Source organism: Pogoniulus pusillus, chromosome 4, assembly GCF_015220805.1.
Source record: "Pogoniulus pusillus isolate bPogPus1 chromosome 4, bPogPus1.pri, whole genome shotgun sequence".
Taxonomy (NCBI): domain Eukaryota; kingdom Metazoa; phylum Chordata; class Aves; order Piciformes; family Lybiidae; genus Pogoniulus; species Pogoniulus pusillus.
In genome coordinates, this window is record NC_087267.1 from 13,824,408 (window position 1) to 13,896,496 (window position 72,089).

The 72,089-nt window shown below is 42.2% G+C and overlaps 1 protein-coding gene across 3 annotated transcripts; it reads right to left on the reverse strand.

Moving 5' to 3' along the window:
* Positions 1 to 25,846: 25,846 nt before the first annotated feature.
* SLC38A4 (solute carrier family 38 member 4) lies at positions 25,847 to 49,737 on the reverse strand. Of its 3 annotated transcripts, none has more exons than XM_064142231.1 (16): positions 49,660 to 49,737; positions 44,631 to 44,861; positions 43,500 to 43,590; positions 42,920 to 43,035; positions 38,917 to 38,990; positions 38,707 to 38,799; positions 36,874 to 36,955; positions 36,699 to 36,781; positions 36,532 to 36,590; positions 35,863 to 36,141; positions 35,672 to 35,751; positions 34,497 to 34,597; positions 33,460 to 33,584; positions 29,597 to 29,741; positions 28,565 to 28,662; positions 25,847 to 27,124 (listed from the first exon to the last, which is right to left on the reverse strand). In XM_064142231.1, the coding sequence occupies exons 2-16, from the start codon at positions 44,747 to 44,749 to the stop codon at positions 27,023 to 27,025; spliced, it is 1,647 nt and encodes a 548-aa protein (XP_063998301.1). In that variant the 5' UTR covers positions 44,750 to 44,861; positions 49,660 to 49,737; the 3' UTR covers positions 25,847 to 27,022. The 3 variants fall into 3 exon arrangements, with proteins under 3 accessions (XP_063998301.1, XP_063998300.1, XP_063998302.1); XM_064142230.1 differs by lacking the exon at positions 49,660 to 49,737 and adding an exon at positions 46,329 to 46,382; XM_064142232.1 differs by lacking the exon at positions 49,660 to 49,737 and adding an exon at positions 46,329 to 46,361 and having other exon boundaries at positions 44,631 to 44,856.
* Positions 49,738 to 72,089: the final 22,352 nt, after the last annotated feature.

Sequence of the window (72,089 nt, forward strand, 5' to 3'; positions counted from 1 at the left end):
ATGGGCTGCAATAACAAGAGCTCAGTTAGCTTCGGTACAGGGAGACTTGCAGGAGCCAGGAACTTCCTGAGAGCACAAGTCAAAGGGGCAACATTTTAGATTTTTCTCCTAAATATAACTTTTTTTGGGGCAACCCTAGAAGTTAAAAAAGCATTAGATGTTGTCATTACAGTTGCTGGAGTGAGACTTGAGGTATGTGAGAGGCTCCACCTTGAGCTCTCCCGGATTCTGGGGCCAGAGAGCAGAGGTAATGGGTGGGTGAGGCAGGGGATACACCCACATAGAACTGAGCAATGCAGAGTTTGGATAACCTAGCTAAAGTCTATCTTGATATGATCCTGAGGGATGGGGCTGGAGAGGTGAAAGAAAGTATGAGTTACATCAATATGGATTTATCTAGACTCATTCCAGGCTCTTGATTTTGGCTGTGCATGACAAACATGTGCAGTCCCTCTGGTCTCATGCCATGATTTAGAGCTGTGTTCTTGTCTCTTGAAGGTTGTCAGGGTTTTCACGTGGGTAAGCTTTCCAGAAACTTGTGAAAGTTTCCCTCTTTGTCTGTGTTTGAAACAATAAATTACTGCTGCTTGTCTTCCACTTGCATCCTAGGAAAAGCTTGATAAAAGACTGGATGAACAGAACAGGGAAAAACAGCTCAGAATTGTCTGAGTGCTTTGGTTTGATGTTTCAGAAATAGCTCAAACCGACTACATAGAAAGATTCAAAAAAAGAAGCAAAGGGCTTAGCAGATGACTTACAGAGTAAATTTCTTTTGTCCCTCTCCCATCAAATGTCCTGTAATATCCTGGATACGATGCTTCCTGAGATGGTGGTTTGCAGCCCTCCTCTGAACTGGACCTGTTCTCCCTCTCTGAGCTTGTCCTACCTGCCAGGAAATAGGGAATTTGGAAGAAGGTGTCCTTCAGCTGCTGCAATGGCAGTGTGTTGTCTAGTGATGTGGAAAATACAGGAACTGTATAGAAGTTAATGCTAGTAATATTTTTTCTTAATATGTATTTTTAATTAATTTATTCTTGTATTCTCCTGTTCTCAGCATACCTCAACTCCTACCCATGATGAGAGAAGCTGTGGGTAACTGCTGGAAAGAGCAGTCCCGTTCCGGTACTCCTATTGCCCTTCTCTTCCCTACTGAAGGCTTTATTGGCTGGAGGTGTTTACTGCTAGCAATATCTGGTGCAAAGATTGCTGTACTATGCTTAATGGTGGAGAACAGGAATTGGTTCTGTCCTAAAGTATTTGTTCAAAGAAAGAGAAGGCACAGGAGTGTCGTAAAGGACCTTCTATTTCCAGAATCCCCTCAGAAGCACTCTGTGCCCATCACAGTGGGCACAGATCCTCCCACAAACTCAGCATGGGTTTCCACATGCTGGGGTGTGAAAGACACCTAGGGGACTATTCTCCCTCCCATTGGCAGCACTACCAGCATAGCTACACCATGGTGCTGTGGTTGTCCCCTCTTAATGGGGACACATACTTGTCTCCCTCCACTGGCACAGGGCCTGTTGTCATGCTCTTGATGGAGAATCTTTTCACTTTCCTCTCCCAGAGGTGGTGTTTGTACCTTGGTATCATTTATGTAGTGATGTAATTTTGGTGACGGGTCTTGGCAGGTTCCTCCTTGGGTACCTTGCCAAGGCTTTCATTGAAACTGCCTCCAGGCCTTCCTGAAAGCACTCATCCCTTGTAGACCAGAGGTAGGTTCTGTCTGGATTTGGAAATGAGGGCTACTGTGGAAGGTGTGAGACTGTGACAGCTTCATGAGGAAGATCTTGGAAAGCCCCTCCTTGTAAGGGGATCTGTGAGAAGTGCAGTGAGAGAAAGCTGAGGTCTTTCCTGCAGGAGGGTCATGGCTCACCTGTCTGGCTTACCACTTAGCCACCTTGACAAAGACCAAGTAACAAGAACACCCTGTTGATTTTGCTCTCCTCAGGTATTCTGGTCCCTGTTCTGCATATATCAGGAACCAACCCTACTTCTGATACACCCTAGTGCTGGTGCTGGCATTTGGTGCAGCCTTTTTCAGCTAGCTACACTCAAGAAGTTTGCTGGGCTCATCTCCTCATTCATAAAGAGTGATGCCTCAGTTGTGGTGAGGTCAGTAGCATCTCCTGAGAGCATGACTGGACAGTTACTGGTTGCTGCCCACCGTTAAAGAGCTTTTTCGTGCTGAAGAGCAACTTATATGTCCAAAGTACTTGGAATGTGAGCCATTGAGTTGAAATAGTGGAAACATATTTGCATGCTGCCATCCTGTTCTCAGTACTCCCCTCATACCCTTGAGTAGATGAGACTTTGTACAAGTCGATGGACTTTGTTGTCTTTGAGACCAAGTTGCAGCTTTCTAGGGCAGACTTCATGCATTTCTCAGTCTCAGGAGCTAACAAGAACTTTTGCAGCCCTTTCTCCCCTGCTTCTTCTGGAGGCATGATCTTTACCCTTTGATCTCTGGATCTACAGCCTTAGAAAAACAGTGTTGCTGGGGTTGGGGCAGAGCCATCACATCTTCCAGGCTGTAAATCTAATTATTGTGCTTGAGCACTGCCTGTGATGCTTCTTATCAAGATTATTGTTCCACCCTTTCCTGTTTGGTTTCTTTCACAATTCCTTTTCAATGGGCTCCCTAGTAAAGAGCCCATCATAAACAAACACACAGAACTTTGCACAATGCGAAATAACATTGATTTCCCATTTTTCTTCTCCACGGCATAAAAAATGCACCCCAAATAAAATCCCAAAGGGATAGGAAAACATCTAAGAGTCATAGACTCGAGTGGCAAACCACTACTGGTGCAGCTGAGAACTCCCCATCTAGTTTCCAGCCTTCCCAGGATATTCATAAGTGGGAGTGGGCAGACCCCCCTCAGCAGCCCCTCTGCTCCAACCCTCCAGCAAGGTCTCATGTTGATTCAGTGTCCTCTAGTGGCAAACGCATGGCACAGGCACAGTAACAGCTGGAAGGGGGGACCCCTTTCTGCCTGGCTTCAGGGATGATCAGAGGAATATGGCCTTGGAGTAAATAACTTGGAGGAAGGAGGGGGTATTACATCTCAACGTTGCCCAAGTAATTGGTACAATGTGTAGTACCTATAGGTGTTTGCCAAGTCATAGTGTCATTGCCTCCCGCTTTGGTTTCTGGTGTTAGACAAGTCAAAGAGGCTTCTGGAGGGTGCTGCTATTGCAATGCTTCAAGATACTTGTCCAGAATTTTTCAGAGTTGTTTGCTGTGAATGACAAATCATTTCCTAAGAGTAAAGTTTACAGCTTTGCTTGGGTGAAAGATAAAAGGGATAAGATGTAATACTGGGATGAAGTTCTCTCCATCCCTGCAGCTGGCTGGGAGGCAAGTGCATTGCACAGCAGCAGCAGTGTTCAGGAGGGCTAATGGACTGGCCCTAAAATCTCTCCCCTGTCAGCACTGGAAGCAGCCCACTCGTTTTTGATGTTTTCAGCACACTGGCACAACTACTTCTTGTCACATCCCATGGACTTCCATTACTTTAAGTATTGAAACAAAAATGCATTTAAAGTGTTTTCATTGATCTCCTTTTCTAAGCTCTCTTGCAATTTCTTGCTTTCCCCCTTCCCTTACTTCTATTCCTATCCTTCCAAATTCTTCTGAACTCTGCTCTTGGATGCTGTTTCCTGACCTATGATTTAACGATTTCAAATCCCTCCAGACTCTCTGTTTTCTGTTTGGAGGTGGAGTCTGGCTAAGCTCATTTCTAGCGATGACATGAAGGCATGACTTGTTATTTTGGCATGAAGCACAAAGTCGATAGAGAGATCAGCAGATCAAATGGATCTCTGCATTAGGCTGGCTTCCTGGAAAAGATGAGGTACTTTAAGTTTTGTTATCAACACGAGCTCCCAATTGAAAATATGTCATAACACTATCATTAAGGAATAATGATTCAGCTTCTCAAATAATGGAATGTTTATCCACACCAGAACACATCACTTCAGTGCCTGCAAAACCCTACAGAATATCTTTCTGAGTTGCAAAAACACACACCAAATCTTTGGCTGTAATTGTTCTCCCACAAATGGCAATCAAGCACTACCCAGTACTTTCCTAAAGCAGATGTAAAAAAAGTGGTTTTTATTTCCTGACTTTCTCCCTTGCTTTTTTCTGTCCCTGAAGGGGGCAAGGAAATCTCTTCAAAATGTCTGAGGTTTTTCAGATGACCCTGGTTGGCTGGCTTTGTTCCCTGTGCTGGGACTGCAAGATTACTTTACTTCTGCTTCTGGTTGCACAACATTTTGTGTCTGACAAACTGCTTTTGAATGTCTCCACAAATTTTCTTACCAATCTACATTGTTTGGATAAAATGTGCAGCTTTGGATAAAATGTCCAGACTTTCTCCCTACCTTGCTTTGTGTTCAGAAGTTACAAAGTTTGCTGAGGACATCCTCCTCCTCTGATCTTGATGAAGTTTCCTTCCAAAGCAGAACCATTTCAGAAAACAAACTTAAAGACTTCAAAGTTAAAGGCTGATCTCAAGATACAGCTAGAAGGGAAGCAGCAGCTGCTCTCTTCTGGGAGAAACCCAGACCTGGCTCTACAAGCAGGTGAGGCTGGCACTAGCTGAGGGTGGCATATCCTGGGGATGGTAAAATAGCTCTGGTCTTACCACTTGCTTGGATCAAGCCACAGTCCTGGAAAGCCAGATTTGCTGCTTTCTGCCACTTCAGGATGCATTTGGGTAGATGCTGAACTTGTAATGCCATTGCCAGTGGAGCAGTCACTCCATCACTGCCTTGTCAGTGGGCTGTAGAAGTCGACAGTCTGAGTCTTCTGCTCCACTCCATCCCTTTCTTTTCCTCTCCTGGCAGAAGCAGCTACTCCCCAAGCTCTCAAATGCAGTGTGACAAAACCCATCTTTGCCCTTGCAACTAAAAGTGTGGAGCTGATTCAGATGGCGTGCACTGTATTACTCATGCTCAAGCTAATGGCAGGGCTCGCACTGGCACAAGGTAATGAGGTTGGTTTAGGGCTCAGTGGGGCATTTGTCTGATTGGAAATATTTTGTCTCAGATGCTCCTAGCTCCTGCTGGACCTGTAAACCCAGAAGAGTTGGGAGCAGCTGCCTCAAAGCTGACTGATCTGGGATGCTCCTCTACACAGAAATAATGTGCTTCGTAGCTTTTGGCAGTTCTTAAAGTTTTTTTTCTCCCCACCAGGTTCCTTAAAATTAACTATAGCAGCCTGCCCTTTCCTCTAACTGCTGATTGGGCAAGAGGCCTGGATTTGGATCTCTTCTGATTTTAATGCAACTCCTAGAAACATTAATTTCTTGAGTTCTGGCAGATTGCACCAAAACTGCCCCAAAACTGGTCCAGAAAGCAGTAGGTTTGCTGACAGAAAGATAAATTAAAACTACATAATCTTCATTTCCATGGGAACCCAAGCTAACATGAAAATCTTTGTCCTAACAGTCCAGTCTCAGAAGTTGGAATATATAAAATACGATTTGTGGAACTGCAGGCTGTGACTTTCAGCAGATCTTCATGCCCTCGTACTTCTCCATCATCTGCTGCTTGTTACTATCTTGTGTGACCCTTACCTCATGCCAGCAAAGCTGCCCTCATGGTCACAGAGAGGACCAGCCTGCAGAGGAGTTCCCTGTCCAGCTTACTTTATGTACAGCAGGATAGGTGGAAACTCAACAGAGATGTGAAGAAATGTGTTATGCGGCTGAAGTGTCTAGATCATATTTTATATGCCCAAATCCTTTTGTTGTTGGACAAAAGTACCTTGAAATCAGATAGAATCTGCTGAGAAACTTTCCAATGGATCCTGTCTGAGAAGTTCAGAGAACTATAAAATAGTTTGGGTTGGAAGGGACTTTACAGATCATCTAGTTCCAATTTCCATGTACAGTCAGCGACACCTTCTACTAGACCAGGTTGCTCAAAACCCCATCCAACCCGGTCTTGAACACTTTCAGGAAGGGGGCATCTACAGGTTTTTCTAGACAACATATTCAGGTGTCTCACCATCCACACAGTAAAGAATTAATTTATAATAACCAATCTAAAACTACGACCTTGAAGCTTAAGACCATTGCCCCTTGTCCTAGGGATGCACAGTCAATTCTCACTGAGTTGATGCACCCTTCCATAACAGTACTGATGGACCAAGGTTTTCATGTGGCATGAGCTTTTACTTTAGACTATGTAAAAGGTTTATGTTTGTGTTCTATATAGTTATGTAAGGCAATGTAAATAAACCTTTCTTGTTTTATCCTTTCAATCACCTTTTTTATGTTTTGTGCTGTAGAGGAGAAGGACAACAATTTGGTACACTGCTATGGTGTCATCTTTCTTCCTAAAAAGAAAAGGTGATGCAGTGATAGTGCATTCCCATCACCAGGACTTTTGACTCCACAATTAGCTGTTCAGTAAGTATGTGGATAAAGGTCAAACCTCGTTGTGTAACTGGTTAAGAAAACAGGAGCTGACTTGATTACACATGGGTATGTCTTGACTGGTGTTCTAAAAAGTATGTGTTCATCTTATGCTGGTGGAGAAAAGAGTGAAGAAGATGAGACAAATCTGGCACTCACTAGTCAGTGACTCACTAGTCAGTGACACCAAACTAAGCCACCCAATAGAATAGTGCAACAGCATATTAAATACTGCATATGCATGTGGGAAGAGTAATTTGATTTGGAAATGATTTGTAGTCAGTCAGGAAATCAGGTGTCATTGTGGCTAGATCAGTGCAAACATCTGGCACAGCAGATCAAAGGCAAATGCTATTTTGGGCTGAAGCAGAGTGCTGTTGAAAGTAATATGATAACATAATGTATCAATCCATAATGTTTGGTAGGTTGCAATCAGTTTCAAATGCAGAAGCCCAGCCACAGAAAGATAGTGGAAAGGACTAGAGGTGGTGGTATTGAACAGAAAATTGGATACTGGGGCCATGGCATGCATGGGCTCTCCTCCTGATAACTGCTGTTTAATTGTGGGGCACTGCCATCAAGGCACCTTTTGCTCATTTGCTGTAAGGCTGGCACTGGAATGGCTTACTTATGGCAGTGGTAGACACTCCAACACTAGAAATCTTTACCTCTGCCTGTGTTGCTAGTTCATCCACACTTAAATGGTTGGATCACCCAGATTTAAATCCCCAAGCTAAGAATATCTTGATCATGTCTGACAACCTTTCCTTGCACTAGAATGAGATACTTTCTGTGTGCCAAAGTAACACCTGATTTGTTTTTCCCTTTAACCAGTTGGTAAAGGACAGGAGCAGACTGAAATACTCATTATGCTGGGTGTTTTCCAGACTTGTGGTTCTGACAAAATTTTACCCATGATAGTCTCAGAGCATGGTCGAGAGTAGCAAATATTTTTTTGTAAATTATCTTAACAGAGGTCAATGAACTTTATCACGAGGCAGTGGAGGAATGCCAGGCCTAAGCAGTCTAAGAGGGGTGGGGATAACTGCAGAGGGCAGGAGAATTCCAAATCAAATCCCTTGAGGAAATGTCATTATTAAACTTCATCTGATTGATTTGATGACAAGTAAAATGTTCTGTGTCTAGTGAGGCAAAATCCAATGCAAAATAAGGTGCAAGTGTCAATGCAGCATCAAAGCAAACCCAGGAATCTGGGGGCTACAATGGAACACAAACCAAATGCATGCCAGTTATATGTAGAGACAGTGTAGGAAGCTCGGTGAAGCATTGCCCTTCCCCTCTGCAGGCTGTAAACTAACTTGAGATAGACTGCTTACCTAGTCTCCCATTCTGTGGTCTTCCTGTGTAAAGCTTATTCTGCTATTTTAAAGGTCACATGTGATTCTGGAGTATATGAGCAAGATCTGGAACAGAAAATGCAGATGAATTAGATGGAAACCAGAGACAGGCAAAAGAGTGTTTAGAACACAGTCCCTGTGAAAAAGGCTGGGGACAATATATGGTTCTTTGGGCTGAATTCTTCTGTTTAAGATAGCTGAAGGAGGAAAAAAGTCAAACAGACAGTGACAATTTTAAGGAGTTATGTTGAATGTTTAGCTTAGGTAGTACAGAGCTCAGAATTTCTTGTTACACAACCTGACTCGTATTTGATGTCGTGTAGCTGCCTAGGGCACCTGTTTCAGAAGGGCCTACCATCTTGAGACAGAATCTGTGAGGGAGGACAGCTCTGCTGCTGTTGATGGCATGACCCCTGTACTTACTTCCAGAGAACTGCTCTGAGGGTCTAGGTGGCATTCCAGGACCTTGGGTGGAGCAAGGCAGGTCCTGTGGTCTCTGGCAGCATGTGACATCTAGTATTCAGGACAAGGAAACAAAGCAGTGGATTTCATAGTGTTGTGCCATACTGCTGCATCAATAGGAATACCAGTAGCAATAAATAGCTGAAGCTCTTTAGCAAGAGGCTCCAACCAACAAGGTGATGGCAACAGAGGCTTGACAAAGAGAGTCTGACCCATGAGGTAGTCTCTTCAAAGGCTCTTCTTAGGCTCCTTTGTGCAGTGAAGTCTAATAATTCACAAGGGCGTGTGAAATCTAAAGGGGTTATCTTGGCAATTATATGCTGTTTGAGGACTCTTTAGCTTGCTCTGGAGTGGCCAACCTTTCATGGCCTGGGAGGCAGGAAACACAAAAAAATGGGTGGCACTAAAGGGCAACAGCTCAAAATGCTCAATTTATGATTTCACGGATGTGATGAGCATACCACATTCTATTTTCTTGATATTTGCTTTCTTCAACTCAAAACATTCTTGTTTGGATGTATCTGCAAAATCCCTTACAGCAAACTCATCTGTTGTAGTTATCCAGATGTGGGGGGGGGATAGTCTCAAATTGTGCTGGGGGGAAGTATAGGCTGGATGTTAGGAGGAAGTTCTTCACAGAGAGAGTGATTGGCATTGGAATGGGCTGCCCAGGGAGGTGGTGGAGTCACCATCCCTGGAGGTGTTCAAGAAAAGACTGGATGAGGCACTTAATGCCATGGTGTGGTGGTTTAGGTGTTCCCCGCCCCCCCACTCTTTAGAAGGTACCCAAACTAGACTCAGCCGTTTCTGGGAATATAAATGAAGCTATTTATTTACAGCTAGCACAATACACAAGCAGATATTTACAGTATATACAGAAATATACAAAAATATACAAGGTAAAATGTAATACAGAAGCACAGCTCCCCTCCCAGAAACCTGAGTCCCCAGGAGGGGCTCTCAACCACCCCTGCACCTTCCCCCTGCCCCTCTCAACCTTACCCCAGTCCTAAGGAAGAATGGAGGTGCAGCCAAGAGGTTAAGAAGCAAGGTGAGTGGCAGTGAGGTTAGAGAGATGCAGCTCAGTCAGAGCCCAGCCTGAAAGTGAAGACAAAATGGTGAAAGTGTTATCTAATGTTTACATTCTTCTTCAACGAGACTCTGAGTGAAGGAGACATCACCATTGTTTTCCTTTTACAGCCAATTATCTACTTTTTCTCACCAAAACATTCTAGCCTGCTTCAAACTAGCACCCATGGTCTATTTGACTGGCTAGGGCTGGGTGCTAGGTTGGACTGGATGATCTTGGAGGTCTCTTCCAACCTGGTTGATTCTATGATTCTATGAAAGACTGAACAGAATGAAGCTTTCACTTTTGTCAAATTTGGCCCCAGTTTCAGAATGGAAGGTGTTGAGCAAGCAGCGACAACTCCACCTGTAAGGCCAGCCCTCATTTGGAGAGCTCTCCTTTTCTGCTGCAGTTTCCTGAATTAAAGAGCCAAAGGGTCACCTTTCAAAGGGTCACCTTTTGGCTAGGTGAAGTATCAGTGATTTTGGGCTTTGGGCTACAGTTTGAACCTGAGCCTTTGGCTGTATGGTACTTAGCTGAGGGGAGGCCAAGCTAGCTGGAGCCTTTTAGCAGAGCAGCAGTACAAATGTTAATAATAAATCAGTGAATGGCTGAGAGATTTGCCCTAAAAGGAAATCTCTCCAGCTCTATTCTTTCCAGCTATGTTGTTTCTGGGAGGTTGGTGTGCTCTTTTTCTAGCAGAAAAAGAAAAGGGAAAAAAAAGGCCCTCTTTTTATGCTTCATGCAAGATGCCAAGTCTTGAGGTCCCAATGCTCTGAATAATTAAGGACACAAAATCCTTTCCTACAATGTGACTTAGGCCTTGTGATCTACTATAATCTTGTCCTTTCTGGTCCTGGCTTTAAGCAACCAGATTTTGAATTCTGTATGAGGCTGAGTAAGTAGTTACTCATACATGCAACCTGATTTCATTGAATGAGGCTAGCTGAGCATGACAGCTTAGATGCTGGCGTAGAGAGCTCATGACCTGCCTGACGTGATGGCAGGGTCATTTTTAGCAACAGTGCATTTTCCTTCCTTTTCAGACTTCAGGCAAGTATGTTCCTGGACACAGGAAAGAAACACAGTATCCAAGATCCCTTGTAAAACAGAGGAGCTGACTAACTGGACAAGAATGGGGGAAACTGCCCTCAACTCAGCATGTCAAACCTATGAATCAAGATGTGTTATTACTTTTTATTCTCCCTTTCTTTTTTTTTCCCTTTTATTGTATTTATTTTATTTTATTTTTAAAAGCCATCTTGTGAACCTGGTGATTCAAGTGGCTCTTAGGAGGTTGAGGAGGGCAGTCTGACCTCTTTTAGCCCCCAGCAATTTTTCCAAGGCAGCAGGTGTTAATTCCACAGCCCTGGGAAAATGTGAGCCCTGGATTAGAGTCACTGTCCTTGGGCAAGTACTACTGAATCAGTAAAAGCTCTTCTTCAGTTAGAGCTTGATGCATATCAAAGACAGCCTCAGGAGCTGGCCATGAGAATCTTACTTATAATTCTTTCTGTTTTTAGTTGAAAAATCTGGCCTGTGGCTGTTTTCCTGCCTGTAGTTTATTGTGTAGTTCTGTGACTCAGTCCAGAAGTGGCAACATTGATGAGTGGCTGAAACACTTCATCTGTTATCTCACTGGTTAAAGAGGTGTTAGAGAATGATACTCCATCAGTTAAAGAGCAATTAAGGACATTAAGATGAAGATATATTTGTCTATGTTAAGCCTTTTGTTCTGACTTAATTTTGTGAGCCTGGTTATAGAAATAAGTTATGAATGATCAGAAGACACAAAAAGTAACATAATTATTGTGAAAAACCTCATGAAGACTGGGAGAAAACCTGGCAAATACAAAACTGGGAATGGTGGTATCTGAGAATTAGCTGGCATAAACTTCCTGTATTATCAGATTTCCCTGTGACCTCCACAAGCAGCAGAAATCTATCTATAGAAAAGCTTATGAACAACTGCCAGTAGATGATGCCTGGAAATCAGGAATGGGACAGATGGTGCTTAGCCTTGCTTTACATGATCCTGGTTTATAAAAAAAGCTGGAAAACTCAGGGCTCCCATGACTCCAGTGGGAATCACCCTTTCCAGCCCTGTGGAACAACCTTCTCAACAAGATCTATAAGCCACAAGTGAAGTTTTCCATGTCCCCTGGAGCCTTCTCCTGGCTAGCCATTGATTCACACCCCCAATGGGAATTGCAAAGACGTTCGTTAGCGGTGGTTGGTTTTTTGTTCCCAAACTCTTACTGGAATTCTGGAATAAGCCATGTAATTGCAGCTTGAGAAAAATCTAATGAACAACCAGGCAATAGATGCAGAAAATTACATGTATAGTGAAATGTTACAAATCTCAGCATATAGCCTGAGTTGCACGAAGGTTTTCAGAGGTCCATGACGATTAAAATGATAAACATGCCACACTGACTAAAACTTGGAGAAAAAAAGAGTGAGTGAAATATGAGCTCCTCAATGCTTTAATCCAGAGGTAGCAACTAAATAACCCCCCCCCCCGACTCTCCTTTGTCCTCTTTGTCTCCTGCTACTATAGTCTGATTTCTCAGCCTAGCAAAAGTAGCTTGGAAAAACGCATCACTTCACATTAATTTCCAGGATTCCTGCATCTTCCAGTAGAGGGAAGTATTGTCTCATTTCCTTTGGCTGGTGAAATGAGACACAAGTACAGAGAGATGATCCACATTACACAAACAAGGAGATGGAAAGGGTCTCTTAGACCTTAGACCTGCAGGTACATGTATGCCACATTTTCTTGCAGGAGCAGATACTAAAAATAAGTGAACACATAAAAGCTTCAGGGTCAGGTCCTACATAATTTAATATGCATGTGATGGACAAAGAAACTGTACCAAACAAAGGTTCTACAATGGAAGCTAAAAATGCAAGCTGAAGTTTTATCTGTGCTGTTGTAAGAGATTTCCTGTATGATAGTGTGCATCCTAAGCGTTTGCTTGTTTCCTTACTGCTGTTATATCCTGCCATCTTTCTGTAATCTGAGGAAAAGTGAGGCTGGAAGACCTGAGTGATACAGTTACTGTGGCTTCTTAAGGTGGGTTCACATAAAGTCAGCTTGAATTTCTGCATCATGCTGCCAGATGCATGCTTTTGGGCAGGGTTTCCCTGCTCACGTTTCCCTGTTGTGTGTGCACTAGAAGCCAGCTCAGGTGTGATCACAAACATTGGTCCTGAGCTTCTGGAACAGAGAGCAGGAGGGAGGTGGGTAAGGAGGTACAGAGCCAGCTCAGGTTTAGCATCTCCTGGTGCTGTGCTCTGGGGCTACAGACATGCTGATTCCAGATGGCTCAGCAGGAGCAGGGCTGTGCTTGAACCAAAAGAACCTGATTTGCATACCTCAGACATACTAAAAATATTAAGGTCAGCATACAGACAGTTCTCATATCCATTGGTATGTTTCCCCTATGCTGATTAACTTTACTGTAGGTCAAGGTGAGCAGGGACAGTTTGGAGAGCATGGGCTGAAGGCAGAATGGACACAGCCATCTCGCTTGGAAGCAAGTTTGTGCAAGTGGAAACGAGTTATAAAGTACTGTTCAGCAGATTTTCTGTGACAGCATAGCCATTGCCGTGCTGCCATCAGTAAAGCCAGCTCTGGTGTTTCTGTCCTGGAATGTGTTACCTGAGGAGAGGATAATCTGCTGACCAGTAATGGAGAGCATATTGAAAGGGAAGTGCTGGTGAGGGTAAGCCTGGTTGCAGAGCCACTTTGCTCCTCAGCATGACCACACCTTTAGTGGCTTCACCTTTTCAGGTGTTGGTATCAGTGCGAAGCTCCAGCAGGAAGGACTCCATCATTGGCCTGGTGTCTTGGGTGAGTATTCAGGGAATAAAATGCCCAGAGGTGCTTTGTTCTGCTGCTCCATGTGCATGGCTATTAGTATTCCCTCCAAACTTACCCTAGGCTGCAGTCCGTGCAAGTTCTCAGTGGTGCCTGAGTGAATCCTCTCTTCTGTTGCACAAATAAGGTGATCTTGGTTCGGTTTTGAATAATTTCTACCAGTATTATGGTTACTGTGATGAGCTTAGCTTCAGATCCTTAGCAATTCAGCACTGTTTGCAATGCTTTTGTTTCTCCAGCCAATTCATTGCTGCCATTTGCCCAGAAAAGGCAAGGACAGGATCTTAGTGAACTTGAAACATGACTGTTTCATGCTCTTTCATCTTCCCTTGCCATTCATGGCAGCAGTAATTAAAATTATAATGATAAACATTGGAATTATGAACCACCACTTCTATGCTTATTTTGTACATCTGAATCCCACCTAAAAATGTCTTGGCTTTTATGTTTTGTTAGTTTGTTTGTTAAATATGTCTTTTGCTGGAAATTTGTCATTTTAAAGTCATCTTCCTTTCTGCCCCCCCACTTCTGCCGACTGCTCGATGCTTCAGGAATTACTTGAAATTAATGATGATGCAGCATCTTTCTCAAATCATGCATCAAAGTGTTGGACAGACAGCACCCATTGCTTCTGCAGGGTGCTAGAGAGCATCGGTGGCTGTGTACGATCTGTCACCTTACCTTATGCTCTTGTGCAATTGGTTTGAAGCTGATGCTTTAATCAACAGGAGTGGGTACAGCAGAAATTCCTCCTCAGCTTGTTTGTGGTAGTTGTTGCACTCACAGACTTGAGCAATGAGGAAACAGCATTGTGGTTACAATAGGAAGATTAGATCAGAGAGCAGGTATCAGTTGATTTGTTTTGGTATCAGCTTTACTCATAACCTGAAAGTTAAAAGGTATCAAGCATTGGCCTTCAGTGACCCTGCATGTGATGATGGACAGGCATGTGTTCAATGGAGAAAGGACTCCAGTGCTTGAAATATCGCGCTCTGTGATGCTACTGCCCTTTGTTACTGCGATGTTACTGTAGCCTCCGCAACAGAGACACTGTGAGCACTTGCCTCTAGTTTCAGAGCACAGTCAGCCTGCTGGGTGCAAGCCACTGCAGTGAGCTCTAGGAAGTATGTCTAGGCAGTGCTGGGTGAAATGCTGGGGTGGGCAACCCTGACAGCCAGCAAGCATCTGTGTCTGCTGTGGCTAGATGCACTTCTCTTTCCTTTTGTGGAACAATGTAATGTCTGACTACTAGCAGGTTTTATTGTTGTCCAATGTTAAAAACTGCTGTCAGATGTGGGCTGGATGCTTTCTTTAGGCAGGAGTACCAGTGAGATTGTCCACAGGCATTGGCTGGGGCAGTTTCTGGCTGTTACTGATTCTTTTGGTTAAAGGTTGTTGCTGAGGCTAACAATTCACATGGAGGCACATCAGTGAGCAGTGCCAAGGAGGAAAGGGCATTTAACACACACAAAAGATCTAATCAGTGTCTAATAAACAAAGACCTCTTGCCTTGTGTAAACAATACACTCTGCATATGACTGCGACTTTCCGCCAACCCTGTGACCTCTGCCATATGTAGCTTTGTCCAACCATGTTTAAAATACCTACCCACATAATCTAGTTGTCTTAAAAAAAGATGGGCTGAGGCTCATCAGCGTAAGTCCCAGGACTGGATGCATGAGGTTTCCGCTTTCAGGTTAAGTTCCTGCCCTCCTTCTGCCTATCTTTGATAAGGATATAGCTGTGGAGAGACATTACAAAGGGTAGCTGCCAAATGCTTTCTGAAGATTGGACAAAATTTCAGCTACTACTACTAGTATTACTACTAGTGCGACTACTCAGCTTCCAAAGGACACATAATATTATCATCAGCTCAGTGGAAACATTTAACATACAACTCAGTTCTCTGCAGAGATTTAAACTCAGAAGTTAGCAGTGTCGCATATTTTGTTCAGTATGTCAAGTGCTTGACATTTCATACTTTTTGTCTCTGATTTCAATGAATATGAGAGACAAAGACACCCCAGAAAAAAGCCCAGAAGATTGTGCTGTAGCTGATTTTATACAGGGGTGACAATGTGAAGGAATAAAACACATGCTTAGAATTAGTGCTTGCATGATTTTCTTCCATGAAAAGATACTATATGGGGAATCTTTAAAACAGAAGTAGGGAAACTATTTCAGGAGCGTATTTAATATGTTCCTTCTTGCAATGTCATTGCTACTTTAGGTGCATGCAAATTTTTCTACTTGCTTTTACTGGAATAACTTCATGCCAGTCCACTCTAGATACATGGCATATCAAGTCTGCACACTTTAGCAGAGATGATCTAACTTGTTGGGGAAGGCAGTTAACTCTGTATTTACTGATTCTTGTGTAGTGTCATGGAAGATCTGAATTGTTATGAATGCATGCACTATTTAGTTAGCTCTGGGTGGTTTTAGTCAGACGTTGGGTTTCTCACAAACTATTTCCCATCACTTGGCTCAGCCTCCAGTGACCAGTAATTCACACAGTATATGGTGTATTGGATGTTTCCACCTCATGGGATTGTGCCTGCTCTCTCGTTGGAGACTTGAAACTTTTCATGAAGGCTTGAATGAGTCCCTTGGGGATTGAATCTTTTTGAAAAAGGATATTAGTGTGAGTGTTGCTATAGCAATATGTGTTTTTTGCATTATCCATCACAGATTGTATGTCTTCCCAGAGGGGCAGCCATCATTCTGGTGAAATCATTTGCATACTGGTGCTCTCTAGGTCATCTTGCACGAGAACTGCCATGAGTAAAGAATTTTTGTGTTCAGGAATGAGGAGAGCAGAGCACGTGGGCAAGAATTACATGGATGCTGGAGAAAAAAAAAGTATTTTTGTAGTTCTCCACCCTCTGTGCTCCAGCTGAAAGGAAGGTTTTCATATCTCCCATATGAAGTGAGGGTCAGGTGGTATACTCTGTCATTCTTGTGAGTGTTTGTCCCTTGTCTTGTGTTCACCACTTTGAAAATGGCTATATACCAGCATGAATGCACTGGTAAATTTACCAGAGTAAATAAAAAAGGATGTTTGTGAGTTTTTTTCCTCACTGTTCTTTAAGGGGCTGGATATAACCACTAATTTTTAAATCCTTGGTGATTTTTACAATAGACACTAAAACGTAGCCAGCATAGACCTCCAATGTGACCACCAGACATTATAAAAAGATAAAGATACACACAAACCCTGTGAGGAGAGGCTGAGGGAGCTGGGGTTGTTTAGCCTGGAGAAGATGAGGCTCAGGAGTGACCTTATTGCTGTCTACAACTACCTGAAAGGAAGATGTAGCCAGGTTAGGGTTCGTCTCTTCTCCCAGGCAACCAGCAACAGAACAAGGGGACGCAGTCTCAAGTTGTGCTAGGGGAGGTTTAGGCTTGATATTAGGAGGAAGTTCTTCACAGAGAGAGTGATTCACTATCCCTGGAGGTGTTCAAGAGAAAACTGGATGAGGTACTTAGTGCCATGGTCCAGTTGATTGGATGGGGCTGGATGACAGGTTGGACTGGATGATCTTGGAGGTCTCTTCCTACCTGGTTGATTCTATGATTCTATGAATATAAGAATCAAAGACGATGATGGAGTAATTTCTAGTGCTCATATGAAATCTCAGAACATGGAAACTGGGAATACAAACACCACTGGTAACCTTCACATGTGCAGAATGCTATATTGCCGAGGGTAAAAGTGCCCTGTCTCCCCTCTCCTCCTCAGTCATCCAGTAATAATGTTTTAAAAGTCTGAAGTTCTCTCCATATCACTGTTCTTTGCTCTTCTTCTCCCCAAGCATGTTTTCAGGAAAGCTATTTTTAGCTTTTGGGAAGGGGAATCAAGATTACAACAATTTCTGGTTGGAGCTGCCGGAGGGAAAACTATTCCTGGGAGCTGCTACTGGGGCTGGAACATGTAGCACAGCCTTCTGTGATAGGCAGGGTGGGCTTGGGCATTTGGGGTGACCTGCTATTGGTTTCAAATGCTTGCTTGTGTCAGTTGTTGGGTTTTTTTTGTGTCCTGCAGGGCAAAAGAGTCACTTGTCTTACTGGCTGCTGGTTAACTAAGAGAAAATGATGTGTTCTGGTGCCATGGTGCTAGAAGGCAATGCTCAGCATACTCTGCAGAATGTCTTCACCTGGTATTTGCATTTTATTGCCAGTACCCATACACTGTTTGGTCAATTTTGGTCACTAGTTATGAGGAGTATGGTTAATGAAAAGGCTGAAGAGGAAAGTGAAGAAAATCTCCATTGGCATGGAAACAATCTAGTTTGACTGTAGGAGGTTTTAATTCTTATGATTCTTATTCTAGCAGTTTGCTTCTCTGTGTTTCCTATGACAACTAATCAAAATATTCTATCAGGCTGTGTCAATTATTTTTTTTTTTGTCATACATGCACACAGCTGTGTAGTTTTTCTCTAGTTCAGCACTGAGTTTGAAGATGCTGGCTAAGGACTTTGCACTTAGTTGACTCCAATGTTTTAGCAGAGCTTTGCCTCTACTGAGTAAGTAGCCATGCTCTTATGGTAGCTGCTGTGCTTCAAAACTGCTGGGAGTACAGACTGAACTGATGTTAACTGCATGCTCCCAGCTTCTGAGGTGAAGAACAGGATACCTTTGCTGTTGGTGGTGGTATCTATGGGAAGTAAACAGATTAGGTTCCATCCAGAGGATGCTAGTGAAACCCTGTTGTGTGTGTGTGGGGTGTTTCTCTCAGTATCTACACCTATTTGGCAGAGGAGAGAAATTAATTGGGGCAATACAACTTTTATATAAAAATATAGATTTATTAAATTCAATATTCTGAACTCTTGCCACCCCCAACCACTGTATATTAATATTCAGTTCGGTACACAGTTATGAAAACAATTTAGGATAAAATATGTACAGGGATTTGTTATTTAACTAGCAAACATTCACACTATAAACAGAGAGAGGAGTTTTCCCTGCAGCTTAATGCTGTTTGGGATCTTAATGCTATTTGCCCAGCAGAGAGGGCTGAAACTCTTTCTGCTCTATGGCAGAGGCAACTTATATTTACAGAGGTATTAAAGCTTTTACTGACAATTTTTATCAGTTATTAATCACCCTCTGGGGCTGTGTCACAGCCTGTGCCTAATGTCCAGACTTCAGGGTCTCTGCCTGTGGACTTGGAGACTGGAATATTCCCAGCTTGGGGGGAAATAGGTGAATCTTCCCAGTTTGTGGGGAAATATTGGTTTTCTCTAACCTTTGTTCTCCTGGTGAGGGATGATCTCCGCCTTGGTGCTGCTGGCTTCTTCTGGATGCTTTGTCCAGGGATTCTGAGCTTGGCAGGATTTCAGGAGCAGGAGAAGAACATCGTCTTTGGCATGGTTCTTCATGGCTTCAGGCCATGTGTGCAGACAATCCAGAGTCTGCTTCCTGGTTATCTCAGCAACAGTGGCTTTTACCAGGCAATGATAGACAGCGGGCATGCAAAGTGTGCGTGGCTGCTGGGAGTCTGAGCTCCGTAGGTAAATTCAATGCAGGATCTGGTCCTGATAGCACGATAGCATGTAGATGTGCACAGCTGGCTTAGGAGGCTATAGGCTCCTTAGATATATATATATATATATATATATATATATATATATATATGCAGGTTTAAATGAGCTCTGCAAGAAAGGTACGCAGGCAGGTGAGCTGTGAATGGGGGTCAGAACATGAGGGTCTGAGCCTCTGAGCTATCTGAGTGGCTGAGCTATGCAGGGTTTGTGCCTGCAGGCCTGAGCTGAGCTGTGAGTAGGGACAGAGCAGTGTCTGAGCCATGCAGGTGCGCCAGAGCAGCAAGGCGCTGCAATGGGGTCCGAGCTGAATTGCAGGTAGGGTCAGAGCTGAGCACGTTGTTTGCCTGTGCACCCCTATTTATTGACTGTGGGCCGAGATTGATGGCCTCTTTGGCCACTAGAGTGACCAATCAGGTTGGCAGTCAGCCAAAGCCTACCATAATAGGCAGAAGCTCTTGCCTGGACTTTCCCAAATATGGGGATCACATGGATTTACCCCAGGCAGACACGAGCTGGGTGTGTGGGGGCTTGCACAACCTGTTTACAACCAGGGGTCCTGGCAGAAAAACATGTCCAGGCAAGGCAAGGCACAAGTAAGCCTGCTTTTCGGGCCTACAGGCCCTCCACGACAAACCCTCTTTTTTTCCCCAGAGATATTGAGCTTGTCTTTGTCTTTCTTTTGTACCTGAAGCCAGGTAAAATATTCCCATTCAACTGAAATGTCTACTCATGAGTCTACTAGTGGGTATGAGTGCCTATAAGAAAATTAATTATCCCTGACTAAATTGCCTGACTCACTCTGCCATGAATGCTGTCAGACTGGATGCAAATTGATGTATTTCACAAACTACTATGAGATCTTGGGCATGGGAGACAATTTTAGGGAAATGTACTTTATGGCTAATTTTGTCTTTGATCTCCTTCTAGGGGCTTAGTTGCTTTAACTACCTGCTGTTGCTTTAACTGCACTATGGATGAGGTTAGTAAGAGCATTCAGTGTCTTGCACATAATGAACCACATTACCTTCAACAGCCTGGGGTTTGACATACAATTTCCTGGAGAAAATGATAGGGAAAAATCATTTCTGTTGAGCCTGTATCTGTCCAGTTACTTATAGGTGAAAAGCAGGAGGTCATTCAAATGTTTGTTTTCTTTGAGGCTGGATTAAAGAAACGTCTGAATGGCATTTTGCAGAAGGCTCATAAAACAAACTGTAGAGTGCAAAAACATTATTAGGAGCAAAAGGGTATATGAAAACAGCCCAGGATCCATAAGAACATTTATACCAGTTTGCAGATTCACAGACTGGATCGAGTTGGAAGAGACTCTCAAAGGTCATCTTGTCCAGCTGCCTGCAGTGAGCTGGGATACCTCCAACTAGATTAGGCTGCCCTGGGCCATATCAAGTCTGATCTTTAATGTCTCCAGGGACATGCCTGGAGGTTCCAGATACATGTAACTTATTTCACTGTGTAGCTGAAGGAAGGAAACAGGTGCTCCTGACCCTGCAATACGGCTCTGAGGACATAAGTAGGGCACCTATTTCTGTCCACCAGTGAGGTATTCAGCTAAATGCCTCCAAATGCTGAGGAGGAGTTGTTGCAAGCCAAGGGGGTACCCGCAAACAGCCTGTGGGAAATGGCAAATAAGTTAAGCTATGTGACAAAGTGTCTGCCTCAGCAGCTGCCTCTTCCTTAGTAAGCTCAGAGACTTTTTTATCTAAGGCCTCTAAGTTTGCTCAGGTGGTTGGGGCCCCATCCCTGGAGATATTCAAGGTGAGGCTTGACAGGGCTCTGGGCAACCTGGTCTAGTTGAGAATATCCCTGCTGACTGCAGGGGGGTTTAAGTGGATGACAATGCACTGGTTTTAGAACTTGTCTCACCAGGTGGGCGAAGTGACTTAGGCTCCACAGGACGTAACTTCTTTCAGTGCTACACTTTGAAGGCAGAAGCTCTGCAGCACTGCAAATTTCCCCCCAGCACTTCAGCATGCAGAGTATACTGAAATATGAGCAAAATCTCTTGTGTAGCTGGAAACAGCAACTCTTTGCAGGCTTCAATGGTTGTGAGACCAGTTAGCACAGGACTTTATTTAGTTAGCTTTTTTCCTCCTGAACTTAACTAAATGTCTGAAATGAATAGCTGGAGCCAATGTTGTCTTCAAACACTAACCCAAGACTGTTACCTAACCCAGATGTGGAATAAGAGGTTGAGATCTCTTTTAGCTTGGTATCTCTCATGCTCTTTGAAAAGAGTCTTTATCACCTGAGTTCAGTGCAAGCTTGTTTGCAGTAAGTGGTGATTTAATTAACTAAAAACACTTACAAGGTGGGTTTTTAAAAAAAAAATAATTTAGTTTGTTTTGTTTGTTGTCAAGATGTTGTTGGCTGGGAGCCAGATGTCCACCAAAGCTGCTCTATCACTCCCCTTCTTAAATAGGCAGGGGAGAGGGGAAAATATAACAAAAGCCAGTAACAAGATAGAAGCAATTTAATAATAAAAATAAGCAGAGCAATAGATGGGGCAGAAAGCAAAATCAGAGAGAGAGAGATTTTAGTCTCTAATTCCCATCAGCAGACCATGTTTGATCTTGGGGAAGCAGGGCTCTCTACGCCTGGTGATTCCTCTGCAGGATAGATGCCATGGATGGATCCCCAGACTTCCTTCTTTCACTTTGTTCTTCTATCTGAGCTGATGTCATACGGCACGGAATATCCCTTTGAGTAGTCTGGGACAGCTGGCTCAGCTGTGTCCTCTGAGCATGCTCTTGGGGCAGGGAGGTGTTGTTAAAAAACAGCCTGGGTGCTCAGCTCAGCAGTAACCAAAACACTTCTGTGTTATCAACACTCAGCTACTGCACTGCAAAGCACAGCACTAGAAAGATGCTCTGAGGAGAACTAAACCCAGCTCATCCCAAACCCACTGCAAGAAAAGTCCTGTGTCCAGTTCTGGGCTCCTCAATTCAAGAGAGATGTTGAGGTGCTGCAGCGTGTCCAGAGAAGGGCAACAAAGCTGGTGAGAGACCTGGAACACAAACTCTATGAGGAGAGGGTGAGAGAGCTGGGGTTGTTTAGCCTGGAGAAGAGGAGGCTCAGGGGTGACCTCATTGCTGTCTACAACGACCTGAAGGGAGGTTGTAGCCAGGTGGGGGTTGGTCTCTTCTCCCAGACAACCAGCAATAGAACAAGGGGACACAGTCTCAAGTTGTGCCGGGGGAAGTATAGGCTGGATATTAGGAGGAAGTTGTTGCCAGAGAGAGTGATTTGCATTGGAATGGGCTGCCCAGGGAGGTGGTGGAGTTGTCATCCTTGGAGGTGTTCAAGAAAAGCCTGGCTGAGGCATTTAGTGCCATGGTCTGGTTGACTGGCTAGGGCTGGGTGGTAGGTTGGACTGGATGATCTTGGAGGTCTCTTCCAACCTGGTTGATTCTATGAACCTGTGAACCTATAAATGCACCCACAGCACCTTAGATACTGCAGAGAAGAATTGTCACCACAACACTGAGGCCAAATTCCATCAGAGGAAACTGCAACCTAGAGTTCACCCTGGATCCTAAGCTAAAGCACCTTGGCTGCCTGGGCTGCATGTCAGTGAGCTGGCCCTACAGCAGGTTCCTATTCCTGGAGAACCAGCTGCCAGGGGAGTTGGAGGCCACAGCTGTAACCTTTGGAAGCCTCCAGCACCTTGTTAGGCAGTTTAATGGAAAAGCAGGCAGGTTTCTGCTCAGGTTTGCCTGGGATCTGCCAGAATTTTGTTGTAATACCACACTTTCAGCAAAACTTCCATTGAATTTTAAAGCCAAATGCATGGAAATTTCCCACCTACGACACCAAGTAGACCTCTTAGTGAGTAATTGCTGACTAGCTCTGACTACTATTGTGCCAGCCATTGAGATCTAGCCAAGCATGTAAGGGTTTACTGAAAATTAACACGAGAGCCAGCTGGTTTGGGGCTTATCTAGGCCTTCTGCCCTTCTTCCACATAGATGTTGTTTAACATCATCTTTGATTATTTATAGACTAGAGAGGACTTTGCTCTCTAACAAGTGCCCCTTGTTTTGCTTCTTCCCAAATCCAGAGCTGAAATATTTATTCATTGCTATATTTGCATTATGTTTATTCATTTCTACATCGCTCTGGCATTCCTGTCACATGCATTTAATGACAGACCTCTATGAATGCTAAAATTCCTAACACATTTTTATTGCCTTTTTTTTTTTGTCCTAGACATACAATTTTCTTTCTCTAACTCCTCTCATTCACTTGGCAGAATTTTAATTGCTTAATTAAAACAAACTCTATCCAAAGGAGATTCATAGCTCAAGAACCATCAAGATGGAGGTAAGGAGATGCTACAAGGAATTAAGGATACCTAACCACAAGGGAAAGAAAATATCAGGGAGAATGTTTGTATCACAGGAGTTGAACAAGCTTTGGGTCTGCAGTGCCTGCCTCATTAGTGGATAGGTTGCAAATGCTGGCTGGGTCTGGGAGCATGGTTCTTACATGAGCTCATAGGAGCTGAAGTGGCTCATAGCCTAGTATATTTTGGGCTGTGATTATACACCAGACAAATATGTAACAGCAGGAAAACCTACAGCTGCAATGACAGTAAGTATTTATACAGAGCTGTACCATCTGGTGCATGCTCCTAGCAGTGACTATACTGAGCTGCTATACTGTGTATCGCTCCACAGAATGAAGCATTCAGTATTGCACACATAACTCTGCTTTTAATGCCAGCCAGTCTCTAGCCACTGATGTCTGCACAGCTCCATGATTAGATACTAAACAAGACATGCAAAAGGATTGTTATATGAAGGGGCTGCCATCCCACTTATCTGCAGATACATGGATGCACAAATGACTCTCTTAAAAGGGAATGAAGTTTTAGTGACTCTGAGTTAAGGCTACCTATTTGACTCTGCTTGCTTTTGAAAAAAAATCCTTCACCTGGTAGCCTAAGAATCAAAAAAGGCCAACAGTCTTTGACAAGCCCAGGGGTGGGGTTGTAGAAAAAATCCTCAGAAGGCCTAAGGTCTACTTTACAAAAGGAACAAGAATCATAGAATCATAGAATGTCAAAGGCTGGAAGAAACCTCGAAAGATCATCTGGTCCAGCCCCCCTGCCAGAGCAGAATCACCTGAAGCAGATCACACTGGAACACATCCAGACGGTTCTTGAATATCTCTACAGAGGGAGACTCCAGAACCTCCCTGGACAGATGGTTCCAGAGCTCTGTCACCTCACAGGGAAAAAATTCTTCCTCAGGTTCACATGGAACCTTCTATGCCTCAACTTCCACCCATTGCCCCTTGTCCTGTTACTGGGCACCCCGAGAAGAGACTGGCTCCATCCTCCTGGCACTCAACTCTGACATATTTATAAACATTAATGAAGTCACCCCTTAGTCTTCTCCTGTCCAAGCTGAAAAGCCCCAGCTGCCTCAGTCTCTCTTCATAAGGAAGATGTTCAATTTCCTTAATAATTTTTGTGGCTCTGTGCTGGACTCTCTCAAGCAGCTCCCTGTCCTTCTTGAGCTGAGGCCCCAGAACTGGACAGGATACTCTGGGTGAGGCCTCACCAGAGCAGAGTGGAGAGGAAGGAGAACCTCCCTCAACCGACTAACCACAGCCATTCTAATACAGACCAGAATGGTATTGGCCCTCCTGGCCACAAGAGCACACTGCTGGCTCATGGCCATCCTTCCATCCACCAGGACTTCCAAGTCCTTCTGCCCTTCACTGCTCTCCAGCAGGTCAGTCCCCAACCTATACTGATGCATGGGATTGTTCTTTCCCAGGTGCACAACTCTACACTTGCCCCTGTTGAATCTCATTAGATTTCTCCCTGCCCAACTCTCCAACCTGTCTAAGTCTCTCTGAATGTGTGTCCACCGCTCCACCCAACTTGGTGTCGTCAATAAACTTGCTGACAGTGCACTCCAACATTCACCATTCCCAAGGACTGCTAATAAGTTAGTATACAACACTACCCTAACAGCTGCATGTTGTTGGAGCCAACACATTTTAACTGGAAAAATGTATACTTTATAGACTCCCTACCTTCATTTTGAACAGTTTTGTGCCTTGAAAAAGCAGTGAGTAAAGCAATGAATTTCTAAGTCTCTACATGAGCTACAGTCACTGTATGTCCTTTTGCTCTGAAGCAAGGATGCAGTTACAGGTTATTTCTTGCATCCATATAAGTCTCAGTAACGGCAGCAGGAAGAGAGGTGTATGGATGTCTTGATATTAACTCTAGACCATGTCAAATGTCTCTTCAGCAATAATGCAGCATTGTTTGTATTTGTCTGCTTAAAACAGGGCAAAAAATTATTGGCACTTTTTTCTTCAGAAAATGCAAAGCCAGATTTCATATTCATGAAATGCCTCAGTATATCAAGGATTCAGTACTCAACTGAGCATAGAAAACAGCTCACAAAGGCATCAGCTGGCATGGAATACATATTTCATATGCTTTTCCAGTTAACCTGTAGGCATACACATTTATACATGCATTCATACACGCACAGAATGTTGTGCAAAGCTGTGGAGTGAGCAGAGAAAACTTTAGTGTGCTTCGTGGCTTTCTGAGCCCTCAGGTGTGTACAACAGATTTATAAGTTGGAAAATGAAAGCTCCAATCACACAAACCTGGATTTGTATGTGTTAAAACCAACAGTTGCACCTTCCCACTCATTCCCTCTGCTATGGAGTTAACATGACTTCTCTGATTGTTTTTCCCTGGTGTGTACAGAGAGCATATGTAGCAGACGCTCTACAGCACAGCTGAAATCACAGTCTGGAGGGTACTGAGTGTTAATTAATCATCCATGTAACACACCACTTAACTCTTTTTGTTTTTTAAACCTCTCTTTTCTTTTTCCTGTCTCTTCCCCCCACCATGTCTTGAACAGCTGCACAGCAGGAGACACTTGAGGTTGCTTCTCTTTTGAACACCTTAATTATGTATGCCGTTGAATGCTAGCATAGGCATGGCCAATCTAGACAAGCTGAAATACACCAACTGAGCAGGCTACCCAAATTTGTCGTGCACAGTGGTAACACAGAACTTTGAGGCACATATTAAAAATTCTCAAGAGGAAAATGTCTTGCAATTTATTGCAACATAAGTAGTAAACATCTGAATGTGTTTTTTACACAGGTAATAAGGGCTTGCTACAGGTACATTTTAAACGCCGATGAACCTTTTACAAACCCACCAATTTGATATTTTATTTTCTTCCAAGCAATATTAATTGTGTGGCTATGAAAACAGAGTGACACATAAAAAATGGTTTCACAAATTATTTACCACAGGGTAACATTTTAATAACTAGAGGAAAACAAGAAATTATGTACATAAATATATATATATTTATATTTATATATATATATCAAATTAACAGTTTCCTGCACTGAACATTTATCAAATACACAAGTATTGAAAAATACTGGGTAGGGTGCCTTGTGGTCTCCTCAGATTCAAATAAGAATGGAAGACACGTTTCTGTGGAGGATACAACTTGTTCAGTGATGCAAGCTCACACAAGAATTAAAGCAGAAAACAACAACAACTCTCCCCCAACAGAAATACCTGACCTTTCCAGCACAGGCATTTTTACCAACAAAACACAAGTCCTCAACTATTCCTCAAGCACAAGCCCCAGCACAGGGCCTGTGCCAGAAAAGATTTAGTCTACACAACAGCTGCCACCTGCCAAGGGTGATGAATTTGGGCAACAAATCTGGTGCTCATCTTTGTCCATTGGCTTGTCGAAGCCATCATTTTTCTGATAGACAAGTTGGTATGGATAAGTCAGTTTTCAGACCTGCTACAGAAACCGTACCCTTTCTCTTGAAGCGTGGCAGCCAGTCCCATGAGATACAGGCAGAAAACAAGGCAATACATGGTTTTCTGCCCAAGAACTTCCCAGGGTTCTAGGACCTGTGGTTACTAGCACAAGGTTGAAGAGGGTGACACCAAGCTATGTTTGAGAACTATGTACACAGTTATTTTGGTTTTGAAAATAGTAAGCATCTGTACCATACATTTCATTTCACCTGGCCAGGAATGTTAAGCTCAGGTTCTTAATGCATAAATAATGACCCTTAATGAAAAGGATGATGTAGACTTCAGAGACCTTACCAGAAACTGTCTTCAAAATATTGCAGCTACTAGCTAGGAATAACAGTCCTGTTTTGGTGTCCTTCTGAGCACACAATACAAACATCTATGGTATAAAAAGCACTTGGTTGTCTCTGCAGGTTAGTGATGTCCGGAACTTGGGGAAGTGTAAATCCAGTCCATTACAATAAGCGTCATACTCACAATCATGAAGATTATGCCAACTATGAGAAAAACTAGGGCCTGCAATTGGGAAATAAAGTTTTGTTAATAAAGTATGTGACTGAGCAAACTATAGTTCACAGACTGCCCCACCACAATCACATTTATGCAATGCCTGGGGCATAAGGTTGGGTAATTCCCTGTGACTGAAGCCCAAATAATGTCATATAGGGCTACATGAATCAAACTTAGTCCTGTATGAAACTCAGTCCAAGAAACCTGGGCTTTACAAGACTAAATCTGGAAAAAAAACCCCCAATCCACATCATTATTACAAATGACAATAAAAGATATTACAGAAGTATGTTTTTTCTTTAGAAACTGACCAATTTTTCTTTAAAAGCTGACCACTGTCTCTGAATCAAGAACAGCTTCAGAGTTAATTCTTTAAATCCTTATTAGACAAACAGGTAAGCTCATCTCTTCTCTGGAGGCATTTCTCTGTATATTCAAGTGATTCAGACGCTTATAGTCACCCTTTATTTTAGCAGGGCTTTAGTTTATCACAATCTGTCCACACTTAACAATATCATGCTTTGCAACACAAATTCTAGATGTGCCTAACACAGCAATGTGAAGGACAAACAGAGAGATATCAAAAAATATTCACTGTCTATAACAGCAGCACCAAAAGTGATAAATGAAAGTAATTTTATAATAACAATCTTTCTCTTTTTATACTTGGCAGCAATGTGATTCCATGACTTTTATGAGCAAGTATATACAAATGTATATATGTACAGTTGTGTCATCTGTTTACATTGTGTGCCTGCAGATGTATTTAACCAATGACTCTTCCAATTAACTTTTCAAAAGACAGCTCTTGGGTAATATTGTTAAATGTGCAGATTCAAGGTGAAAGGTACAAGTGCAGCAGTCCAGCATGACATATAAACACATGCAGATATGTGTCCTGCAGGTGTATGGGAGGTGTTCAAGAAAAGACTGGATGAGGCACTTAGTGCCATGGTCTAGTTGACTGCATAGGGCTGGGTGATAAGTTGGACTGGATGATCTTGGAGGTCTCTTCCAACCTGCTTGATTCTATGATTCACTATTAATTATTTCTGCAGTACAACTTCCTTCTTAACATTGACCTCAGATCTTCCTGTTAATCTGCAAATGGCCTTCTAGCATGAACCAGCATCTCCTTTTGCACTGTGTTGGTATTATTTATGCAAGTGTAGGTGTTAGCTAGAGCTTAGACTGCATTAAATAAAACCCTTAAAATAAAAATGAAAGTTCTAACCTAGACTATGCTGTGTGTAAGTAGGGCACTAATGGTTTTGGCTCGTAGAGCCTGACTCTTTGTGCTAAAGTGAATCACACTGCTGGACCTGTATTCTGAATGAGAAACTACCAATTATGAGCTGGATGCTGCAAGTCAAAAGGTCTGAGTATTTGTGGCCAGTGGAACACACCCATCCACCCTTCCTTCTGTAGTTGGTGCCAACCCCTTACCCCAATCTTCTGGGGAGACTTCATGGGCTCTTTCTTGACAAGCCGTAGGTAGAAGGCAGCAGGGAGGATGAAAATCAGCATTGTAGCAGAAGAGGCACCTGTAATGGAAAGAATAGTTGAGTACTGGTCTCTGACACATAAGCAATGTTGTCCACCTGCATGTGGAGAAGTAGCTGCTCTTTCAAGCCTAGATGTACAAAGATGCTCTTTCAAGCCTAGCGGCACAAAGACCTCCATCTGTAGACAGCACTTGTGGTGAGAGGTAGATGTCCAAATGGGCACTTATGCCCAAAGAGACACTTATTACTGAGAGGACTCATTCATACTGTTATAGCTACCTGTGACATGGATGTCTGCATGTGAGCTGGTGTGGTGAAGTGAGGACAAGCATGTGCTCCCATGAAGTTATAATCCTGGGAAGCAGGTGTTGAAAAGAGGCATAATCTGTGTCCTGGAAGTGCCTACTCCTCTCATCTCTGTGTGGTGATCCAGGTATAAAAAAGCAGGGAGGGGCAAAAAAACCCTGTATTGAGTATAAACTATGAAAAAGGCATAAAGCCCGTGCAAGAGTCTCTCTTGAGCAGCTGCATTCTTGAGTCCTCAGCAGCTGAGAGCATGGAGACTCTTCATGGTCAGAGACCAAAACTAACCAAAAGAAAGAGGCAGAGAGCTAGCTATGAATATGAAAATTGTGTAATTTTCCTCCTTTTTCTAACATCATCATTTGGAAGTTAATACATTTTGTCTGAGGTATAGATGCTTGAAATCCATAGAATTCCCTCTCTTCCACATGTACCAAGTGCCTTTTTTTTGTGTGAAATGGGAATTCCTCATCAATTTACAGAGGTTGGGTAGCTGTGTTGGTAACTGTGTCTGTCAGCTGTTTGGCAATCTTTATTTCCCTCTTAACTGTATTTTATCTTTATACTATTCTACTGTATGATCCAAACTGAGACAGTCATCCAGGCTGTGAATGTAAATATGTTGTGGAAAGGATTAAGAGAGTAAACAAAAAGTATTTATGAAACCTACCAATGAATCCAAAGATGTCTTTAATAGTTGGGACAAAAATTACAAGGAGGTTATTAAAAGCAAGAATTACTGCTGCAATCAGGAAATGTCTTATCCAGCTGAATGGCCTTTTGGGAAACAGTAATGTGCTGATAGATGAACGGATCTGTAAGAGGAAAAACAGCAGGGAAAGTAAAACAGTAATTAATTTATCTTTGCTTTTCACATTCAAAAACTGATCTGTGGTAGTTACTTTTGCTGGGAGAAATTCTGACTGCAGAAATGTGTTTGCAAGTCTTAGATTCCCTTAATGTAATCTCACTCTGACATAGGTTTCTTGAGAAGTGGGGTCATATCTTAATGCAGAAACTCAAATATTTGCAATGTAAAAGAAAGCCAAGTAAATAGGGTGTAAAACCAGGAACATAAAATCTCTTCAATCAAAAGATGTTAATGCCAGCAAAAACATCCCCAAAGAAACCCCTAATATCACAGTATCACAGTATCATCAAGGTTGGAAGAGACCTCACAGATCATCAAGTCCAACCCTTTACCACGGAGCTCAAGGCTAGACCATGGCACCAAGTGCCACGTCCAATCCTGCCTTGAACAGCTCCAGGGACGGCGACTAATATGAACAGTAATTGGCAGGCAAGAAGTGCATGAGTGAAATATGAGTTACTGCATTCCTGAACCTGATCCCTCTGAAAATCCCATGGGAGTTCTGTCATTTATTTTTGTGAAAGAGTGAGCATATGATTGTTTTATTTCCATTAAATATATACATATACATATCTCTGTCTCTCAATATAAGAGCACATTTTTCAATGCCACTTGGAAATTCTAAACCTAAAATCTGTTGCAGAAGATATTTCCCACCCCCGTGCTTTCTCACACAACACAGAGGGAGGTTATTTTGTGTTTTCATCAGCAAAGATGGTAAGTAGAATAAAGGTGAAAAGCAAATCCCTTTAGTGGATGGAGATAGTGTTTCTCTGAAGTACCATGATTAACTTAAAAGATTTGAAATGCAGAAGCTGAACAAAAATATTTTTACACTGAAAAAAACCCCTCAAAATTAATTTCTGTTTGGTTGTGTTCAAAACAATGGAGAAATGTTTCCTGATGAGCTTGGTAGACTTGGAGCCCATCATTTGAAAACACAGCATGAATTTTGAGTTTTACAGAGAGAGGCAGACAGCAAAAATTTTATTCAGTCCCTGAGCTGGTGTAAATGAGATTTCTTCCACCAAAGAACTGCTGCCTGCATTCCTGCTCACTTATTGTCAGCATCTTGTGTATTATTTCTCATGTGACGTAGTCCTTAAACTGGAGCTATCTAACTGAAGTTTTGCAGTGACCAATGGCAGATGCTATGTTTAGCAATGCAAAAATCAATCTCTCTCTTTTTCTCTTTATTTTTCAAGAATAAACTCTGACTATGGCAAGATATAAATACAGCAGTTGATTAGAAAAAGTCGATACAACTATACTGCTTATTTAGAGTAATTAAATCTGCTGAGCTGGCTGTCCTGGTAAGCCATATAAAATTGTTTGATATTCTGGCTTACAAGGAAGTGATATTTTCTTGGCAGTTCTTTTAATAGGTCAGTTATTGCTGTGGTGTGTATCTGCTTAGGCTTTACATGTTATTCAGGTACAAAAATGACTGTGCAGAATGCTAAAAGCCTGATTGTGTAGAGATGAGACCTGGAAGGCCAAGGAATGGCTAGAGGCCTGGCAAGGGATGCAAAGAATAACAAAAAGGGCTTCCATAGATACATCAGCCATCAAAGAAAGGGTAAAGAAGTTTACCCTCTCTGAGGAGTGAGAATGGAAAGCTGGAGTCAATAGATGAGAAGGCTGACGTACTCAAGAACATTTTTTGCCTCAGGCTTCACTGAATGTCTTGTTCTTCCTACTCCCAAGTTGAAGGACCACTAAGTGTAGACCAGCGAGGTAAAATCCCTCCCACTGTCAGGGAAGGTCAAGTTCAAGGCCCCTGAGGAACCTGAATATACATAAATCTGTGAGACCTGATGAGATGCATCCCAGTGTTCCGAAGTAATTGGCTGATGTAGTTGCAAAGCCACAATCCATAATATTTGAAAAGTCTTGGCAGTGAGGTGGAGATTGGAAGCAGGGAAACGTTACAACCATTTTTACAAAAGTTAATAAGCAGGACTCTGGAAATTAGCAACCTGTCAGCCTCATCTCTATTTCTGGGAAGATCATGGAACAGATCCTCCTGAAGATTGTACTAAAGTGCATGCATCACAGGGATCTGATTCAAAACAGTCAGCACATCTTCACCAAGGGCAAGTCCTGCTTGACCAAGCTGGTGGCTTTCTGTGATGGTGTAACTACATCAATGGAGAAGGGAAGACCAACAGATGTCATCTCTCTGGACTTTTGTACACAGTTCCCCATCCCCCCCCCTTCTCTTTAGACTAGAGAGATGGATTTGATGGGTGAATTGTTCACTGGATAAGGATTTGGTTGGATGATTGCATCAACTGTTGGTCAATGGCTCAATGTCCAGATGAGATGGGTAACAAGTGGTGACCCTCAATGGTCTGTAATGGGACCAATGTTGTTCATTATCTTCATCGATTTTACAGACAGCAAGACTGAGGGCAGCTTCAACAAGTTTGCAGATGACACCAAGCTGAGCATTTGATAAGACTGAAGGACAGGATGCCATCCAGAAGGATCTGGACAATCTGGAGAGGTGGACTGAGGAGAATCTGATGAGGTTCAATAAGGCAAAGTGCAAGGTACTGCACCTAGGTTGCAATAATCCTCGATATCAATACAGATTGGGGGGGTGATGAAATTGAGAGTAGCCCTGCAGAAAAGGATTTGGGAGAACTGGTGGATGAGAAGCTGGACATGAGTGAACAACACATATTTGCAGCTCAGAAGGCAAATTCCATCCTTGGCTGCATCAAAACAAGCACGGCTGGCAGATCAAGACAAGTGATTTTGCTATTCTGCTCTGGTGAGACCTGCTGGAGTACTGTGTCCAGCTTCAAGAACCCTGATACAAGAAGGACATGGACCTGCTGGATTCAGAAAATGACTGAGAAGATAATCAGGAGGCCTGAGCACTTCTACTAAGACTGAAAAAAAGGGCTGTTCAGGGTGAAGAAGAGAAGGATCCTGGCAGACCTTGTAACTACATCTCAGTATCTGAAGGGACACCTGCTTATGTGGCTGAGTCTTGGCTGCCTCTATTTTCTGACGCTTGGCTTCCTCCTCTGTTATAGGCTCTAGTATGCAAGACGTGCATAGGGTCTGTGCCCCTCCACTTTTGCAGCCAGGTCTGGCAGTCTTGCACAGCACACGGCCTGAGCTGCACGTGTCTGGAATTTGAATACTATGGTAGATGTCTATGTGTGCATTAGAAATCTCATAAGTGGTTTCAGTATACTTCCAAGCCTTTGGTACTTACACTGCTGCTCTGATAAATATAGCACAGGGAGAGCTAGAGGGAGACAGAGCAGTTGTTCCTGGTTTATTTCTTATTGATTTATAAAGATTGATTTCATTGAATCACACAATCATAGAATTGTCAGGGCTGCAGGGATCATCTAGTTCCATCCCCTTGCTGTGGGCAAGAACACCTCACATTAGACCAGGTTGCTCAGAGCCCCATTCAACCTGGCCTTAAAGACCTCCGGGGATGGAGCTTCCACTGTCTCCCTAATTTCAGTCTTTCAGATTGCAAATGTAGCTAGCTAAGGTTCTTGCCCTGATGAAACTGCATAGAAGAAAATAGACTCTCACAGATGAAAACTCTTCAGTTAAAGGCTATGCTGAGTCCTTACTGTCCGTGTGTATGGGCAAGCCCCAGTTTCAGCTTTGGCAGCTGTGTTACTTACGGGAAAAAGGACAAGGGGCACAGTCAGGGTTACAGCCACCAGCACTGCCAGACGAACTGACAGCAAGAGAGTGTCAAAGGTGTAAACTCTGGTGTATGTATGAAGTAGCTCATCTTCAACTTCTCCTACAAAAAAAGAAACAGAAAGGAGTTAAACCACTTAAGCAATATCTGCACATGCAGAAAGGTCTTTATATTGCAGTCAGATAAGATTAACTTTGGCCCAGCTGCTGTCATCAGATACATGCTATGGGCTAGGCATGAAAGAGGGATTTTCCTAGCATGACCAGTAGAAGCCAGTACTTCATTCAGGAATGATGAGAGTAATGCAGGTCTGAGGTGATGCTTTGTATGCCAGCGCCTCTAAAAATAGGAAACAACTCACTGAGCTGGGAATAGCTCGCTGATCTCTACCCAGGCATCCCAGCTCTTGCCTCAGTGACAGAGAGCAGATTGTGCTGTGTCATTTGCTTCCCTGCTGTAATGGGGAAACTAATGAGGTAAAAAGAGGTGGCGTTGGCATAAACCAGTGAGCGAATACAGGGGCTGCTCTGTTTACCTACCAGTTAGTTTAGCTCATCCATATTTTTTTTTTACACTAGAATGATTTGCACCTGTTTTTCAGCATAGATAAAGCTGAATAAGTGGTGTCAGATCTAGGGTGGATAGAACATAATAATGTAATGTAAAACTGTCAAGCACCAGACAGTTTTTAGTGTGGTCACTCTTGGTCTTTGCCAAGAGCCAAGTTTACAGCAGCTTGTTGTCTGAGTTTACAAAACTAAGACATGCACAACTGGTCCCTTTGGTAGGTGTTTCTGAGTCTCCCCTGAGTGAAGAACCTGTGGCTTGACAAGCTGGGTAGGTTTTATTGCTTATTCAGGAGTTTACACACTGTGTGTTAAGTGTGAATGATGTTTACATGTGTAGTTAAGCCTACAGAAGACACATGAGCACTTGAGTCTCAATGTGATAGAACCATCTTGTCTGCTTTAAAATGAGAGGAAAAATTCTGTGGAGAACAAGGATTTGACCTACCATAGAAGGTAAGATATCCAAAGAGGGCAGCCAGAAGATACATGATAAGCATGCCAGTGATGGAGATGTTTGAGACATTCTGCATCCGCTTTCGAGAGCGACTGAAGTAGAAGAGAAAAAGAGTAACAGAGTAACAGTGCTGTTGTTACAGAGCCTCTATTTGTACAGGAGGTACTCTGACAAGCCATAGCTCTACTGACACTGGCTAGTAAGCTCACAGAAGGTAGATTGGGTTTAGGGAGCTCTTAACGTGTGCAGCTCTGTGCAGAGCAACAGAGACTTGCAAGATGGTGTTGAAAGCCCATTTCTGCCACACTCTTGGTGACAACACATAAATGTGCTACATTGTTTTGTATATAATTATTTATATACCGTTGATAATCTAAGACATGGAGTAGCTGAAATCACAGGGCAGGTAATAGTAATAAACATGAGCTTTCAGTGAGCTCTGTATGAACACACCCTTATACCTGCACAGGGCTCTTCTGCAGTTAAAGAAACTCTTGCAGGTCAAATTCATTTTTAGAAATAGTTTGGTTAAAGATTTGGTGTAAGAAAATCTTCAGCTTATAGAACCTGGAGCCACGTTCCCAAGTCAGTTCAGAATGTTTATTTCCTCTGAGGTTAAACCAGCTGAAATAGGAGGTAATGGGTCTCAGCCTACTTGAGTTTGGCAGCAGTGCCTCTTGTAATGCAATTCTTGCTGCTGAAAAAATATGTGTCATCTCTGTGGTGATTAAATCAAGTGTATTTGATAAGCAAAACAAGGCTAGGTGAAGGTCTGTGTAAGACTCCCAAACTAATGGCATCCCAAGAAACCTTAAGAGTAAGCAGCAGCTGACCCAGACATGGAATTCACTAAGATTACTTTTAGAAACCAGAATTATCTACTCCAGTGCAACCAAGTTCTCCAGCATATTCCACACCATTTGAAGGACTGTCCAGATTCCTTCTTTCCTAAGTAAATATTGATCATTCTGATCTATCTGAACAATGGTTCTCTGTCACCAACATCTGCCTATTAGGTCAAAGCAAAGCCAGTATCCTGTTACTAGGAAAAGAAATAGTTCATTAGCAGGTGAATGTCTATACACCCTCAAGAGATGGGGAACATGTAGAAAGTGATCTCTAGCTATGGTTAACTGGAAGTATGGGACAAAATTTAAGAACCTTACTCTTTCAGTTCACTGTATATTGGTAGCACCTCAGGGTGGCATACGAATGCAAATGCCAGGATGGGTATTGCATAGGCAGTCTGTAAAATAAAGCTCCCATTAGTAAGAGTCGTCACTGCTGTACCTCTGACTTTTGGCAGTTTAGCTGCGGTACAAATGGCCAACAATGAATTCTACTGAATTTCCCTTACCCGTGAGTTGAACACAAAGTATTTTGGCTGACACAGGTCACTACTGTCACTGTGTGCTTCATATTCTACGCCACTTCTGGGGGCAGGATCTTTTGGCTTCTCAAGTCCTGGCAAGCGCCCAGCTGTGTTGTCCAGCATGAAATTCACACCAGAACTGAGAGACTCGTTTGGTAACATGATCAAGTGCATTGGTAATGTGCTGTTGGTGGAGGTCCAGTTTTCAACCTCGTGGTTGACAACGGGAAGAGGACAGGGTATTTGGGATTTCTTGAAGATTACCTATGAAAGAGCAGACAATGTCATCAGAAGACTACAATCATAGAGGATCACACTTAGATCCAGAGCATGCCCACATAAATATATGCAGTCACATAGGAGAGGGGCAGGAAAGAAGGGGAACAAGAAACCAAGTGTTAGCGCTTCTGTTTCTCTTGCAAGAATTTGTTGTTACTCTGCTGTTGTCCTGCTTTGATTTCTATTCTCGAGTGCCATTTTTAAAGGCTGATTCTTTTTAGTCTGGCTTCATTCAGCAATAAGCTTGTTGATCTGATTCTCTTGCAGGTGCTAGTCTAACATTCATATTAAATTATCACGGTAAGAAAGGTAACAGCGTTGCACTGTGTACAGGCTCTCTGTTTGCTTAGAGACAATATCCAAACAGTCACCTACCACACTGACAAAGAAAACCATACAGGTCAGCGAAAACCCGCTTGTATAACCAAGATAACCTGTGTGGCAAGAAAAAGAAAGAAATAAAAGAGTTCAACTGTAGATGAATTCACAATCCTAAATAATAATAATAAAAAAAAATATGTTAACTGGGGCATTGAGCTTACCTAAGCTCTTCAGAAGGGAGAGAGGAAGAATAACCCCAACTGTTACAAGTATGATGAGGTAGTTCCCATTTAGGTACCATTCCCTGAAGGGGAAGAATAAAACTCTTCAATAGCTAGAACTGACATCAACGTTAAAAATTTTCATCTGAGGTTCATGTTGGGCAAAGATACCTACCCAGAGCTCTCCTCAAGTTTCATAAATGCTCTGATCACTTCAGGTAGTTCATATTTAATAATAAAGAGGTAGCTTGACATTGCTGAAAAAAAAAAAAAACAAACCACAACCCAAAGCATTGCCAGAGAGAGTTCCAATAAAAATGATTTGTTTAAAAAAAAACTAAAATCCTGCATTAAAAACAATGCTGGTTTGGGAAAACAGATTTTTACTAAAATAGACACCTGAGTTTTGTAACTAAAGACATATGTTCCCTTGATATTGTTATGAACATGTCCTGAACGACATCTAATATTCACTATTAGATTACTATATAATTATTACTGAATTAACACCACACTTAAATCACTGTTCTGATCAAATTTATACTCTTAATTTTCCCCTTTGCTTTTCTTCTGTAAATATGTTAGGTTTTTTTTTTTTTTTGTTTTGTTCCCCCCCCCACAATGGACCTTGTTAACTTTAGTTGTTACTGCCTCTACATCTCTTTATCTACCTTTCTCCTCCTATTCACAGCTTTTGTCTTCCAGTACTCTGTGTATATATATTAAAAAAATCTACTTGTCAAGATTTCTGATGGAAGAGCAGACTCCTATCCATCTCATTTAAATGTGCTGCCAGAGGTCATGGGTTTTTTCAGTTATTTTACACTGACCATAAAGAAGCCTTTAGAGACATATAGAATCACAGAATCAACCAGGTTGGAAGAGACCTCCAAGATCATCCAGCCCAACCTAGCACCCAGTCCTATCAAATCAACTAGACTATGGCACTAAGTGCCTCATCCAGGCTTTTTTTGAACACTTCAGTCTAGTCAAGAAAACTAGAGGAACAGAGGAACAGCTTTTCCTCTTTAACAGGGAAGCATGCTTACTTCCTGAATTAATCCACAATTGATATCCAGGCTTGGGGGGGAGGGGGAGGGGGGGGGGGGGGGGGGAAAGAAGGCTGTGGAACAGGGTCTCTAGTGACCAAAATCAAAAAGTCTCTTGCAGTGGAGAAATGCCTGGGTATTAAAGGTGTTCTAAAAGAACAGTAATGATTTGCCAATGGAGATTTGCAAAACATGTCAAGTTCCAAGAGAGGCATCACAGAAAAAAAAAAAAAATCTATATGCATTTAATTGATGAATGGTGCATTTAATCTATATTTGAACTACCTCTCTTTGTGAAATCTGGAAAAAAATTACAAGTTCCTTTGAGCTTTCAAATATGGTGTTCTTCAGTCTCCTAAAAGGCTTTTCCAGGGCAGTAAAGTAAGCTTTGTTGCACAAATGCATCATCCTACCACTACTACTCATAGGTAAGAAGTCTCCTGGTCTAAGAGGATGGAGGAGGTTACTTGATAGACATTTCACAGCAATGTCACTTTTACACACCTCAGCATCTTAGAGAGATTGTAACCCAACTTTTATTCCAAGAAGAGAATTTGGATGGAAAATGAACTACTGAAGAGTCTTTCTTTTGTAGAGAACTCAGAACCATGTGCTGTTCCTTTTAGGTGAGAATAATGTTTTCTAAACTGAAGCAGATTATGTCTAGTCTGAGCTATACTCAGTGAAAAGAAATGGCCAACTCCCTGAGGACAGTCAGCCAAGACATTTTAGCCATCATTGAGGACTCTTCACTGGTCATGAAGAGATCCCAACCAATTAGCTTTCACCAGTATCTGAAGTGCCAGATAGCTTAAACAGGACAGGAAAAACTCCTCCTGTCCTTCCTTATTCCAACAGAGTGCATACTGCACCTGGCTGAACCATTTTAGCCAGACAGAAGGTGGCAATCATCTGTGCTTTGTAGAAAGGCATTGAAATGAGAAAAGCTTGTTACTTACCTCCAATGTTCTGCATTGTAACAGAAACGAAAACAGCACATGTCCCAGGCCAGCCAAATGCCTTTTCTCCCAGTTTTTCATATATTAGTGATCCTGGAACAAACACAACCAAATCAAACCAGAAACATTGGACACATCTGAGCTTCATTCCAAGGTAAAATTCATGCATGCAGTAGGGACTCTAAGTTAGTCACAGCCTGCTCCTCATACCTCCTTCTTTTGATGTCTTCAGTAAGAGGTGAACTGAGTAGAGTGACAGTATTGCTACGCTGAGCAGCAAAACTCTGCAAGGCAAAGCAGAAATAACAATCCCAAACAGGACATCAGAGACACTGAGTTGATTTGAATGCATGATTGTTCATTCTCATGATGTTCAATGCGTAAACAGTTTTCAGCAAGTTTGTGCTCTGGACTTCCAGGAGTAAATGCAGAGATAAGTGTCAACTGTAGCTTACTTGTGAGTGCAGCTGCATCTATAAAATCCAAAAGCACCTCAAATCCAGTTAAGTGCCAGTTCTGTGTTATTCCACAAGGACAGACTCTTATATCTTAAAAGATAAGTCTAAAGTAAGCAGATATCTCTGTGTCAGGTCTTTTGTCTCTTACAGGCTCATTGATCCCTCATTTGAATTTCTCTCCTTACTCAGATATTAAACACTTCCTCCCACCCCACCCCAAAGCCATGACATTGACAACTTCACTTGTAGCTCCTGGTTAGTTACTACTTTTCATTTCTGCCTTGCCTCCATGAAGTCAAGGAGTTTAGCTTGAGATGACCACTTTGCAAAGTACATTAGAAATCTTACATAATGCTAAAGGACAGCATGACATTGGAAAATCTGCTCTTGGAGCACTTGCAACATACTCTTCCAGCTCAATCTGCCTGAGGGTACTGGTGTCTGAATTCATCAATTCTGATTACTGCCATCTTCCTTCCACATGTTTGTGTCCTATGTGATTTCAGGTATCTGCCTCTTGTGAACTGCTGGTGAAGAATGTAGCTTTGTACATTTTCAGGGCACAACACTGCAGGCAGCATATCTTATTACCACATCCATCTTGTCATCAACCTGAACAAGTGTTGATGCAGAAAGGGATGCAACGATAACACGAGAGAGTTGGAAATCCAGATATGGCTTACTGCATGGAAGAACAGAAGGTTGTTCCCACCCCTTCTACTCCACCAGACATGCAGTTTGGTGTAGATACAGGAGACACTGACAGCCAAGATCAGAAATGAGTTACAGTCTAAGAGGAAACACTGGTCCTGGGGCCAGGTGGTGGCTACCAAACCATAACAATGTTCTGTGAGTTTCTTTCTTTGGGAGAGACATACAGTACTACAGACTCTTTATCATGATCATGTCTCATGCTGTGGGCTCATGCAGTGTGGTATGGGGGAATCATATCTGAGGTCTCAATATATCCTGAGAAGATTGCTGTCCTTTTTGATCAGGGGCACCTGTGCAGCTGCCATTGAGACAATATCTCTATGTCCTGACACATGAGTTGTGGTAAACCAAAACTATCCTGGTTGCACATTCATGCCAGGCAGCAGAACTGATGTTTTGCTGCACGCTCCATGCCATTGCAAACCTCCCCTTTGTGAGAGGATGATGCAATGGGAACTTCTGTAGCGCTTCTGAGTTTTAAGAACCCTCTTTTTGCCTTCAACTTTTAGACCATCTTCCAGCATGAGACACTTGAGGAACATGAGAATAGTAAATTACAAAAACTTAGACAATGCTACCATAATTATATAAATTAGAATCAGTGTCCAACAATTTCCATTTAGTAGATAGGATTTTTCCATCCAGCTAAAATAGGAGAATACAGAAACCTCCAGTAAGTGGATGCATTCCTTCCTCTACCTGAAGGGAGAATGTTCACATGCAGAAAGTACAGAAACAGTATAATAAACAAAGCAAGCTATAGGTGGAGACATCCTTTGTTTCAGCTTTTTAAGGATCCGTAGTGTTGCTTTAGCATTACTTTTTCCTTTAGCATTGCCTAAAGAACGAATATCATTAGGCTCACATCAGAGTTTGTTTAGCCACATGTAAATGAACAGAACCTTAAAAATAAAGATATGGCAAAGGCTATTTTCCCCCCCCTCTGGTGAGGCTTGATGTGTCAGTTTTATTTCCAGAGATAACTCATGGCCATACTACTTATACAAGTGATCAAAGAAACCTGGAGGAAAAAATATTCTACATTTTTCTGACTCTAATGCTGTCAAATTTTGAACTGGCTTCCATTTTTGTATCTAAACCATATGAGTGCGGGTGATGGGAAGTACTTATCCAGGACATCTTTTGCATCTACAATTAATTTGCAGTTAAAAATTCAACTGGCTTAACAGGCAGTGCTTCCTAGCAACTGGAAGCTACACATAGCATTTAAAATGTTGTTGCTGACACACAGACTCCAAAAGAAAGAAGTTGTATAAAGATAAACATGCAACCTGATTTAAAGGCTTGTTAGATTGCAGTAATAAAAAGCAGCAATGCCCTGTTATCATACAGTCCTGTCATACTCTATACCAGCATCAACAGGGATTAAAATTAAGGCTTCTGTTAAAATGAAACCCAGTTACTATAAAAGGAAAGCCAACTTTTTTTTTTGGTGCAGTCTGTCCCGTTTTATGAGATTAGCCATAGATTAAAAACCTTCTCATGGCTACCTGTTGCTGTCTATCAAACCATTTTGTATAGATACTGGGTGTCAGCCACATACCACAGGTGTCATCTGTGCCTACAGAGTACAAATAGACTTGAGAGAGTAACATTAAATCTGAATAAATTCGTGAGTTGTTGTGCATGCAAAGCATGCTACTGTTTCATAGAATCCTAGAATCAAGCAGATTGGAAGAGATCTCCAAGATCATCCAGTCCAACCTAGCACCCAGCCCTATCCAATCATCTAGACCATGGCACTAAATGCCTCAGCCAGTCTTTGCTTGAACACCTCCAAGGATGACAACTCCACCACCTCTCTGGGCAGCCCATTCCAATGCCAATCACTCTCTCTGGGAAGAACTTCCTCCTAACATCCAGCCTATACTTCCCTTGGCATAACTTGAGACTGTGTCCCCTTCTTCTGTTGCTGGTTGTCTGGCAGAAGAGACCAACACCTATCTGGCTGCAACCTTCCTTCTGATAGTTGTAGACAGCAATGAGGTCACCCCTGAGCCTCCTCTTCTCCAGGCTAAACACCCCCAGCTCCCTCAGCCTCTCCTCATAGGGTTTGTGTTCCAGGCCATTCATCAGCTTTGTTGCCCTTCCCTGGACACGTTCCAGCACGTCACCATCTCTCTTGAATTGAGGAGCCCAGAACTGGACACAGGACTCAAGGTGTGGCCTGACCAGTGCTGAGTACAGGGGCAGAATAAGCTCCCTCGTCCTACTGGCCACACTGTTCCTGATGCAGGCCAGGATGCCATTGGCTCTCCTGGCCACCTGGGCACACTGCTGCCTCATCTTCAGCTACTCTCTACCAGCACCCCAGGTCCCTTTCTTCCTGGCTGCTCTCGAGCCACTCTGTCCCCAGCCTGTAGCACTGCTTGGGGTTGTTGTGGCCAAAGTGCAGAACCCTGCACTTGGCCTTGTTCAATCTCATCCCATTGGCCTCTGTCCACCCATCCAGACTGTCCAGGTCCCTCTGCAGTGCTCTCCTACTCTCCAACAAATCAACACCTGCTCCTAGCTTGGTGTCATCTGCAAACTTACTGATACTGGACTCAATCCCCTCGTCCAGGTTATCAATAAAGATGTCGAACAGAACTGGGCCTATCAGACATATCTTGTATTCTTCTTCCATTTCCACACACTGATTAGGTAGTTAGGATGATGTAAATATATACTTTATGGGTGATTGACTTCCCTTGATGAATTCCCATACTGAACCAGTGAGACTGTCATTGTTGTTTCAGGACTGCTGTACTGTTCTTCCTCTCTGGATTTAACTGCACAGTATCAATTCAGTTTTGTTCCTGATACAAACCAGGACTAAAAGCAAATAAACAATAAATTCATTTGTCATCAGTGAATGGTTCCTTGCAGTGCAACTAAAATGTTTTCATTACAGATGATCTTACGAAACCTTAAAGCTAATAAAATGAGCTTAATGTATCCCTCTGACAACAACAACAACAACAAAAATTAGCTCCTGCTCACTGCTTTTACTTCATTTGCTATTCTTTGTCTGTACTTACACAAAAAGGATAATTCCTGTGTTGGCCATTGCATAGGAGAGCCCTAAGATGCCGCTGCCCATAATGGCGTTGCTGAGGTTGAAAGAGGACATTCCAAAGGATGTTCTGCCCCGGTGCTGTTGGGTTCAAGAACAGAAAATAGAAATTAAATTGCATTTCACTGGGCAAAATGGACTGATTATCCTTGTCACAAATTTCCCCTGTGTTGGATCCCTACAGGCAGAGTTTTGTCAAGGTTCCTAAGCCCACAGGCACCTGCCATCATAAGGAGTCTCTTTTACCCTCAAAGCCAGCTGTGCTGGTAGATGTTTGCCTCTTCCCACGTCTCAAAGGGGAGGAGGACTACATTCTCAATTGGTAACTGAGGTGACATAGAGACAACTGACTGTGTTGGCCAGTCTCTACAGAAATACATGTTATTATTTGATACATTTCCAAATTATTATTTATTGTTTTCTCTCTTATTTTTTTTTTTTAAATTCAGATGACTTTTTTTCCCCCCTCCCACTTAATTTTTTGTAAAAAAGGATTCAGGTCAAGATTTATTTTGTAATTATTGTTAAAAAGGAATAAAACTTACATATTCTTCTTTATATTCTTCCAATTTCTTTTTACCCAGATATCCATTTGTAAGGAACTTCTGACTTTCTGCATCATCACTAGCAAATGGACTGAACATTAAAAAAAAAAAAGATAAAAAAAATAGATAAGGAAGGTTTATAACACACATTATGTACAAGTAGTGTCTTTGATCATTAATGAAATCTTTCCTGTGACATTGCAATGAATATTAAAAACCCCTTCAAAAACAAACCCTTCATTTCTCCTCTAAGATTCTCACATTCAGTGGCATATTCAGTAGATCTTTGTTTTGCCTTGGAATTTCGTTTTAAATCCAGTAATCTTCAAATGATATCTGATTGCAGATGATGGAAAGTAACAATTCCTTCCTGCTGGCAATGTGCTAAAGCTGACCATGTACTTGACGTCTGAGGAACAAAAAGAAACCTTGCAATCGCCCTGTTGGAGATATGTGCAGTGGTGTTTGGCAAGCTGCAAACTGGAGGCTTGTGGAAGGTTTGGAGAGTGATTTCCCATTGGAATGGGCTGCCCAGGGAGATGGTGGAGTCACTGTCCCTGGAGGTGTTCAAGATAAGACTGAATGAGGCACTTAGTGCCATGGTCTAGTTGACTGGATGGGGCTGGGTGCTAGGTTGGACTGGATGAGCTTGGAGGTCTCTTCCAACCTGCTTGATTCTATAATCTATTTTCCATCGCTCAGGTGCAGATGCTGTGGTGGCTACTGCTGGGGATGCCTGAGAATGGGCTGTCCCTGTGGGAGCACCGAGATGCTGTCCTCCATACCTTATCCTGAAAACCATTCATTCTCTCAGCATACTTAGTTTGCACTTCCCTGAGAGTGTGTTAATTTACATGTATACTGTCTGCTTGGGATGGCTGGAAACTGCCAAGTGGGGGCTGGGGCTGAGAGCCTGCAGAAGCAAGGGAGGACCTGCTGTTCTGGGCACACCATCCTCCAGGACACCAGGCAAGGATGGTCAGAGCGGTGGGAAACACTGACTCAACAATCACAGTAATTTCAATGGATCACTTAGGTAAAGTTTTTAATCCCAGATGCCACTACTGAAGATTGTTTTCCAGTTACTGCTTCCTAGCCTTAGCCAAATAGCCTTCCCATTTAAATGCTTACCTCCTAATGGCAGCCTTTTCTGAATCAACCAGCTCTGTGTAGTTGTCTTCGAGGCTTTCTCCACTGTTGCTTTGATCATCAAGTTCGATGTTGACTTTGTGCAGCTCCATGCGATCCATTAGAGCGGTCAGCGCTTTCCAACACACACGCTAGCTTCTTCAGGGTAAACAGCACCGTGCCTTCTGCTTGCCAGTCCTCTCTACCATGTGGAGACTGTCAGAACGCTCTGTTCTGCAAACAAAACACAGAACAACTCATTAGAATTTTCCTCAAATTAGATAAACCAGTGTGAATCACTGGGTTTGTGTTTGTTCTTGGTAATAGCATTAAGAGGAGAAACCATTGTAGACCAGGAACATTCTGGTCAATCATAATGTCCATTTTATATGTCAGCACTTGGTCCTTCTGTCTCCCTCGAAATGGTAGAGTGCAGGGGGCAGTGGATGCACAGTGGATGTGCAGCACCTAGTAAAATTATAAAGCCAACAGAAAGTAATTTCTTGAACTCTTGCTTTTGAATTTCAAGGGGATGGTGATGCAGAAGTGTTTGCTGTTGGAAACTAAAGGAGTGTATTGGTGTTTTCCTATTACTGCTTCAAGACATACATACTCTTAAGGGAAATTCTCACTGCTTTAAATCATTTGTTGTGAGATTAATGCTGTCACAGATTTAAATGTTTTGAAGTTTTGCCCTTTTCACTGGGATCTGACAGAGGTGTGCATCTTTTCATGGTCACTTCTTTGATGGTCATGAGATGCAATTCTGATATAGCAGTTTCTGGTTTTCAGTATGTCTATCTTTAATTCTTACTTGTCCCATGACTAGAAGCTCTGTCTCACACAGGGTTACTACACGGATAGAAGACTGGCAATATTTCTACCACAGATAAAGATAAAAAGAAATCATATGAATAAATTCTCCACTCTGTTTTTATATGGACAAAAGGAAACTGTACAAGACAAAACTACAAAGAGGTCTTCATCTCTGGGATTTCTGAGTTTCATGCTACAATCTCATCTGCAGATGCACATTTAGATTAATTTGTTCATTACAGGATTCAAGGGGAAAACACTGCCAGAAATGTTCTAGTTTTACAATACGTTCCCTTTACAAACATATTCCTTGATACATTTTATATTTCTATTTCTCAGTTGAGGAGAGAAAGGAGCACACTGGTGAAAGGAGCAAGCACAGACGAAAGGGCACATTGCTGGCACACCTGAGGCCAGAACTGCATGCTCCTGGCACTTTAGCTACTATCCTTCAAGCTGTGTTTTGATCCACTGCATTTTGTGGAAATAACACACGTTAAGTGCAACCCAACACTGTATAATAACATCAGAAAACTCTGCAACAAATAATTTCTGTGTCTGGCTCTTTGTAACACTAAACCTGCAATTATTTTATAGCCTTCTTTTCTAGTTTAGCATTTACAGATTTATAAGTCCTTGATCGATGACCAGACCGCTTTCTCTGCTATTGATCACATGCTGATCTAAAGAACATCTACAAATGCATTTGTAGTGACAAAACGTTAGAATGCTTTGGTTTAAAATGTAAACTTTAAATACCAATCCTGGAAGCTAAAGCTGACCTCAGGCCAGAAATTAATTCCTTGCTTCTTACTCAAAACATTCATCTAGACCAGACAACTAAAAAGCAAAAGCGATATCAGAGTGCATTAGGAGATTTCCTACCGGAGAGAGAGGCTGTGTTTACTCCTTTCTGCGGCTGCACTGGGAGTGTGCATGAGAGGGTGAGTGACTTGGGCACCAGGGCAGAGCTGCCAGCACTATCATTTCAGTGCTTAGGCAGGGGGGGAGGGGGGAGGAGGGGGAGGGGTAAGCGGCAGGTTTATAATAACTCCAAGAGAAAAAAAAAAAAATAATATCCCCCCTCAAATGGAGCCCTCACACTCATAGTTTCATTCACAGAGCCGTCTCGAAATGCAGACACTGCCCTGTCTGATAAAGTCCTCCCAATTCCTGATGCTAATTTTAATGAGTGGTGTAAAAAGCAAACAAACCTGACTTCACTTAGCCCTGTTCTAGCAAAGAGTAAAATCTCCCCCATGAGTGCTGCCCAATGCATGTTGGAGAAGTTTCTTCAAGAAGTGGCAGTCCAAAAAATAGAGATCTTCAAAGAGCTGGGAAACAGAGGAAAAGTAGAGCAGAAAAATTTCCAGGAGTTAAGTTGCAGAGAGATTAGACTGAGGAGGAAATTCCACACAGCACAGCAAACACAGTTTCAAAAGGGAAGCAAAAAAACTGACTTGAAATAAGTTAGAACAGAAAATGTTCCTATGAAATATTTACACAATCAGTCTGATTTGTAGATGTCATTAGTTGTGGAATTCCTGCATAATGATTTTCAACCTTCCCCCCCCCCCCCCCCCCCCTTTTTTTTTTTTTTAATCAGTGAATTCCTAAAAGTTTTCTGGTAAAGGTGCAAAGAGTCAGGTGATAAAATTAAATCTGTTGAGAATCTGTATTCTTGCAGTTGTCACTTTTTAAAGTAAAGCTCAAGAGGGTTGCCATCCATGACCTGAAAGCCATCTGACATAAATTTGAGTGGGATGAGAACTATGACAACAGGCTTGGTACTAGATGTGAATCCTGCTAACCCTAATAACTGTTCTTACAATCAACGGTGCCTTTGAATTTGAGAAGTTGGCAGAGCTGTTTCTTGGTAAAAATCTGTATCTTCAAGTTCCTAATGCTGGAGAACTGAAAGGTTTGACAGGACATTGAGGTACCAGTAGCAGTACCTCTGAGGTACCAGAGGAATATAGAATGAGTGGAGCTGCCACCCCTTCACCTGAGGAGAAAATGGACTAGCTCTGTGCCTCTCAGTTTGCTGCTCAGTCTGCAAAATATTGCCTAGAAACATAGGGATGCAGTAGCTGGGGATGCTACCTGGCTTTGTTTAAAATAAAATACTGGCTACAACTGCATGCTGTACCATGCCCAAGACCACTGCCAGTACTGGTAGATGGATACTCGATTGCACTCCTGCAGGGGTTTGTGCTGCCTCATCTTCTGCTTCTGGGTAATGACCCAGAAAGGAGTTGGTGGCATGATAAAGCACAACCACCAAGGCTGGGCAGGCCTGGGCCCTGCCAGAAGCTTAGCACATGATATTGGATGAAAACCAGAAAAGTTCATCTTCTTTGAGATTTAATGCTTTCTGTATCAGAGTTCAGAATTCGATGTCTAAACCCTGTTTTACACATCCAGATCAATCATGACTTTCATATCTTCCTTTCCCTGCAGAGGAAATGCGTAAGTCTGGAAATAACCCAAAAGCTCCACATTTCTTTCTCCTTCCCTTTAGTTAAAATCAAGATGTTTTCCACTTACATTTGCGTATAGGAAAAATCTCTCAGCTCTACAACTTCCCATAAACTTGACTTCAATACAATGGTAGTTTTGTTTTCTTCTGGCATTTGATTGAACAGAAGAGATTTTTCTTAAATTATGACACTGAAATGGAAATAGTTGTTGCAAAAGAGATTCACTTACTATTAGAGGGAAGTTATTCATCCCTCTTAAAATATTTTTATCTTCAAGTACTGTTCTGCATAATTTATTAAGTAACAGTTTTCAGCAATGATTTAGAAAATTATGACATTTTTGGCATCTGATTTCACAACGTTATTGATTTCTGTCCAGTGCAGTTAGGACACTGGAAGAACGGACAACCATTGGGCAAATAATGCCAGGTCACAGCTATGATGAACATTTTAACAGATTTCACAGTATCGAGATTTCTAAGCTCTGCCATAGCACCTGATGTAACAGATTTCGCCATGTTTCTCATATTCAAAACAGCAACTTTGTGATATTAACATCTGTGCAGCTGTTTCAACACGAAATAGGTGTCGCCACTGCTAAACAAACACTTAACATGCAAAGCCTGTGATCACAAATTTAGTTACTTGCAGAAATATTAGCCAAGCAAATCAAGAGCTTTGAAAAATATGGAGAAGTTAGTTAAAGATTGCAAAGGAAAGCAAGCACTCGTTTCTTAAGTGGTAAATTTTAAACACCTTTTGCTGCTTCTCTGGTTGCTAGATTTGCTAGGTTTTGATTTGCTGTAGGAAAAAAAAAGGGAGAAAAAGAAAAAAAGAGAAAAAAAGCTAGATTTGCTAGGTTTTGATTTGCTGTAGGAAAAAAAAGGGAGAAAAAAAGAGAAAAATAAGCTAGATTTGCGAGGTTTTGATTTGCTGTAGGAAAAAAAAGGGAGAAAAAGGAAAAAAATAAGCTAGATTTGCTAGGTTTTGATTAGTTGTAGAAAAAAAAGGGAGAAAAAGAAAAAAAAGAGAAAAAATAAGCTAGATTTGCTAGGTTTTGATTTGCTGTAGGAAAAAAAAAGGGAGAAAAAGGAAAAAAGGAGAAAAAAAAAGCTAGATTTGCTAGGTTTTGATTAGTTGTAGAAAAAAAGGATAAAAAGAAAAAAAAGAGAAAAAATAAGCTAGATTTGCTAGGTTTTGATTTGCTGTAGGAAAAAAAAAGGGAGAAAAAGAAAAAAAGAGAAAAAAAAGCTAGATTTTCTAGGTTTTGATTTGCTGTAGAAAAAAAAGGGAGAAAAAAAGAGAAAAATAAGCTAGATTTGCTAGGTTTTGATTTGCTGTAGGAAAAAAAAAGGGAGAAAAAGGAAAAAAGGAGAAAAAAAAAGCTAGATTTGCTAGGTTTTGATTAGTTGTAGAAAAAAAAGGATAAAAAGAAAAAAAAGAGAAAAAATAAGCTAGATTTGCTAGGTTTTGATTTGCTGTAGGAAAAAAAAAGGGAGAAAAAGAAAAAAAAATTAAAAAAGGAAATTAAAAGGCCAATTTTCGTTCCTCAAGTAATACCAAAGACAATTGATGACATACTGGCATTCCAGGTCAGTAAATCTTAAGGAACCAATTCTTCACATTGCACTTAAGTTTACAGTTTAGTTACATTTCTAATTCTCAATTTCATACATGCGGCCAGTGTCTAAAATACATTGATTAAACTTTGTGAAGAAAAAGAGCTTTAGATTTACCTCTGAGCTGAATGGGTTCTCTCGGGTCCCTTGCTGCGAGGGATGTATCTTTTAGGAATTGCACCTGTAACGAAAAGTTTGCTCATGTGCAACCTAAAGCAGTTGGACAGTGATTTAAAGACAAATGGGAGTGTATCAGATGAGCCAATCACCGGCTGCTACACCCAACAACTCCCTTTGACAAACTTGCGTCAGCTCTTTTTTAAAAAAAGAGGGGAAAAAAAAAAAAGAAGAAAGGTAAATCAGTTTATTGGAGCACACCGAGGGCAAACATCTCAGTTACCAGAGCTATTTGCTCTCTGAGCTTAGCCCTGTTACAAAACGCGTATCCACAGAATGCTTCCCCCACGCTTCATCATGCTTTCGTTTGACACTCTTGATTTGTGAGTGATGCGTGCATATTGAATGTGCGGTAGTACAATAAGCCTGGAAAACAGGATCTGGGACTCAAAACAGCTAAGGTTTTCCAAACTGCTCATTGTGTGACTACAGAGCTGCAGCTTGCAATTGCAGTGTGGTCAGAAGCGTATGCTTTCAAAGAGCTCGGTTGACCTAAGCTTCAGTTGCCAGTTGAAATATTTACTGTAATTGCAATTGTGAAGGTATATGTCAAATGACAAATGTTATTCATTCAATAGCATTTTAGACCCGTGGAGAAATATTTAATTTGCTGTGAGGTTCCTGTAACACTGCAGAATTTTCAGTCTTTCATCCCATTACATAATTACCACAATTGAAAAACCCCAGACAATCCCCTGGCATTCCCACCTGTGTAGACTTTGTGATTAAAGCCCTTAGAGTGGCCTGAGTGTGAAGACAGGAAGGCAAGTGAGGGGATGTAATTTTTAATTCTTAGAGTTTCCTGCAGAGCACTTCAGTTTGCTTTAGCCCAGGCTGGGTGACAACCTGTGGGAACTCAACTGTACTCCGTTGTGGGAAGAGCTTCTGTCTGCTTGCTGCCAGCGCTGGTTGTGGTTCCTCCCCTTCAAAAGAATCCTGGTTCCAATACAGACTCAGACAAATAGTTTAACAAAAATAAGCATGGTCTCTCTCAGTTCTGTATTTCCAAGAAAACGCATCTGATTGTAAGGCTTGCCATTCCACATGATGCCAAAAACTGTACAACCCAAAGATTAAGGAGGCGCAAGGTTCAGAGCTAGAGAACCTATCTTGCTTTAAAATGATCTCACGTAGTTGTAAAATGATCAATTTTTTGGTCTTAAACCAATTGAAGGGACTTGGTCTGAAAGCTGCACTTGTTTCCATTGCATCAGCTGCTTAAATGAGGGAAAAGTGGCATATGACAAAGAGTAGGTGTCCTTGATGTATTAAAGCAGTTCTCAGTTGGTGTTTGCCATTGTCGGGGTGAGAGGAGCAGAGCTGCAGGAGGGACTGGGGAACGCAGTCCTGTTCTCTTTGTGCCTATTTGCTTTGCACATTTGACAGGGCTATGGTTATAGACAGTTCCCTCATTGCACTGTTATTCATGCGGGTGTCTCATGTAACAACAGGGGAGAGAAAAACATTTCTTAAAAAAAAATGAAAATAAGATTGTAAACCATAAAGCAAACAGCAGGAAGATCTGGGGACACGTGTCCTAACAAATCAACAACAGCTGTGAAAACGTCTTCTGATGCATTTTTTGAACTTCATGAACAAAAAACAACCAAACAATAATCAACATCAGAGTTCATCTCCTCTTCAAATATCACAAATATGAATGTCTGTATTGGATACCTATTGTGCCTAAGCAGCATGGTACAATTCTCTCTGTAGCCACACCAGAGTACTTGGGTGTTTCTTTCCTCATTGCATGGGATGGAGTCATCAGGATTGATAGAGCTTAGCCGTGTCCCTGCCCCAGTACCTGATGCCCCAAAGATGCCAGGCAGAAAAGATAAATGGGTAGGTGGGTGTGGCAGAAGCTGTCCACATGCTTGTGGTCAACTTTGTCTGCAGAAGAGAGGCCAGTTGTATTAACATGGGGTTTCTTGACAGTTCTTTCTGACTATCCCTGACTAGAAGAGCATTGCTTAATTTTCACCAGGAAAAGACTTCTCTCAGCAAAGCAAATGTTGGCAAGATGCTAGACTGCATATCCCTTTCTATCTTGTCTTTAGCACTGCTGTGTTTGACCTCACTGAAGAAAATGTATTTGCTAGGATTGCTAGAGATTGTTCAAGGGTTTAAAGGAGAGTACATATTTTTTTGTTTTCTGGCAAAGAATAGGAATAAAATCTTAATTATAATGTTGGAACTGCTGAACAAAAGAAAGCACAACCTTGTTGTACTAGTTACACCCATGCCTGTTTTTAGCTGGCACTATATTTTTGTTTGATATACCTCTGCAACAGATACTCTGCACCCAGCATAGCTTCTCTTACATTCAAGTGTACTACTTTTGATCAAGAACCTCCTCCCCAAAAGCTGCTAAATTAAATCTGTTCTTTCTCTATTAAGTTGTGGAATAGTACTGTAAGTACTGATAGTCACTTTTGTGCCTGTGGAGCACCCTGCATCTCACCGGGAACTATTTCCCCTGCAGTGCTCAGACTCATTTACCCTTCCTCTGAGGAAGCCTTCTCAACTGTATCTAGAGCTATGATATTTGGTAGACATTACATTATACTTTCCTCTTCTGATGCCTTTTGGCCAGCTATCATCTCCTAGAGTCGGCACACAATGCAATAATACCTGCCATTATTACAGCTGATAATTCCAGACGTGGCAGATCCAAGGAGTGGGGGCACAGTTCCTATGCAGAGGAGACCTCTTCTGTTGTGCAGGGCCAGTAGGCCCAAAAGCAGGTTTATTTATACCTGCTCTGCCTGGACATGTCTCTCTGTCTGCACCAGGGGTAAATGAGAACAAAAGGACACCTGATTGTGTAAGCCCCCACACGCCCAGCTCGTGCCTGCCTGGTGCTGGGCCCATGTGATTCCCATACCTGGAGTCCAGGCCTGTGGGTTTTGCCTAGCATGGTAAGGTTTGGCTGACTGCCAACCTGATTGCTCATTCCAGTGGCCAATGAGACCATTAATTCTGTGCCCACATTCAATAAATAGGGGTGCACAGGCTCACGTGCAGCCTTCCCCACATTGCTTGTGGCTCTGCCACATTGCTTGCTTGCCTGCCTGCGTACTGCCTTGCAGCTTTATGCCTGCCTTTGTATGAGTGCCTGGTGTGTGCCATTGCCACAAGTTGCCAGGAGCAGAGCCACTTGTCTGCATTCAATCGGCCTGAGGAGCAAGCATTGGACTTGTGCTCAGACTGCATGGAGTCCTGCCTCTGCACCTGGAGATCCTGCCTGGGCACCCCTGGAGAGAGCAGCCAGCAGAAATCAGCAGCATAAGGTCAGAGACTGCCATTTCCCCTGATGTTGGAGGATTCCAGCCTCAAAGTCCACAGGCAGAGACCCTGAAGAATTGGACACTAGGCACAGGCTGACGCAGCCCTGGAGGGTGATTGATAAGACTTGTGAGTAGATGCCTCTGCAATTTCTATTACCTCTGCCATAAAGCAGAGAGCAACTTTCAGCTCAGCTTTGCTGGGCAAATAGTGTAAGACCCCAGGCGGCATTAAGCCACGGGAAAACTTCTCTCTCTGTTAATAGTTTCAATGTTTGCTAGTTAGTAATAAGTTTCTGTAGATACATATTCCCATAATGACTTTATAATCGTGTAAAGAACAATCTAATATTAAAGTTCAGTGGTTGGGGGTGGCGAGAGTTGAAAATATTGGGGTTTAATAAATATATATATTTTTATGAATATCCTCTCACATTAATTGATTTCTCCCCCTCCGCCTAATCACAGTATCACAGTATCACAGTATCACCAAGGTTGGAAGAGACCTCATAGATCATCGAGTGCAACCCTTTATCACAGAGCTCAAGGCTAGACCATGGCACCAAGTGCCATGTCCAATCTTGCCTTGAACAGCCCCAGGGACGGCGACTCCACCACCTCCCCGGGCAGCCCATTCCAGTGCCCAATGACTCTCTCAGTGAAGAACTTTCTCCTCACCTCCAGCCTAAATCTCCCCTGGCGCAGCCTGAGGCTGTGTCCTCTCGTTCTGGTGCTGGCCACCTGAGAGAAGAGAGCAACCTCCTCCTGGCTATCAACCACCCCTCAGGTAGTTGTAGACAGCAATAAGGTCTCCCCTGAGCCTCCTCTTCTCCAGGCTAACCAATCCCAGCTCCCTCAGCCTCTCCTCGTAGGGCTGTGCTCAAGGCCTCTCACCAGCCTCGTTGCCCTTCTCTGGACACGCTTCAGCATCTCAGTGTCCCTCCTAAACTGGGGGGCCCAGAACTGAACACAGTACTCAAGGTCTGGTCCAACCAGTGCAGAGTACAGGGGCAGAATGACCTCCCTGCTCCTGCTGACCACACCATTCCTGATGCATGCAATCAGTGTAGGTACTGGGAATCTCCCTTCGTGACATCTTCCCATCTCTGTTTATTGGGGCAGAGGTTTTGGGCAGGGAATGGAGCTAGTGGTGGCAGCAGTGCCATTAGAAATGGCTTGATGGTTCATACACTCCAGATGCAAATTCCCACATTTGCCATAACAGCAGTCCCAATTTTCTGAACACTACTGCTCTTTGAGGAGCAAACCCTACGAGCTGTTGCTCAAAGTCCTTGTCTGAGTGAAAGAATACTGGCTGGTCTGACTGCGTAAGGTGGAGTTGCTGGCCTGGAGCTTGGTAATACAGGTCCCCTAAACACGAAAAGCACTGGCATGCTGTCGTGGTTTTTAAAGGTAGCCACAGAAATGAAACTCTCACATGCAATTGGAGAAAAAATACAGAATTATGTTTGGACAGAGATACAGAGAAGGGACATTACAAAGCCCTTACTTCATCCCTGGCAAACCCCCTTGAATTTTCCCCCATCCCAAAAACTAAATCTAATACTCCCCAATGCTCCAACCCTCCCCCACCTCCGCCAATGCCTCTGCCATCCAAAGAGGCTTAAACAAGCCTCTGGAGGCCTACTGCTTGCATGTTCTTCCTGATAAAGTGGCTCCTGCCACACACACAGGGCAGGAGGAGGAGGAAAGTAGAATGGACTGACCTTGTTGTGAGTTTATAAAGAGATAGCAGAATTATGGGATTGAATAACAATCTTCTAGTCCCCAGAAGATTTTCTAATGCTATAGTCTCAACCTGGGACACATGCTGATGGGGGAAGTTGTGCTAGTTTGAAGCAGGCTAGAATGTTTTGGTGAGAGAAAGTAGATAATTGGCTATGAAAGGAAAACATGGTTGTGTCTCTTCTCTCACAGTCCCACTGAGAAGTATGGGAACAAGAAGTAAACATTAGATAACATTGTCCATTTTGTTCTCACTCTGCTTTTGCCTTCAGACCGAGCCACATGTCCTTAATCTCACTGCCACTAACCTTGCTCCTTAACCTCTTGGCTGCACCTCTTTTCTTCCTGGGAACTGGGGTAAGGTTGAGAGGGGCAGGGAGAGGTTCAGGGGTGGTTAAGAGCCCCTCCTGGGGACTCAGGTTTCTGGGAGGGGAGTTGTGCTTCTGTATTACTTTTCCTTTGTATACTTCTGTCTATAACTGCATATATTGTATATAGCTGCTTGTATATTGTGCTGCTGTAAATAAATAGCTTCATTTATATTCCCAGAGTCTGTCTGAGTTAGCTGGGGCATTTTAAAAGTGTGGGGGGGCGGGATAGAAGCCAAACCACCACAGAAGTCCTGTGCTCTCTGCTGCCAGCAGCTGACCCACACACTTGGGCTGTGCTGGTCAGCCTCTGGGATTCGGATATAGCTAAAGCAGGTCAGGACTGTGCTGCTGCCCCTGTAGCTGCTCACTTTGCTATGCTTGGAACCTGGGCTCCAAGGATTTATAGGGTGAAACAAGGTTAGTAGTGAGGGTGTAGGAGGTACATTTACCAAAATATTGAGTACACCTTTCTGCATCTTGGCTTTGTTTACTAGAATATGAGGTTGTGTGGAATGCCTCATTAACATTTTCCTGCTATCTACAAATAGGAAATACCAATACCTCTCTCACCTATAAACAAAAAAAACCCCCAAACCCAACAAAAACAAATCAAGCCAAACAACATCAACAACAAAAAGGTAATGATAATATGATAATATGCCTGTTTTGATGTAAGTACTGTTCTCTGACTCACACTACCTTCCTCTTGGTACAAGAGCCTTATTTTTGTCTAGGTTTGCATCATATTCAGCCTTCTGAAGTTGAAGGAGATTTTGTCAGAGATCTGAGTCTAGCTTTTACTTTGTATGCATCATCACTTGTTCAGGCAGGCAGTCTGCTGAGGAAAGTAGAGTGTGTTTTGCTATTTTGTTTTCTGCTCCTCACCGGTACACTTGAATCGAAGTTCCTGGTAACGACAAATGAGTTGCATTCAAAGCACCTGATGCTGCATACAGGACCAAACCTACACTTTAAAAGGGTTAGGATTTTTTTTGCAGGGACAATGTCAGTATTAGATGGCTTTTGCTGTGCTTTATTCTTAGAAGCATAGATTAAAAAAAAATATGTTTTGTTTCACATTTAAGGCCAAGAAGGGTAATGTAATTTCCTGCATCTCAAGTGGTACAGAATCATAGAATGGCTTAGGTTGGAAGGGAGCTTAGAGATCACATGCTCCAGCTTCCCTGTCATGGGCATGGATGGCTCTCAACTAGACTTGGCTGCTCAAGGTCTCATCCAACCTGACTTTGAAGACCTCCTGAGATGCAATATCCACAGCCTTTCTGGACAACCTATTCCAGAGTCTCACCACCTTAATATTGAAGAACTTCTTCCTCAAATCTAGTTTAAACCTACTCTCTCTCACCCAGGTCCTACAAATCTAAGGTGTTCAGCTGGACTGAAATGTTTGTATTTTTCACAAGAGAAAAGGTTGGGAAAGCAGGGCTTGTTTAATCTGGCATAGGGGAAGCGAAGGGAAGGCATGAGAGCAAGCTGTACCTCTGTGAAGCATAGTTGCAAATATGACAGCACAAGACTCTATGTGTCAGAAGCAAGTTATAAACAAGACTAAATGAAGAATTCAATAGTCCATTGATTTCCTCAAGAGATTTGCTGGAGAAAGTGCAACAAGGTTTGGCTTATGATTTTTTTTTGTCTTCACGCGTACACCATGAATAAGTAACTACCCCAAAAGGAGCTCAAAATGCTCTTTTAAAATATTAATAGTCACAAATTGTGCAAAACAAAACTATGGATTGTTGGTAAATGTATTAAATTCTCTGTAGCAGAATAAATGGCATGTTTGAAAACCACTGCAACATCCTGTTTTTCCTTTCAAAAACTGTAACTTCTTCTTACCTCTGAGTTTAGTTCAGTCTGTCTGGCACTAATGAGTTTCATGGGTCAAGTATGAAAAGTTGCATTTACAACTTGCTATAAGGAACTGTGGAAGAGCTAAAATAGAATATTAAATAAAACTCAAGTACTCAAAAACTCATGTGTCCAGTTCTGAGCCCCTCAATTCAAAAGAGATATTGAGGTGCTGGGACAGGTCCAGAGAAAGTGACAAAGCTGGTGAGGGGGCTGGAGCTCAAGACCTATGAGGAGAGGCTGAGGGTTGTTTAGCCTGAAGAAGAGGAGGCTCAGGGGGGACCTCATTGCTGTCTACAACTACCTGAAAGGAGGTTGTAGCCAGGTGGGGGTTGGTCTCTTCTCCCAGGCAACAAGCAACAGAAGAAGGGGACACAGTCTCATGTTGTGCTAGGGGAAGTATACGATGGATGTTAGGAGGAGGTTCTTGACAGAGAGAGTGATTGGCATTGGAATGGGCTGCCCAGGAAGGTGGTGGAGGCACCATCCCTGGAGGTGTTCAAGCAAAGCCTGGATGAGGCACTTAGTGCCGTGGTCTAGATGACTGGATGGGGCTGGGTGCTAGGTTGGACTGGATGATCTTGGAGGTCTCTTCCAAACTGGTCGTTTCTATGATTCTAATTCATATTGAGATACACAGTTCCTTGTAATAATCATAAATTTCAGCACCATAGCCATAACTTACAAGTTAATTGATTTGCTACTGTGCTTTTTGAATTAGTGTGCTTATAACACTAATATGACTTCAGATGGCACAGGCTATTTTCTTCATGACATTGCCACATCTCCACATTGCAATGACTTCTGGCAGTATATACTGTCTCCCACAGTATCCTTATAGCTAAACTATGTGGTCTAGATGATGGAGTAGAGAGGTGGACTGGGAATTGGTTAAAGGAAAGAAGTCAGAGAGTTCTGGCCAGTGGGACAGAGTCTATCTGGAGGCCTGCAACCAGAGGGGTTCCCCAGGGGTCAGTAGTGGGACCAGTATTATTCAATGTATGCATTAATGACCTGGATGAGGGCATGAAGTGCATTGTCAGTAAGTTTGCTGATGACACCAAGCAGGGTGGAGTGGCTGACACACTAGAGAGTGGTGCTGCCATTCAGAGAGGCTTAGACAGGTTGGAGAGTTGGCAGGAGAAATTTAATGAAGTTCGACAGAGGCAAGTGTAGAGTTGTGCACCTGGGAAAGAACAATCCCATGTATCAGTATAGGTTGGGGACTGACCTGCTGGAGAGCAGTGAAGGGCAGAAGGACTTGGGAGTCCTGGTGGATGGAAGGATGGCCATGAGCCAGCAGTGTGCTCTTGTGGCCAGGAGGGCCAATACCATTCTGGTCTGTATTAGAATGGCTGTGGCTAGTCGGTTGAGGGAGGTTCTCCTTCCTCTCTCCTTTGCTCTGATGAGGCCTCACCTGGAGTATTTTGTCCAGTTCTGGGGCCCCAGCTCAAGAAAGACAGCCAGCTTGTTTAATACATTTCAGTCTTCAGCTTTAAAGGTTGATGACATGAGTCTGGGCTTTGGGTGTGATGTATATGTTATATATGTTATTCAGAAGAAGGACTTCTCATGCAAAATTTGTTTTGCCTTCTTTCTATTTGAACAATGCCACAAGTGGACAAAAATAGCCTCTTTAGATGTTTACCCTGAGCCTTCTGTTGTTCCATATCCTCACGCAGAAATGACTACTTCAAGGTGCCAATCCCCTCTCCATGATTTTCATAACATGTGTGGAAACATCTTGCACTGTCAGGACAATTATTCCTGACTTCAAGCCTTTTTTGAGCAAATGCAGAGGCTACTTGGAGATTTTCACTGAAAGCCTGTGTCTATTGTTTGCTGCAAAGGCACCCACATGTGCTAAAAGGAACATACTGTCCACGTTCTACATGGAACAAGACTAAGCAAACAAAGATGCAGCACAGAGAAATGATGAATGCACTACATATTGAAGCTGGATAGTAGATAATATAATACCATGGATTTATATGCTTGAAGAATATTGAGGTGTTAAATCACCTTAGCCTAGCTCCTTTCTATATTGATATATACAGAGATAGACAGACAGATAGATAGATAGATAGATAGATAGATAGATAGATAGATAGATAGATAGATAGATAGATAGAAGAAGTCTTGAGGTCCCTGATTGTTTGGAGCTATATATTACAATGTAACCCAACTCTGCATTACACCATTTGCTGAGCGTAGGGAACTGCCCTCTCAGGTAACTAACAGAATGTCTGTGATTTCTCATAGCTGTCACCACGTTCAGCCCAAATGTAAGCAAACAATTTCAGGCTCCTTAATGTCAAACCAATTGATGCATATGACCTGTACAGTGAGTGGTGTTGAGACTCAGAGGGCAGCATCCAGAGCTGCACATTAGGTGCATTTGTTGAGGCCTTTGCTTCTTTTAAGATAAGGAAAACCTACAGGTCCAAATCTGCTGGGTGAAAAGGAATTAAACCTAGTTTGATATTTTGGTCTCCATCCTTATTTGACAGTGCTAATCTTTGCAGCATCTGCAATGACCATCCTGGGCAATTAATCAGAAGCAGCCCAGCTTGGATCAGTTTACCAAAACATTTAATCTAGGTGGTCCCCACCTCTGCTGCCACCTCTAATGGAATCCCTTCAGATGTGACTAAGAAAAGTTTTCCAGCAGGTTTACTTGCTAGGCTAGCCTGACTGTGCATCTCTCTTTTCTGAGGCCCATTGCCTGTCCCATTGTATCACCAGATGTGGGTCCACCAAGGCGTGTGCCCATGGTTATCTGGCGTAAGATAAATACACAACCAGTAACACAGTCTGGGAAGATCTCACTGTTCATCATTTAACAAGGATCAAATGCATACTTTTTTGTTCATGTCTAGTCAGCCAGAAAAGTCCATTTGTTTAGTAGTGTACAACTGTCAGATGCCTCCATATGTACCAGCATGACATGCTGGGATGGAAGTGCTAGACACTACTACTCCTCACCTCTGGGTCACAAACTAAATAACTAAAAGAGGTCTCATGAGACCATCTGGATTGCATTAGCTAGAGTGAAGCCAGAAGGTCAAAGGCAGGGAAGAGATTATTTCTCTCCACCAGGCATTTCTGAGTTTTGTCCTCCTCCCCAGAAAGACTACAGCAAGATGGTGGTGGAGTGCAAGGCATACAGAGAGATATTGAGGGAGCTGGGCTTGATCAGCCTGCAGAAAAGGTGGCAAAGGAGGGACGCTATTACTGTCTACAACAGTCTAATGGGAACACGGAGAAGAGAGAACCTCTTTGGAGGAATAGAGGCATTGAACACAACTGACCCACAGTAGAGTCAGCAAGACCTAAAGCCCTCCTGTGTGAGACTACAAGTGTCATGGTACCTCCTATGGAGGAAAAGAGATGGGCAATGAGATAGGGCACCACGTTTATCAGACCACTGACCTTGCTTGAAAAAGTGGGCAGCTATTCCTAGCACACATTTGTCTAGTCTTCCTGAACCACTTCTGTGTTAAACATGATTCTGCCATTTGTATTTTGATTGTTATAAAGCATGTGAAAAACAGCCTTTGATAACTCAATTCCACCAGCAATCTTTAAGGTCTCATGACTACATTTCCATTTACAAAAATAATAATGTGTTCCTATAAAGTAGATGAGATTAAAATCAGCCTGTGTAAACAATCACATTTCCCTTTCATTAGTAGACTCTGTGGGAGAGCAATACTGTTATTTGTGCTGTCTGAGCAGTGTATAATACTTTGCAGCACTTAACAACATAGACCCTGAGAGACGAGTCGGTTTTTTGAAAGAATTAGGATGAGGTACCATTCTTAAAGAGGTTTATATTTACACAAGGAGAAAAGTATGCCTTCAGAGACCTATGAGTGTTGACAGCTTATAAGGATTTCCCACCTATTGAAATGAATGATAAAAGGTTAAATCAATATGTGTCTGGCCCAGTAAAGATCAGTGAGGGGGAGATGCCATATGTCTAGTCCTGCTCACCCCAGGTACATAAAAGTAAATTCAAAACTGAGTTAATAAAATTGAATTCCTAGTTTATGCCTCTAATACAACAATGAGAGCTCACATCAATGGTATGGATTCCTTGGGGAGTTCCCAAAGGTTTCCCCCACTTTCCTTGGGGAGTTCCCAAAGGTTTCATGGAGCCCTGTCTGGAATGGCCACCATCCAGACATGGCTAAGCAACTCAGCATCTGGGCTTAGGCTCTACAAAGTCACTTTCTTCATTGCTCAGTCTGCCCAACTTGTTCAAAGTGTACCAAGCATATATCTACTGTCATGAAATGTGGGAACCTAGCAAAGCTTCCATTCTCCAATGCTGTGCTCCTAATGATTTCATGGGTTGGACAGTGGGCATGGACAGTGTCAATGCATGTCTGCCCAAAACAGTCTTTGCAGGCAAATTCACGGGAGCTCGGAATAAGATATCTCAATGATCTCAATGTCCTTAGTGGATCTAATCCACTCTCTTCTCCCCAGTCCCCCATCTGCAAAGCTGTGAATGCAGTACATGCTTATTTCACTTGGACATCATGAGGATATGAACATTTAAGGCTAAGCAGCAAAAGAACATGTCTCAGAGAAGTCTCTCTGTCATTTATCAACTGTATAATGAATAAGGGATATAGAACAGCCACACAAATGGAGATAAAATGAAGGGAAAAAAAGGTTAAAAAGATCAAAAACATACTCTAGGTGAAACATTCTTGTTTGTCCTTTTTTGTGTTGAAACTTCCTATCTAGAGAAGCTTTGTCTCTGTCAGTCAGTTCCATGTACTTCTGTTGATAGTTCTCCTTAGCCATGGTAGTCACTTTTTGTACTGCTTCATTAGTTTCTAAAAAAAAAACAACAAACCAAAGCCAACAAACCAAAACATAATAAAAAATCCACCAGATGACTTCTAGCAATGATTCACATTACTGTTATTGCTCATTATTATCACTTGTCAGATGAGACAATGCCTGGTTGTGCATTTTTCCTCTTTTGAAAGAGTAATCTGTCTCAGCTCTGAAGCCTCTAAATTCTGTTTATTATACTAGCTGAAACATGTTTATTACACTCTCATGTTATTATATCCCTCCTGCTACCTTGTGCAAAACATACTTTTGCTCTGACTAAACCGTAAAAATTCTGCAAGGTTTCACATTCTCTGATCTACCAAGTTCAACAGCCTCACGGGGTGTTAGCTAGCATCTGACCCAGCAGATTGTCCTGCACCTCGCACAGCCACACCCAACCCTGAGAAGCATTCCATAGGGGAGATGTCTTCATGAATTCCAACTCTAATTTGTGATATGTCCCAGGTTTTAAGGTCTAATACTTCCTAAAAAAATGTGAGTAAGCAATGATCATGTACTCCCTATCTGTATGCCTGTTACATAACAGCATTTTGTCCAGAGGACAAGCACCAGGAGATATATTTAATAGCTAAAACTAACAATGGTAAAGCAAGAGTAATGACAACTCTATTTTCGTGTGGCAGCTGAAATGAATTTGTGCAGAAGCTTGCCCAAAAGGTTTCCCAGGCACTAACTAAGCCACTTAATGGCAAGAAGTCTGTGAAGTGACTTTCCAGACATGAATTGCAATCAAGCTCACCCTGTGGGAACTCAGTCATTGCTGATATCTCCTTGATCATGGGCTGTATCTGAAAGACTTTCAAGTTCTACCTTTTGGACTTAGCATCTGGAAATGTGAATATCTCATCCTGAATCTCACCATTTGATCTAATGCATTACATTACCCTCCGCTACAAATCTTGCCTTGTCAGGATCATCTGTGATTCAATAACCTTTGGGATGTTCATTGTGGCATGAAAACCTCCCACACAGTTTGCTTGGCTTTGCAGTGATGTCAATATTTATTGTCACTGTCACAGATCCAGAAAGATTACACAGACCTGACCAGGATGTGTGCGGTCATATAGGGTTACATACAGCACTCTCCCTTCACTTTTGAATTTGCTAGATATTGCATCGGTACTGGTGAGATGGGTTTTTCAATCAGTCCAAACACTGTTGGGAAAGGAAGGGAACAAGATGTATCTGGACTCCTGCTTCTTGCTCCATAGACCCTTCCTGGGTTTGAAGCTGGGAGCAGCAATGCTAACACTACAGTCCCACAACTCCCTTAAGTCAACATAAGCAAACGCTGATGCTAAAAGAGGCAGTGCCAACTTCCCACTGACCCAATCACTGTCTTCACTCTCCTTGCTTTCCCAGTGACTGCAAATAGTCATAAATGCATATGGGAGGAAAAAAAAAGCCTGTCTAGTTTTAACCCAGAGTGCTGCCCTGTTCCCACTCACCATGTGGTTGCACGAACACCTGTCAGAAAGGAGAGGGAGATGCAAATGGAAATAATCAGGCAGAGGACTGGAAGGTAAGCATGGACTGCTTGTTCCAGTTTAAACTGATTGTGGAGCTACTGAGTAACCTGCAACACTTCTAGAATGTTTCCTCAGGACTAAAGAGGAGTGCAGGGTGGGTGTGCAAAATGGGAAGCAGATTTTCCTTATCCACAATTATATCTGAATTAAGCAGATAAGATGAAACTAATTTTCTGCCTCTGAGAAAATGCCATCAGAAATGTTTAAGCTAGTCTCAACATAGCTAAAGTACCCTTCACTTATGAAGTGACTCACATTATCCATGATTACACCCAAAATCAAGTCCTAATAATTTCTAATGAAACAGAACCCACTCAAGTTGCTCTTTTAAATCAAAGCTGTTGCCTCTTTTTATTTTTTTTTCTCTTGCCTCATAAAATGTTTGTATGCTTCAGGAAATTATATGGAGAATAATGTTTCTTAATAATGACTCTTATAACTGTATTACTTAAAACAATTAAATCAATTAGTTCAATAAAATTCTTCAACTGAACTGCAATATTTTGGCACTGTGACTGATTGAGTTTATTGCCTTTCCAGTTAACGCAAGATTGGTTCCTTCAGCAATTACACTCTGATTAGTCTGCAGCAAGAATATTTTCCACTACTCATGCCTCATTGCTACCAAAGGGCTGGCTTTTCATCCACTTTTTAATCCTAAAAGAGTTTATCACAATTCTTCCTCAGTGCAACACTTGGAGAAAAAATAGTTTTGAGTTTTATGCATGCTAAAACTTCATTGATACAGGCAGATCCAAGAAGTAACATGACTAGACACTAAAGTGTCATTCAAATCCCAAACATCTCATGTTCTTGGCTTAAATAATTAAAAACAAATGCAGTTGTAGATGTTCAGGAATAAAGTAAGAGTTAATGCCAGAAAGTGGGATAAAAATATAACTTTATCTTTTCGTAGTCCAAGTAATCAAACTCCTGTCAAGGTGAGATAATAGTCAATCAAGCTCTCAATTCAAACACGCCTGCAAAATAACAGCCACTTCCCTGAAGTTTGAACACCTAATGCAGAAGTGAGTACAGAAGCTTGGGAGTAGCTGAGATTCTGTTGTAACTTTGTCTGGTTTGGACTTCTCTTCCAAAAGAAGTCGGAACCAGGGAGTTTTCTTTTTCTGAAGCTGAAAACAAATGTATTTGCCATGCTGGTTTAAAAAAGATGAGAAAAATCTGTTAGCATATTACCTGGTTTGGCCTTTTCTTTTTAAAAATTATTATTATTAAAAAAAAATGCTAAAGGAAAAGTGGTTCCTGACTTCCAAGAGGCAATTAGTATTTCTTTTAATCAAATTCTATTAGTGAAAGCTCTTTCCTGGCTCAGCATAGTGAATGAACTTGCCAGAGATTACTGAGAGCACAGAGCGATGATCAGTCACTGCTTCTGCAAAGACATTTCTTTATTCTGCTCTTGCCTATTTAAAGAAATCAGAAGTGATGTATACAAGTATTATACACATACACAATACTTCTACATACACTATAAAAACAGAGATACATTTATATTTATATTACCATCATTTTCCATGTATTTTTTTTTAATGTTAAAAATTATTTGACATGCTGTAAGTTTTTTCCCCCCCCACTTACTCTACTTGACTCTACTAAATAGAGTTTGCAGTAAAATCTGGAATTCAACAGGAGATTAACACTTTTATGTGCCTCACATTCATACACCACTATTGTTTATTACACTATTGCCTAATTTTGCAAAAATATCGATTAGCAATTTCGTAAATCTGAAAACCACAATTCCCAGGTGATGACCATGACCCTAGAAAAAGTCTAGAGAAAACAACCTTATTACGAGACATACCTTGCAATAGATGTTTGTTTAACTGGAAATCTGCGAGAGCAGCTGCCCAGTGCAATGGTACATATTTGCTTCTGAATCTTTCCTCAAAGGCACTATTTAAACATGTTGATGAACTGAGCTTGATTTTTTCCCACCTCCATTCCAGTGAAAAGAGGAGACATAGAATATAGAATGTGTTTTGTTATTGCAGGGAGAGTTATGTGATAAGTAAGAAATTCACTTTCTATAGTCCTGTTTAAATATGAAGGTGGGAAACTTCCATACTCCTGTACAAATGTAATGGTTCTGTGTACGGCTCACTGACATTTCTGTTTGAAAATGAATTGACTTCTATTTCTAGAAGTTTTGGTACATAGAACTCTTTCTTGTTTGTATTTGGCTTGATGTTAGAGAGATGGCTTGTGATGGTTTGGGTGTTCCCTGCCCCCACAGACTTTAGAAATCACCCAGACTAGACTCAGCCAGGTCTGGAAATTGAATGAAGCTTATATTTACAGCTAGCACAATATACAAGCAGACATTTACAGTATATACAGTTAGATACAGAAATATACAAGGTAAAAGGTAATACAGAAATACAACTCCCCTCCCAGAAACCTGAGTCCCCAGAAGGGGGCTCTCAACCAACTCTGCACATTCCTCCTACCCCTCTCAACCTTACCCCAGTCCTAAGGAAGAATAGAGGTTTGGCCAGGGGGTTAGGAAGCAAAGTGGATTAGTCCAAAATGGAGGGTGAGGTTAGAGAGATGAAAGATGCAGCCCAGCCAGCAGCCCAAGCGAGAGTGGTGCCCAGTGTGTTATCTATGTTTTGACTTATGTTTTTATACATCTCAGTACGCCTATGAGTGAAGTAGACATCACCATTGTTTACTTTCCACTGCCTGTAATCTAGTTCTTCTCACCAAAACATTCTAGCCTGCTTCAAACTAGCACATGGCTACTCAAAGTTTGCCACTTTGGAAGAGAGAAACAGAAATTACTGTGTAGAGAGTAACAGTCCAGTTGAAGATATGTGACTTGTTTTAGATCTTTGTTCAGATTTACATGAAAACTATAGACACCTGGGAATGATGACAAGAGGTTTTGACGTGTGCAGCTGAACTAGCTACCTCTAATCTCACAGCATCCTGAAGAGCAAGCATTAACAGATTTTTTACAATCATGTTGGTTCTGGGTTAAGCTTGGTGCTTTGACCTAGAGGGGAGTTTGTCTTCTGAGCCAGTCTCACTTCACTTTTCCATTCTAGGCTCTGTTTTAGACTTTCTTTTGGCAATGTCTGGATGCAAATTCCTCCAGCCTGTCAACATTCAACTTCAGCAAGATGAAAAAAAATTCTCATCATGCTTCTTTTCTCTTGGAACTGTTTCTGCAACCATTTCACCCCACCACCAGTTGTCATCAATGGACCAAGGCTGGGACAGTGCTAATCATTTTCTACTCCACCACTGGCCAAGAATGTAAATTCTCAAAAAAGACTCGATCCAATGCCTTGAGCTCTGTGGTAAAGGGTTGGACTTGATGATCTGTGAGGTCTCTTCCAACCCTGATGATACTGTGATACTCCTGTGGGCAGTATTTATATTGTGTGCAGTATTTATACACGTGGCCACCTTCACTCTCGCACTATGGAGGATCTGAACTAGTTTAACAGTACAATTAATGTCACTGAACCAAATTTTCTCAAAGTAGAAACAATGTTTTCCATAGTAAAACAGTAACAAACAAACAAACAAAGAGTATAAGATGAATCACTACTTTAAGATGTGTGAAAGTTCTGTGATATCTATTTCAAACAAAACTGAAAATGTCCACTGGCCACTTAGCCTTTAGTTTTCGCTTGCATCGGTGCCTGTAGTCCATAAACCATAAAGAAGAAACATGGACTGAATCTTGAGATACTCATTCAGCCTAAGCTCTTATTACTGGCAAAGGAAGATCTGAGTAACCTTATCATCCCCTAATTTTTTCACTGCAAAAAGGAAGAATACTAAAAAAATCATATTCCTGCAGGACTGGGCAGAGGCGGATGGAGGGAGAAGTCCACCTTCTCAGCTGCCCAGAGCATGTCAGCCAGCACCAAGAATTAGGACTAGCTCAACAAAGCAAAAAAGGAGAGAGATATTTGTAGGGGATTCACTACTGAGAGGAAGGGAGGGACCAATATGTGGGGCAGACCCCTCTCATAGGGAGGTATGCTGCCTACCCAGAGCCCGGGTAAGGGATGTTGCTAGGAAAATTCCTAGCCTGGTGCGCTCCATGGACTACTACCCATTACTGACCTTCCATGCAGGAGGAGAAGAAATAATGACTGATAGTCTCAGAACAACTAAAAAAAGACTTCAGTGCCTTGGGATGAGTGGTACAAGATGCAGGGGCACAAATCACCTTCTCTTCTATTGTTCCAACCAATGGCAGAGACACTGGATTAAGCAGCTGCATATAGTCTTTTAATACAGGGCTCTATGGATGGTGTCACCACCATACATTTGCATTCTTTGACAATGTTATGATCTGTACAGCATGAGGGTTGTTGACACCAAACAGGAGACAAAGGGGGAAGAGGGTCTTTGTGGAGGAGATTGCAGGGCTACTTGACAGGGCTTTAAAAGGGATGTGAAAAGGGAGTGGGATAAAATCATCAGGCTTCCATGTGGCAAGGTGTGGGAAGACATACCAGTGTAGGAGCAATGGGGGACTAGTAAGAGCTCTCAACCTACTGTTCAGAAGCATGCTGGGGTCAAAATAATGCTGTCAGAATCTTGCAGAGATGAGCCAGATCCCCTTCAGGTAGTAGGTGCCAAGAGGAAAACATCACGTGGTAGTGATGACATGAGGGGTAGAGATAGTTTGATAGCTACAGAGGTGCCTGAGCATAGACAGATGGGATCTGACCCTGTGATTGGAGTACAGACTGAGAAGAGTTCCAAAGATCAGGGTAAGGGAAAATCAGTCAGTAAATCAGCTTCAATAAAGACACAACTGAAATGCCTCTACACTAACACAGAGAGCATGGGGAACAAACAGTAAGAACTGCAAATATGTGCAAGTCTGCAGGGCTGTGATGGTCATTGTTAGTACTAATACCTGCAAAATTCTTCAGTGCTAGCACCATGTAACATGTCTTTCAAGGCTTAATAGTCAGTTCAGTGATAAGTGCTTGTAGAGTGTCCTATGGAGACAGACTGTTCACCTTGGAGAGGACAAGGCTCTGAGGAGACCTTATTGTAGCCTTCCAGTACCTTAAGGGGGCCTACAAGGAAGCTGATGAGGGACTTTTTCAGATGTCGGGTAGTGATAGGACCAGGGGAATGGAGCAAAACTAGAAGTGTGTAGATTCAGATTGGATGTTAGGAAGAAGTTCTTCACCATGAGGGTGATGAGACACTGCCCAGGGAGGTGGTGGAAACCCCATCCATGGAGGTCTTTAAGGTCTGGCTGGATGTGGCTCTGAGCAACCTGATGTAGTATGAGGTGTCCATATCCATGGCAAGGTGGTTGGAACTAGATGATCCTTGAGGTCCCTTCCAACCCTGACAGGTCTATGAGTCTATGTTTTAACTGGCTAAAAAGCTGTGTAAGTGATCATGAATATTTTTAATACATTTCTTAATATAATTGTTAATTTTATTTATAACTACCTTCAAATTTTAAACTCTCTAACCATGGTATCATCTAGCACCTGATACTTTACACAAGGCTCTGTGATAGTAGAATATTGACACTATGATGAGTCTTTCCCTTCTCTGAGCTTTACGTGCTTGGATAATATTGATTTCAGTGATGAAAATGATGATACTGTGGTTCTGAATATTTCTTGTGCTAACAGTTATCAAAAACAGACTGAAATTATGTCAAATTACATACAAAAAGTGTCTGATGCACACTTTTGAAGGTCTGGGATTTGTGGCTAAGTGGTTGTGCACTGTATTTTTGGTGAAGGAGTAGCACACAAGATCGTATTTCCAGATTTATCTGATAAATTTCCCATAATGAGAACGAAGAAGGTAACAATGAAAATCTTAGCCGCCAGTGAGTTTCACTAGGAAGTGCTGGATCTATCACAAAAGCAGTGAAAACATATGGTTTGCTTAAAATGGTTAGCCCATTGTGCCCCATTGCCTTTTAAAGGGTAGACCAATATTGCTTTCCATCTCTTGTAGGTCTTTTAAGCCAGATGTTTGTCATCTCAAGGTCATTCTTTGAATGCATTCTGGTTAGAATCATAGAATCAAGCAGGTTGGAAGAGACCTCCAAGATCATCCAGTCCAACCTAGCACTCAGCTCTATCCAGTCAACTAGACCATGGCACTAAGTGCCTCATGCCTCATCCAGTCTTCTCTTGAACACCTCCAGGGACAATGACTCCACCACCTCCCTGGGCAGCCCATTCCAATGGCAAATCACTCTCTCTGTGAATAACTTTATTAGTACTGTCCTTAAAGAAACCAGAGAAGTATCAACTGTTTCAAGGCTTAGACACTTGATCTCCTGCAGTGGCACATTACCCTGGTGTATCACACTGGTTTTGGATGCTTTTTGCAGGACAGCTGAGATGCTGCTTTCTGAGATTCATATATTTGAAAACATCATTTCTGTCTTACCATGAGTGAGACTGACAGAGCTGCCACGTGTTACCTTTCTGATACTGCATGACTATTCACCTTTGGGGTCTGAGAACTGTTTTCTGATGAAGAAATATGTAACTTAAATATGTGTGTGTGTGTGTGTGGATGGATTTCTTGCTAACAGAGGACATGAATTGATAAACATGAGCAACCCATGCTGCAGAGTGTTCTTGAGTCCATCCTGGAGGCAGGAACTAAGACAGTGAAACAAACCCCCCACATGCAGCTGCAGGAGTCAGGATCTGCTGGCCACAGGAGGCTGACCCTACAGGTTGTTTATACAAGCTTAACCTATCTGTACCTCACACATAACCTCAGGCCTATCTGTGCCTTCCACATGTACCAATCTTAAACTAAGCTAGCTGTGCATGCCTCTTCCAAGTTAGCATATAAGTCGCTGTATCACTGCAATAAAGGTGGAGAACAATGATCTAACCATATTGGTGTAACAACTTGTTGCTCTGGGATGCTGATCACTGGCATGTATATATATACATCTTACCCTCCTCCTCCCAGTCCTCCTTACTCCATATTTTTTATGCAGAAGTGAAGAAAAGAGATAGACAAAATATACTGACTGTCTTGAAAGGATTTCTTAACACATTGATGAATATGACTGATCTGGTGCAAAAAAAAAAAAAAGTGAATATAGGACATGAATGGTTAAAAAGATAAATTACTTCATGGCAATAGTTCTTTAGAAAAGTAGATAGGTTCATGCTTTATTCATATTCTACTCAGGGGTAGATGCCTCAAGACACACAATTTCTTCACATTCAGTTATTGCTCTGTTCATATTGGTGGAAAGTATTTCCAAAAATTTTCATTGTTACAGGGTTTTGACTCTAACACTGCAATGTGAGATATTGCCTTGTATTCGGAAAGAAAGCCTTAGAGTAGAAAGATGAAAATGCACAATCTAGTTTTTATCTTCTAGCGCTGTAATACACGATTAAATGCAGCTCGAGATCTATCTTATCATAAGGTACTGCAGAAACTAAGGAATCAACTATTCAGTAGTATCCAAATACTGTAGTATTTCAAAACTGAAGTCACCTCCAAAACCCCATCAACATTACTTCAAGGATCTATATGACTCCACTTAACATAAAGGGCCTTGATGTACCCCTCCATAAAACCCCGGCTTGTGAGGGTTTGGGTGTTCCCTGCCCCCCCCCCCCCACTTTAGAAATCACCCAGACTAGGCTCAGTCGGCTCTGGGAATATAAATGAAGCTATTTATTTACAGCTAGCACAATATACAAGCAGATATTTGCAGTATATACAGTTATAGACAGAAATATACAAAGTAAAAGGTAATACAGAAACACAACTCCCCTCCCAGAAACCTGAGTCCCCAGGAGGGGCTCTCAACCACCCCTGCACCTTCCCCCTGCCCCTCTCAACCTTACCCCAGTCCCAAGGAAGAATGGAGGTTCAGCCAGGAGGTTAAGAAGCAAAGGTGGGTTAGGCCAAATGGAGGGTGTGTTAGTGTCAGCCCAAGTGAGAGTGAGTGAAAAAATGGTGAGAGTGTTATCTTATTTTTTCATTTCTTGTTCCCATACTTCTTAGCAAGCCTGTGAGTGAAGTAGACATCACCATTGTTTTCCTTCCACAGCCTGTAATCTAGTTCTTCTCACCAAAACATTCTAGCCTGCTTCAAACTAGCACGCAGCAACACCCGACACACATTATATCTTTCTCTTTCTGACTGTGGGAGTAAATTCTCAAAAAATAGCCTTCTTTTCTCATTACCAACCAATGATGTGCATTTGTGACCTGTTCGAGTTTCTCCATCCAACCGTGCCCTTCCTGGCTTACGAGAAATCTCTATTTGTTCAGCCAGCTCAGTAATGAGTACGTACTCCTCCCAGTTGACATGAGGCATAGAAAAAACTGTTTCACTTAAAAGTAGTCTTCACAAGCTCAGCATGCAAGCACATATGAAAATCCCAGGGTAATAACTAGACCTTACAGCCAGAAAAGGTTGTGTTTCTTTAACTTAGGATTTTGACTTTTCCACCCAAGCCTTTGAAATATACAACTTTGAGTAAAAATAGATGTATTTAGAAATACTTTTGTAGCAGTTTCAGGTGTTTCAAAAATATCATCATGTTGTATACGTGATTTTGTCTCATATAGATGCCTCTCTTATTAAGAGAGAGACAGTTGGGGTGTGCTAGTTTGAAGCTAGCTAGTATGTTTTGGTGAGAAGAACTAGGTTACATGCTGTGAAAGGG

Coding starts and splice junctions, on each gene's coding strand:
- SLC38A4 (XM_064142231.1), bottom strand. CDS start 44,749: ATGGATCGCATGGAGCTGCACAAAGTCAACATCGAACTTGATGATCAA. Junction 38,991..42,919: donor ACAGGAATTATCCTTTTTGT/GTAAGTACAGAC, acceptor TTTGCCTTGCAG/AGTTTTGCTGCTCAGCGTAG. Junction 36,782..36,873: donor AAACTTGAGGAGAGCTCTGG/GTAGGTATCTTT, acceptor CTTCCCCTTCAG/GGAATGGTACCTAAATGGGA.